Here is a 63,198-nt window from a genome sequence, read left to right as displayed (position 1 = left end):
CAAGCATGGTGTAGAAGGAGCTGAGAGTTTTACATCTTCATCTGAAGGTTGCTAGCAGAATGCTGGCTTCCAGGCAGCTAAGATGAGAATCATTGGATCCCATTACAGATGGTTGTGAGCCACCATGTTGTTGCTGGGAATTGAACTCAGGTTGCTGGGACTTGAAGGAGGGAGAGCTTAATCAACTTTGTTAATTATGTTGGAACTCTTCAGCCAGACTCAGTTGAAGACCTCCTTCACCTTGCCATGTCTTCATAATTTCCCATCTCTCTATTCTGTCTTGAGTCCCATAAACATGTGCATGGTTGTCTAATGCTTCAAAAAGCAGCCTCTTCTTGAGTGTAGGCTGTGTAGATCTTATCTCATTCACATATATTGGTGAGGATTGCTGATCTGTGGATCTAAGGAAGATATAAATGATCAATGTTTCTTTGTTGATTTAAGTGACTTGTGTCTGGATCTTGTTGTGGTCAATATTTCTAACAAGCGCTACTCCAGCTACTCCTTGGGATTTTGGATTGGGATATCCTTAAGAAGAGCATTTCTAGCCAACTTTAGCATGTAATGTATAAAAGACTTCAGTGGTCAGCTAACTCTCACGAAGCTTAGCAAACAAGAGAATGGAGAAACTTCTGGAAATTGGGTCTTAATGAGGATAAGCATGCCTCAGTACTCAGGGCCATTAGGACTGCTGGGGGTGGGGAAGGTACTTTGCCATCAATCTTTATAAACTGAGTTCAAGCTTTTGAACCCATGCTATGATGCCCCTAAGCGATCAATGCTAAAAATTAAAATACAATGTTGTTAGTTTTTTTCTTTGTTATCAAATTTCTGGGCCCCAACTTGTGCCCTGAGACAGGTCCAGCCACTCATCCTCAATAACTATACTCCTTCTGAGAGTTGGCAGGCTCCTTTTACACAGGCCATAGCAGGGAAAAAGCAAGCCCAAGACATAGGGTACTTAGCCATGTCTCCTTGAAGCCTCCCACTGAAGGACTAACAGAGCTGTGTCTTCCTATCTCTGTAGTCCCTAACTGAGTTAAGTTCATGTTCTTCAAACCATTGGTTTCACTCTCCTCCACTGCAATGGTCACAGTTCCCCTATTTAGCAATAATGAGCAGAAACGGCACCAAATGATTGAAAAAAAAAAAAACAAATTTTTGCTCAAAAGAGTCCAAAGGTAAACAGGAAGACAAATCCTGATGTATACAGACAGATGAGAGAGACTTACCAAAGATCCTATTTTCTTAAGAATCCCAAACAAAGTCCCAAGTTGATTTTCTGCTTCACCAAGTAGAGGTAAAAAACAGCTGATGAGGGTTGAAGAGATGGGTCGGTGGTTAAGAACACTTTCAGGGTTTGGTTCTCAGCATTCACGTGGTGCCTACAATTTTAAGTTCATTGGTTCTTATATCTTCAGGCCCCTGAGGGTACCAAATACACATGTTGCACTTACATATAGGCAGGAACCAGCCTAGCAAAAATAAAGATACTCTAAAGAGACATTTTGTGTCTCCCAATCTATCAGATTATTTAAAGAATTAACCTCAAAGAAATGGGAGCTTCTCAAGGAATCTTAAGAAAGAAGAAGGAAAAAACAAACAAACAAACAAACCCCCAACTTATCTCTGGGAAACAGATTTTCACAGTTCTTATAGGAAAAATTAGGTGGAGAAACATATTCAAAAGGCTGAGATTTTTATTGGAAGAGTGAGGGGCTTCAACGTTTCCATGGGATGAAAGTTAAACGTGATTAGAGGGACTGTGCCGCGCACGGGGGCGCACACCCACATACCCCTTCATACCTATATACCTATATACTTAGATAGCTACCAGGAAGTTATGGCCTCGAACTCCCAGAGATCCAAATACCTCTGTTTCCACAGAGCTGGAATAAAGGAGTGGACTACCATGTTAGGCCTACTTTTAACTTTTAATTTGTCTTTTTAAATTGTTTATTGAGAATGGATGACTGGTGCTGACTTGGGACACAGGTTGTGAACCCCAAGTTGGAAAACATGCACTAGCTCTGCTGTGTGGATTACATGCGGGCATGATTGAGAAAAGCCAGGATTGGTTGCTATCTAGGTGTACAGTGGCTCTCCAAAGGCAGTTAAGTGGCTTTCTGAAGTCACATAGCGGACAGTTCTCAAGGGACCACAAGGGAAGAAGAGGCACAAGTGGCCAGGTATCTAGAAGTGAAGAGGCGTTAGCAGTGCGGAGATCCTGTTTGATATTGGTATTTACATACGAGGGCGGGGTACAAGAAGCAAAGCGAAGAGCTCGCTCACAAATGACAGGAAATTTCAGAAAGCGAACCGGCTGGAGAACTTTGAGGTCCAAAAGCCTCAGGTCGTCCTATGCTTTAGGATACTTTCCGGTACTCTTGTATGATCTGAAACTCTTGTTTCCTATACGCCTAGTTTGGTACCGGACAGGAAAAGTAGCTGGAACTCTACCGGAAGCGTGGTGAACCGGGCGGGAAAAATAGACGGACTGGGCGGAAGCCGTGTATGCGTCGTCTGAGGAGAGCTGACCCTTCTCATAGGTGGAAACGTCAGGGACGAAGAGTCCAGGAAGAGTACTGGCAGGTGAGGGTTGAGGGGGCCGCCACTCCTCGGGAGCGCCTAGCTTCCGGAGGCTGGGGACGTGGTCAACTCCGCATCAGCCGAGAGGTGAACGCCTGGTCTTCACAGTGAGTTTTGTCTCTGGTGTGTGATCTCGAATAATTTAATTGTGGAATCTCCTTTTCTTTAGTCTTTTTAATTGGAATAATACCCGTCTCAGGATTAGGATTATTGTGAGAAGTCAATAAACACAGGGAGAGTAGTTTCTGGCACATGATAAGCCCTAGATTTAACAGTCGTTTCTGTACGTAGTAATACAGTCATACTGCTAGGAGCGGTGTGGATACCCTATTAAAAACTCACCGTTAGCTTCGGTCCGATGCCACCGGTTACTGAGTTTGACTGAGTTTCTTGCAAGAAATTATTAAACAAAACACGAAGTTGTAGTATTGTTTTAAAAAAAGTAGTAAGACATCTGAAAACAGGGATAAATAATGTTACTCATAATCTCACCATTTTACCTTCTTACGACTTTAAGCTCTTTCCCTATCAAAAATATTTGTCTTTTTATAATTTTTCTTTTTTTTTTCTTCGAAAAGGGGTCACATAATATCCACCTTGTCCTTGAACTTTGTACATATCAGAAAATGACCTTAAATTCCTAATTCTTGTTTCTCTACTTCCCAAGTGTTGGATTTTGTAGGTTACACCCAAATCTTACCAGGACTTTGATATTTAAAAAGTGTTCTCCATGAGCTGATGCGCTACCTAGGAGGTAGAGGCAGGAGGATCAGGAGTTCAAGACCAACCTGGTCATGTGGGACTCTTACCAAAAAGAAAAAGAGGTACAGAGTCTATTTGTCTGGGCATGGTAACAAATGTCTGTAATCCTAACACTTAGGTTGAGGAAGGAGGATTAGATTCATGGCCTGTGTCTACTGTATTAGAAGCCCATTTTATCAAAATTGCCAGATGACTTAAAGGGACTATAAAGTTTAAGAAGCCCCTTGTTAGAGGGAATTATATAGGCATGATAAAAGCCACAAGATTCAGACCTCTCACACTTGTGGCAAAGACAGAGAAATGTGGAGCTGTTTGTTTAACAAATCCTAAATTTCTAGAGTGCAGAGCATCGGACTGGGACCTGGAGGTACAGCACTGAATAGTCAACCAGTAAGATACTTCCAGCCTGGGTGGGGGGACATTGACAAATGAAAAAGTCAGTAAACTGTAGCCAGGATTCATTGGGAATAATTTATAGGGACACTGTTCTTGGTGTAATTGGATAGTCAAGGACCATTTTACCCCCATGGTGTAACATGGCTAAGCTAAATCTCAAGGGACATGTTATTCAGGTAGAATCAGCAGAGAACATCTTGGCCTAAGGGCAGCAATTAACTAAGGCATGTAGTCCAAAAGATGTTGGTTGGGTCACAAAAGTATTCTGTCTGGTGGGAACACACAATGGATTTGAGATATGGCTGGAAGGGAAGTTGGAGGGATGGCAAAGGAGACCTGGTCTAGTGGAGAAAGTAGATTTTATTGTGAATGTAACAGGGAGCCTCTGAAGGAATCTGTCTGTCATCTGTTAACTGTTTGGTACCGGGGATTATTAAATCCAGGCTTCATGTATGCTCAGCATATACTCCACTGAGCTATCCCACTGCTCTTGTCACAGGGCTACATTTTTGTACTCCCCACTCAGCCTCTAGAAAGGCACAGAGTACAAATCTGATTCTTTCTTCTTGTAACCAATTAAAATCCTTTGAGTATCTGTGTTGTCAGGTGGGGTAGGGTTCACTCTAGTTCAGGCTGACATATGGCCTATTGTGTAGCCCAAGCTGGCCTGAGACTCATCATGTAGCTCATGCTAACTTCAGTTTAAGATGCTCCTGTCAAGGTTTCCCAGGACTTGGCTGTGGGTAACCCTTTGATATAGATTCAAGCACTAACAGGTGGACTAGATTGTTGAGGACTTAAAATATATTGTCGTTGTGTGTGGGTTGTCAGAAGGTAACTTTATAGACTTAGGTCTCTCCTTCCACCTTCATGTGGCTTCTAGGATTTGGCTTAAGTTCTCAGGTTTGAGTGCCAGCACTTCATCTGATAAGTCATCTTACCAGACCCTCCCTCACACCTTTTAGCCTTTTTTTTTTTTTTTTTTTTTTTTTAAATGTTCATTGATGTTTTGCTTGCATGTATGTCTGTGTAAGCCTGTCAGAAGCTCTGGAATGGCAGTTACAGATAGGTGAGAGCTGCCATGTAGGGGCTGAGAATTGAACCTGGGTCCCATGGAAAAGCATCCAGTACTCTTAACTGCTGACCTTGCAAATGAGAGATTCTTGTTTGTTGTGTGTGCTTGTTCTTGCCATGTGTTAACTTGCATTGGAGTCTTTTGTTTAGAAGTGTTCTGTGGTGCTGGAGATAGGTAGAAGGAGAGAGCTGACATCACACAGTTGTCCTCTCTCCTCTACCCATGTATCACAGTGCCACAGCATAGCAGCCACATACTTGGTAAGTATTATCTACAGGGTGACAGGCTCAAAGGTCATAGATCTTTGTTTTTATATAATTTTTGGACCAATACCTCGAGTTAGGATGGGAGAAAGACAAAAAACTAGTGTTGTATATTTTATTTCCTCCCAGGGCTGGCTGGAGTAGGGGGAGGAGGGACTGTTCTGACTTTCTGGTGTACTCCTTAAATGTTGGGATTACAGGCAAAGTTGATACTTGTCATTAGAACTGTGGGAGTAAATTTGCTAGTGTCTAGTGAAAGGACTCAAGGCCAGGGGTTTAATTCCACTTTCAGTACTGGGTAACATTGTGACTTTAGGCAGGTCTCTTGGTGTGTTTCCTACAGATAGGAGATAACTCACTGGTTATTTGCCTCATAGGATTCCCCTTCCTTCCTTCCTTCCTTCCTTCCTTCCTTCCTTCCTTTCTTTCTTTTTTTTCTTCCTTTCTTTCTCTCTTTCTTTTTAAGTTTTTAAAAAGATTTATTTATTATATTTATTATGAGTACACTGTAGTTGTTTTCAGACACACCAGAAGAGGGCATCAGATCCCGTTACAGATAGTTGTGAGCCACCATGTGGTTGCTGGAAATTGAACTCAGGACCTCTGGAAGAGCAATCAGTGCTCTTAACTGCTGAGCAATCTCTTCAGCCCTGATTCTTTCTTTTTAATTAAAAAAATTATTTGTATGTATACATGATAGGTATATACAGGCACATGTGCTGTGGGGAACAGAGGAGAATATTGTGGCTTTAACTCTCTCTTTCCACTTTTAGGTAGGTTCTGGGAATTGAACTCAGGTAGCCAGGCTTGTTCAGCAAGCATCTTTAACCACTTGCTAGTCCTTGTTTCACATGGTTCTTATGTGGATTAAATGAGATAATATATGTCAGAAAATCTGTAAATATTAACAGTGAAGTTTAAATGTGGTGGTATCATTTAGGTCTCCCATTTCCCCTTTTTCTTTCTTACTTTTTTTGGTTCTTCAAAATGGGGTCTTATATATTTGGGAGTGAACTTGAATTTGTTATGTAGCCAAAATGACTTCCTGCTCTTACTGCATCTGCCAAGGCTGAGGGTACAGTCTCTCACCACCAAGCCCTGCTTAGACCTGCCTTGAATGTGCTCAGATAATAACTGACCGAGCCTGCAGATTCGTTAGACACAAAGATCTTTGGGAATCTCTTGAAGTGCAGTGAGTCAGAGAGCCACCTTGTGACTGGCATTCCATCTCAACCTCAGAAGAAACTGAGGACAGACAGGGGCCTAACTTCTGAAGAAAGAGAATGCTCAAAAGACCAGCTGGTTTCTGGGAGAGCAAACTGTTTTGTTTTGTTTTGTTTTGTTTTGAGACAGGGTTTCTCTGTGTAGCCCTGGCTGTCCTGGAACTCACTCTGTAGACCAGGCTGGCCTTGAATTTGGAGATCTGCCTGCCTCTGCTGACTGAGTGCTGGAATTAAAGGCGTGAGCCACCACCAGTGGCTGTGGGGGCAAACTGCTTTATTGGGTTTAGTAGTATGAAGCCTCACTGCTTGAATATTCACAACCTAACAGGTAAACAGAACCGAAGATCAGCCCTGACTTTCTGCCCCTGAGTGATGCTTATTAGCCTCGCTCTTCGTAGATGAAGTGCTAATGTCCAGAGCCACGAGGCCCAGGCTCTCAGCTGAATTGCTTGAGTGGTTTACTTCTTAGAACTTATTATTTCTTTAAAAAATCTATAAGAAAAAGATTTAATAAAAAAATTAAAACCCAGGGCTGGAGAGATGGCACAGCAGTTAAGAGCACTGACTGCTCTTCTAGAGGTCTTGAGTTCAATTCCCAGTTAACTACATGGTGGCTCACAACCATCTTTAATGGAGTTTGATGCCCTCTTCTGGTGTGTCTCAAGATAGCAACAGTGTACTCATATACACAAAATAAATAATTAAAAAAAACACAAGGAAAATCTGTCTTAAAGTCAATTACAACCTCCTTTTTTAAAAAGATGTGTTTGTTTATTTTATGTATGTGAGTGCACTGTAGCTATCTTCAGACACACCAGAAGGTATCTAATCCCATTACAGATGGTTGTGACCCACCATGTGGTTGCTGGGAATCGAACTCAGATCCTCTGCAAGATCACTGTTGGCTTGCTCTTAACCACTGAGCCATCTCTCCAGCCCCCTCAACACAACCCCTTAAGGTAGCTTGTGCCACACACTTGAGTAATTTGGGGGCCCATCATCAGCTCTGTGAAGCTAAGGCTGTGCTTTTCATTATGCTGGTAGTTTTGTTTAGTGACAGGCCTCATGTAGTTCAACTGGCCTTGAACTCAATATGTAGCTGAAGATGACTTTAAACTCCTGATTATCCTGCCTTCGTCTTCTAAGTGCTAGGGTTACAGGCATGTGTCACCAGACTTAGCTATATAATATATAATATATTTTTGCAATTAGTAGTCTGCTTGTAACAAATAGCCACTGTTGAGTAAATTGGGAAAAAACTATGAATGTCATAATACACGGTCTCTGTTGAGTTTGAACTTCTAATGCATTTGTTCATTGCTCTGCTGAAACTGGTGTTTCTTTTGTTATAGGTGGAATTGGACTGATTGCTGAAGCTTGTTTTCTCAGCCCAGGCAAATTTTTACATTTTTACGTTTTTCTTACAATGGCTTCTATTCACAAATTACTGACTGGTACTCATATTCATAGACACTTCCTGAGGCCAGGGGCTATATTACCTCCATTTGTGGGTAGTCATTTTGTAGACTATTCTTCCAGTAGTCTTCAGAAAAAAGTGGCTTCTGCTGACAGAGTCTCCCAGCAGGGAAAGACTGCAGAGGACTTACAAGGACACGACCGCAAAGAAGTTGCTTTGGATGTACCTTCTGACAGGACACCTGAAGTTAGTTTTGATAAAATAATAAGAGATGAAGCAATGGAACATTTTAGACGTTTGAAGGATGAAATTGTAGCTCATTTGAGAGGGCCAGATGGCCGCTCACTACAGGAGGTCATAATGGAACAAGCCAGGGTTGTCTGGCAGTTTCGTGAGAAAGAAGATTTGGATAAGTGGACAGTGACTTCTGATAAGACAATTGGAGGTAGAAGTGAAATATTCTTGAAAATGAGCAAGAACAACCGAAGTGCCCTGCTTTATGGAACTCTGAGCTCTGAGGCTCCTCAGGATGGGGACAGTAACCAAAGTGGATACTGTGCGATGATCTCCAGGATTCCAAGGGTAGGTGAGGCCTGTTTTCTAGTGACTTTGATTATAGCATGAACTATAATAGACACTTGCTCTTCTGTAAGTGAACACATCTGGTTTGCTATATACAGGCATCTTGCCTTATATAGAGATAAGTAACTACTTGGCCTTACTGTAAAAGGGGGCTGTGGTTCCTTGTTTCTGGACAGTATTTTGGGTTTGAGAAGAATGGTGCATCTGAGAATCCTGAGAAAATAGACTTTGAAAGAGGAGATTGCTATCTCCAGCTTGGACCAAAGTAGGGTCACCCTGTGGCCTTTGTTTTTGGTTTTAAGTCAGGGTCTCTCATGCAGCTCAGGCTGGCCTTGAGCTAACTGTAGCTGAGGATGACCTTGAACTCCTGATATTCCTGCCTTGACCTAAATGTTGGAATTAAGGGATGTGCCACTTCATCTGGTACTTATATTCATATTTTACATTATTTTGCTGGGGACTGCAGAGATAGTCCAGTCAGTAAAGTCTCTGCCATACAAGCACGATGACCTGAGCTTGGGTCTCCAGTACACGTGTAAGAATTTGGGTGTGGCACTGTGCACCTATCAGTAACAAACAGTTGCGTATGTGTGTGTAATGGCTGTGTATACACATCTGTTGTTACTTCTCTGTGTCTGTTATGCTAACTGTGGATACACACTACTGGACTCTAGTACCATGTGGTTTATTCTAGCCTTTCATCTCTCATCTTTATCTCCCCTAATAGTGAGAAATCTTCGTCCTATCACTGTCCACTCTCTAACCCCAGGAATGTATTATGCAGCTTTGGAAGTTTTCTAGTTGTGTTCCCCAAATTAGTCTTTGAACTCCTGGGCTTAAGTGACCCTCCATTGCCCACTACCTTAGCATATGGAATTATAAGTATGCACCACCATGCTTCATGTTTATTCTGTATTGAGGACCAGGGCCTTCAGCATTCCATGCAGGTATCAGAAGCATAGCCATATTCAGCCCCTGTTTCATGATTCTTAACCCAAAACCTTGTCAGAAATCACATTAGAATGCAGTACTTATCCTGGGCCTGGTGGTGCAGGCTTATAATCCCAGCAGTGTGGGAAAGCAGGAGTTTTGCCAAACCAAGGCCTGCCTAGGCTACTGAGTAAGTTCAGGCCCAGCCTATGCAAATAAGGGAAATCATATCTCAGAATAAAAACCTTGGGTGTAGTAGTAAATTCTTGTACTCACTACATTTGGGAGGAGGCAGGAGGATTGGGAGTTTAAGGTTATTCTGAGTTATGTTGTGAGTTCTAGGCTACAGGAGGCACCCTCTCAGAAAGCTACAAAGCCAAAGGAAGGCGAGAGACACAGCAGGTCTATGAAGTGCTTACTTGTTCAAGGCCCGATATCCAATCAGTATTCCCATATTAGGAAACAACAGAAAACAACATTGCTTTACTAATTCTTTTCTTTTTTTTCTTCCTTTCTTTCATTTGTTCATTCTTTGGTTTGGTTTGATTTTTTTGTTTTGTTTTTGTTTTTTTGAGACAGGGTTTCTTTGTGTAGCCATGGTTGTCTGGGAACTTGACTAGGCTGGTTTAGAACTCACAGAGACCCATTTTTCTCTGCCTCCCAAGTCCTTGGATTGAAGCTGTGTGCTGAGAACACAGTGTTTAAATACAAGGTTTCTTTTGTTTTAAGTCTTAAGGTTTCTGGCTAGAGCTGCAGGTAGATGCAGCCACACCTAGGTTTGATGTGGGTGCTAGGGGTCTGAACTCCAATCCATATGCTTTTGCAAGAAGCACTGATCCATTTTTTCAGCCTCATGATTTACAAAACTTGAGCTTGATTTTTGATGGGGCAAGACATTTGTCATAAAATAGACCACCCAAAATTTATTATTCCTTAACCAGGGAAGAAAAGTACATTTATTTCCATTCAGTAAACACAAATGAATGACTGTTATACAGAAACACTGTTCTAGGTTAATCATGCCTTGAACATTACCTTAGAAACATATGTCAATATGATTGTACTAGAATAATGATGAACAGGTTTATTTTGCAAAATATACATAGAATGCCATATTAGGTGGACAAGATGGTTCAGTGGGTAAGGTACTTGCTGCTAAACTGGAAGACGCTAGTCCAGTCTCTGGAACCCATATGGAAAAAAGAAAGACTAACAAAAGTTGTCCTCTGGCATCCGTATGTGCTCCTTCCCCCAACATTAAACAACCTGCTGACTTGGTGATGGCTCATGTTTTCTCACAGTGCAGAATGAACTAAACAGCTTGCTTTGCTGTACCTCAGGGTGCTTTTGAGAGGAAGCTGTCTTATGATTGGTCCCAGTTCAATACTCTGTATCTCCGAGTCCGTGGGGACGGCCGGCCTTGGATGGTGAATATCAAGCAAGACACAGACTTTATCCAGAGAAAAAATCAGATATACAGTTACTTCATGTTCACCCGTGGGGGGCCCTACTGGCAGGAAATCAAGGTAAAATTTCAGTTCTTCACTGTCAGGAAAATGGAATCTATTGAAATTATGGTTACATTGTAGTTTTCTTTTTCATACTAATAATTTTTATATAAAATAGAGGCAGAATGAATAGAAGTAAGAGGACCTTGGAGGGGCTGGGCTGGAGAGATGGCTCAGCGGTTAAGAGCACTGATTATTCTTCCAGAGGTCCTGAGTTCAATTCCCAGCAACCACATGGTGGCTCACAACCATCTGTAATGGGATCTGATGCCCTCTTCTGGTGTGTCTGAAGACAGCTACAGTGTACTCATATAAATAAAATAAATTGGGCTGGAGAGATGGCTCAGCAGTTAAGAGCACTGACTGCTACAGTGTACTCATATAAATAAAAATAAATAAATAATATTTTAAAAATAAATAAATCTTTTTAAAAACAGAGGATCTTGGGGGGAAGATTTAAAAGATTAATTAAGATTTAAAAGACAAATGATTTTTTTTTTCAATTAATAAAAATGAGCTAGGTATGGTAGCACATGCCTTTTTTTTTTTTTTTTTTTTTTCTCGAGACAGGGTTTCTCTGTGTAGCCCTGGCTGTCCTGGAACTCACTCTGTAGACCAGGCTGGCCTCGAACTCAGAAATCCACCTGCTTCTGCCTCCCAAGTGCTGCCCGGCAGTAGCACATGCCTTTAATCCCAGCACTCTGGAGGCAAAGGTAGGCAGGTCTCTCTGAGTTTGAGCCCAGCCTGGCCTACATAGCAAGTTCTAAGACAGTCAGGGCTATATGGAGAGACCCTAATTTAAAAATCTTAATTTATGTATATATGTGTCCTAGTTAAGATCACTGTTGCTATGGGGAAACATCATGACCAAAGCAAGTTGGGAGGAAAGGTCTGTTTCACTCACATCCCTTCCAACACTCATCATCAAAAGCAGTGAGGACAGGAACTCAAGCAGGGCAGACAGGGACCTGGAGGCAAGAGCTGATGCAGAGGCCATGGAGTGGTGCTGCTTACTGACTTGTGTCTCATGACTTGCTCAGCCTGCTTGCTTATAGAACCCAGGACCACCAGCCGAAGAATGGCCCCACCCACAATGGCCTGGGCCCACCCCTATCAACCACTAATTAAGAACATGCTCCATAGGCTTGCCTATGTCCTGACCTTGGGGAAGCATTCTCTCAATTGCTGTTCCCTCCTCTCTGATGACTGTAAGTTGAGTCAAGTTGGCATAAAACTAGCCAACAGTATGTTAACTTACTAGCCAATACATTTGTGTGTCAGTGAGGAGAAGGATGTGTGAATGTAGGCAGATGCTCTACCACTGAGCTATATTCTTGTCTCATTAAAAAAAAAAAATCAATCGACCGGGCGGTGGTGGTGTACGCCTTTAATTCCATCACTTGGGAGGCAGAGGCAGGCGGATTTCTGAGTTCGAGGCCAGCCTGGTCTACAGAGTGAGTTCCAGGACAGCCAGGGCTACACAGAAAAACCCTGTCTCGAAAAACAAAACAAAACAACAACAAAAAATCAATCAAAATCAAAAGATTTGACTTTTTCCTGTGGTACAAGTAGCCAGCATCCTCCCACCTTCACTCCATTCTAGGGTTGCAGCCAGCCTGAAGCTCTCACTTGCCATGAGAATACTTCACAGCCCAGCCCAGAGCTTTATTTTTTATTTTGAGGTAAGGTATCACTAAATTGCCTGTGCTGGCCTAGAACTGTCATCTTCCTTTAACTCTTAAGTAGCAAGGATTCACAGGCCTGATGGGCGTATGTGTGTGTCTGTATGTGTGCAAGCACGCGTGCCTATTGTCTACCTTTGGTCTAAGGTAAAGTGGTGAACTACTTTCAAATTTACAGTAGTGTAAAAACAGAACACCTCAGAAAACTGCAGTTTTAATCCAAAGAGCTGGCCATTCTTATACATGAATTTTTTTACTTACTTTCTTACCTACTTATTGAAATGTGGTCATGTTATGTTGCTAAAGCTAGCCTTGAACCAGTGAATTTAGGTAATCCTTCTGCCTTAGTCTCTGGAGTAGCTGGGATGATAGCTTTTAGCATATGTAAAATATTTAGATATGGACATTAAATATTTATTGTTGTGGTTCCAGCAGATGCTCAAGTGTTCATGTTCCAGCTCTGAAATAACTGATCTCTTTTTTCCAGATTCCTTTCTCCAAATTTTTCTTTTCAAATCAAGGAAGGGTACGCGACGTCCAGGGCCCACTTGTACTGGACAAGGTAATGTTTCCACTCCAAATGAGGCCTTCCTTAGTGAACTACAGTTGTTGTGAGGTCCAGCTCAGTCTGTTTTGCAAGGATGGCAGATGACAGATTAACATTCCTGCGCAGGCTCCTCTATGAGGACAGAAACTGACTTGGACCTCTGTCCTGGGGGGTGTTAGTTGTTTTGTTTTCAGTACACTTCATTTTATTTTAGCTTTGTGTAAGAGCTCAGAACTTCCAGGAGATGCCATTGAGAGGCCATGCTGTATTGCTGTCTTAGTGGACTACTTGAAGGGGGTGGGGAGAAGCAGTCACCTAATTTTGCTGGGGCACCCCTGTAAATCCCAGCGCTTGAGGAGTGAAGGAGGAGGATCAGGAGTTAAAGGCCAGCTGTGGCTATATATCAAGTTCAGGGCCCTGTCAGGAAAAAAAGAAAGCAGTCTTGTATTTGTTTTGTTTGTTTGTTTGTTTGTTTTTTCTTTTTGAGACAGGGTTTCTCTGTGTAGCTCTGGCTGTCCTGGAATTCACTCTGTAGACCAGGCTGGCCTCCAACTCAGAAATCCACCTGCCTCTGCCTCCCAAGTGCTGGGATTAAAGGCGTGTGCCACCACTGCCCGGCACGTATTTATACTTCTTATAGTATGGCAAATGAAAAGTGTACCATGCTAAGGGCTGGTGGTAGGAAGGCTCCGTAGTGATTTAGGAAGGACATCCCTACATCAGCACATGAGATTCTAATCCATCTCTCATTTTATGTTTAGATCTCTTCTATAGGATTCACTCTGTCTGATAAGGTGGATGGACCATTCTTCCTGGAAATAGATTTCATTGGTGTGTTTACTGATCCAGCCCATACAGAAGAATTTGCTTATGAGAATTCTCCAGCTCTTAACCCAAGACTCTTCAAATAGAGAACTGGAGACTTAAGTAAAGTGATGGTCACAAGACAGACAAAGCCTGTCTGTCTACCCGGCCCCTACTTATTTAATGGCCTCTCAGTGGAATCTCCTAGAAGTTCTTCTGGTTGCTTACATAAAGCTAAAATAAAAGAAAACACACTGAAAACAAAATAAAGCCTTTCTGCCTACCATCTCCCCTCAGCCTTTCTCTGCTGTCCTGGAAACTGAAATTGAATACAGAGCCTTGTGTATGTGAGACAGACATGAGCTATACTCCCGTCCCCAAGTGAGCATTTATTTAATGTGGTAATGAGTGTTGTTATATGTTCCTTAACATTAAGTGCTGGTGCTAAGAGAGCAGGTTCTTGGCCCAGCATGAAACCAGGGCTTCAGCTTATAGAGAGAGGCACAGTGTAAGGAACACATTTGCTGGGAAACTTCCCATAGGAGATTGTCCTTTGTAAGGAGACTGTTTTCAAATAAGGCTCTGGTGCAGCTGTGGCTGGTTTTCTACCACGTTGTCCCTTTGTTTCCTAATTGACCTTTGAGGAAAGGAGTCTGTTAAACAATGTGAAGACAAAAGTCATTGGGAAATTGCTTGCCTTCAAAGACATGAGACTAGTTCTTACTCTCAGGGGCTACATAGCTGTTGGTGATAGGAGAGACAGACTGTGGCTGCTCAAGAGCCCCATTCATTTAAAAATGCCACAGAGGGAGCTGCAGAGGCAGCTCAGCTCACAGTGCTGACTGCTCTAGAGAGTACCCAGGTTCTGTTCCCAGCACCCAGATGGCAGCATTTTGGGTTGATTTCCAGGGGTTCTGAAGCCCTCTTTTGGCCTCCAATGGTACCAGTCTCACATGTGCACAGACATACATCCCTATATATTAAATGAAAAAAATTAAAAGGCTTATTTTTATTTTATGTGTATTGGTGTTTGCCTGCCTGTGTTGTCTGTGCACATGTGTATACAGATGCCCATGAAAGTGAGAAGAGGGTGTTGGATTCCCGGGAACCCGAGTTACAGACTATTGTGAGCCAGACCACACTAGGCCCAGCCTTAGCTTGGAGACCAACCTCGGCAAGGGGTGTTTGGGAGTGGTGAAAGTAACAACTCGAAGTCAATCCTGGGGTACAAACTGACAGCCTTCTGTTCTGCTTGACAGCTCTCCAGAGCGCTCATCAAGACAGCTCAGCTCTTGTAGACCAAAGCCCAGTCTTATCAATTAAATTGTCCTCTTATGGATTCCATGGCCTGTATTCACACATACATATACTCACACACAAATACACATAATTAAAAATTAAACTTTTTTGTTTTGTTTTGTTTTTCGAGACAAGGTTTGTCTGTGTAGCCCTGGCTGTCCTGCAACTTGCTCTGTAGACCAGACTGGCCTCAAACTCAGATCCACCTGCCTCTGCCTCGTGAATGCTGGGATAAAGCCATGTGCCACCACTACTAGGCTTAAACATTACTTTAATAAAGGTAGGGGTGGGGGGTTTAAACCAAGCCTGGAGGTAGGTCTACAATACCAGATGCTTGTGGGAGGGAGGCAAAAGTTTAACAAATTCAAGATCAGCCTGAGCTATAGAATGAATTCAAGGCCAGCCTGGGCCTCTTAATGAGACCCTGTCTCCAAATGGAGAGATAGAGGGCTTGGGGTGTAGTTCAGTGGTAGAGAGCTTGTTTAGTGTGAACGGCTCTGGGCCTATTTTCCAAAGGTGCAAAATCACCTTTACCAGTGGAAAACTGCTCCAGTTTTCCCATACTCTTACCATTATGTGTTTTGTGTATATGAATGTGGTGTAGGTATGCATATGTCATGACATGCACGTGGAGCTCAGGTGTTTTGGTGTTTTTGGAGACAGGGTTTCTGTGTAGCCCTGGCTGTCCTAGAACTTTAATGTAGATCAGGATGGCCTCAAACTCAGAGATCTGCCTGCCTCTGCTTCCTGAGTGCTGGAATTAAAGGCGTAACACCACTACTGCCCAGACACAACCTCAGATGTTAAGCTTCAGCTCTCACACTGTTTGAGGAAGGGTCTTAATCTGATACTCTGCATGTCAGGCTAGCTAGCTGGCAAACTGCTAGGGAGTCTCCTCTCTGCCTCCGGTTGCTGTATTGCTAGAATTATAAGTGTGTACTAGAGTATTCAAGGCAGAAACATGGTCCACTGAACCATTTTCTGTTGTTACTTTGATACAGGGTCTTACTGTGTCAGGCCCAGGGTGGCTTTGAACTTGCTTCTGACTCCCCAGTGTACTCTCAAGTGCTGGGATTGTTATAGAATACTTTTGTCCATGACTTCCTACCATTTTCGTGGCTGGCTTTAAACTTGTGATCTTTTTGGAGCCAACACATCCATCTTAAAATTTTTTTATTGGATATTATATTTATATTTCAGATTTTATCCCCTTACTCCATTCCCCCACCCCCCACTCCATCTCCCCATCTTAAAATTCTTTAAAAAATGTTTTAGGCCTGCCTTGTCTACCATAGTGAGCCCAAGAGCAGCCATGTTATATAGAAATCCACTGTGTAAATAAACAATGAAATTTTATTACACTTTTTTTGTTTAGGAGTACATGCGGAAATGAGAGGACAGATGTGAGAGTCATCAATAAGTTTAGCAGCAAAACCCACTGGTTGTAAATTTATTTACACTTAGCTTCTTTGATGTCATATCTAAGAAGTCATCAATTCACCCAAGATCACTCTTATATTTTATATAAATATTTATACTACAAGAAGTAACCAAACTGGCAACTTTTTGAGGCTTGGCACGCAAATGGTCCAGGCTGCATTCAGTGCAGCGAAATATCCCCACCCACGGACTCCCGTGCTAAGGTTTGCACAGCCGCCATGAGTTACATCAGTCTGCCCACCGTGCTGCCCAGCTCCCCCAGCAAGACCCAGGGGCAGATCCAGGTGATTCTCGGACCCATGTTCTCAGGGAAAATCACGGAGCTGAAGAGAAGAGTCTGGCGCTTCCAGATTGCCCAGTACAAGTGCCTGGTCATCAAGTATGCCAAAGACACACGCTATAGCAACGTATAGCTTCTCCAGACGATTAGAACACCGTGGACGCACTGCCTGCCTCCATGCTGCGGGATGTGACCCAGGAGGCCTTGAGTGTGGCTGTCATTGGCATCGATGAGGGGCAGTTTTTCCCTGACATTGTGGATTTCTGTGAAATGATGGCTAATGCAGGCAAGACAATGATTGTGGCGGCGCTGGATGGAACCTTCCAGAGGAAGGCTTTCAACAGCATCTTGAACCCGGTGCCCCTGGCCGAGCGTGTGTGCATGGAGTGCTTCCCAGAAACTGCCTACACCAAGAGACTGGGCCTGGAGAAAGAGGTGGAGGTGATTGGCGGAGCAGACAAGTATCACTCCGTGTGCCTTTAAGAAGTCTTCAGCACAGACTGCTGGGCTGAAGAGAACAAAGAGAACTGCCCGGTGCTGGGGCAGTCTGGGGAGGCCTAGGCTGTCAGGAAGCTCTTTGCCCCTCAGCAAGTCCTACAGTACAACTCTGCCAACTGAGGGGACCTGAAGGCCTGCCAGCTCCTACCCCAGGTTGGACTCTCAGGGGCAGGGTCTGCCATTCCTAATGGACATTGTACCCTGGACAGGCTCATCATCTGCTTGCTGAAGCCTTTTTTTTTTTTTTTAAGTTCTATTCTTGGTTGCTGAGATGCCTCAGCACAGACTGGAGCTCAGACCCTGCCTGGTGGCTAGGGTCCCACATTCAAAGGTGAGGACAGAGCTGCCCAGCATTGTGGCACTGGCGGTGCTAGCTTCTTCCTTGTTGGTGGCTTTCACTGCTGGGTTGCAGTCTCAGAGCCCCATGCCTTACCAAGGCTCCAGCCCTTGCACAACTCCCCCACTTGTGCCTAAACATGACCTAGGCTGCCACTATGTCCCCCAGAACTAGCCATTGACATGAGCCAAGAGAATATTTTTCTTGTGCTCCGTTGTGCAAAGTGAACAATATTAAAGTTTACTACTTAATGAGAGAGAGAAAAAAAAAAAAAGGAACAAAACTGAACCCATTTTGAATAAAACTTCTATTTTGAATAGGGGTCAAATAAAGTTTAAGTTCCCAAAATCTTCTGGGGTAACTGACATTCTGTTTGACAGAAAGAGACATTTTTGTGGGTAACTGACATCCTACTTGGCAAGTTGAGACATGAATGTAAGGCAAGTTGAATAACCCAACCAATGGGAACAGGGTAAGTGTACCACAACGACATGTTCCTAAGGAAATCCCCTCCCCCTAAATCCTGACTGATGGAATAACTTGGCACAGATGTTAATAGTTTTGAAGCTCAAAGATTCTGTTATACTGAGTATTATACTGAGTATAATAAATTTTTCTCATTTACCTAAATTCTAAGATGAACATTCGAAGATGCAGTCAGCTGCTACATCTTGCTGCGGTCCCTGACCACTCAGTTTTTGCTGCCTAATTCAAATAAATATTTTGCTTTGCTGGGCTCTTGTGCCTGCTTGGGTTGTTTTGATTTCTTCCCAGGTGGTGGTGGTGGTGGTGGTGGCGGCGGCGGCGGCGGCAGCACACGCCTTAAATCCCAGCACTCAGGAGAAAAAAGCAGCTGGTACTCTTTAGTTTAAGGCCGTCCTGCTCTTACAGAGGCAAGTTCCAGGACAGCCATGGTTACATAGAGAAGCTCTGTCTTGTAAGAAAGGTTTATGGGGCTGGAGAAATGCTCTTCCAGAGGTCCTGAGTTCAATTCCCAGCACCCACATGGTGGCTCACAGCCATCAGTAATGGCTAATGCCCTCTTCTGGCTGGTCAGTGTACATGTAGATAGAGCACTCAAACATAAAGCTTTAAGAAAGAAAGAAAAGAAAGAAAGAAAGAAAGAAAGAAAGAAAGAAAGAAAGAAAGAAAGAAAGAAAGAAAGAAAGGAAGGAAGGAAGGAAAGAAAATAGTCTTGGAACCTTCATTAGAGCCAGATAGCCAGAAACACTTTATAGACTATAATTTTATTGTTACACTTATCTTTGTAACAAAACTACAACTTTGATCCTTGTACCTTGTAGTAAAGTTGAGAAGTATTCTACCATTGTATTTCTTTCTTTCTTTCTTTCTTTCTTTCTTTTTTTTTTTTTTTTCAAGACAGGGTTTCTCTGTGTAGTCCTGGCTGTCCTGGAACTCACTTTGTAGACCAGGCTGGCCTCGAACTCAGAAATCCACCTGCCTCTGCCTCCCAAGTGCTGGGATTAAAGGTGTGCGCCACCACCGCCCGGCCCTACCATTGTATTTCTTAAGATTTTGATTATTTGTATTTCCATACAAATTTTATTTCAGCACAAACAATGAACAAAAAGAAAAAAATAGATTGATAAAAATTGTATTCACGCTGGGCAGTGGTGGGGCATGGCTTTAGTCCCAGAGTGAGTTCTGTGAGTTCGAGGCCAGCCTGGTCTATAGAGTTCCAGGACAGCCAGGGCTACAGAGAAAAAAAGTACTCAGTTTATAGATCAATTTTGAATGTTTTAATTCTAATCTCTTGTTATTATAGAGACATGAAAATTTTAATTTAGATCTTTAGTTTCAGCAATATTTTATAGTTTTTCAGTGTAGAAATCTTCACTCTAGTTTGAGTATGAAATCTCTCTCAAAGACTATAGGTTTGATTATTGCCTAAGGTGCCATTGGGATGTAATATTCCCTGTTTTTGTAGTTTTGAGACAGGGCCACAGTATATAGCTTTGGCTAGAATGGAACTCACAGCAATCCTGCCTCTTGGTTCCAAGTATTAAAATACTGGCTACTAAAAGTATGAGCCACCTGTGGTGGTTTTGATGAAAATGGCTCCCACAGACTCATATATTTGAATACTTGGGTGATTGGTTGGTGGAACTGTTTGGGAAGGATTGGGAGGTATAGCTTTAGTGAGGAGCTCACTATAGGTGGGCTTTGATGCTTCAAAAAGCCTAGGTCATTCATTGTTTTCTCTATCTGTGGATAAGGATTTAAGTAAGCTCTCAACTACTGCACCAGCAACATGCCACTGTATATGCCTACCTGCCATGTTCCCTGCTATAGTAGTCATGGACTCTAACCCTCTGGAACCATAAGCCCCAAATTAAACACTTTTGTAAGGAGCCTTGGTCATAGTGTTTTGTCTCCCACCAAACCCAGTTTAATGGATCCCACCCCACTCACTCCGGCCCAAAGGTTTTTATTTATTTATTATATGTAAGTACACTGTAGCTGTCTTCAGACACCCCATAAGAGGTCATCAGATCTCATTACAGATGGTTGTGAGCCACCATGTGGTTTCTGGGATTTGAACTTATGACCTCCAGAAGAGCAGTCAGTGGTCTTTTTGTTTGTTTTTGTTTTTGTTTTTTTTTTTTGTTTGTTTTTTTGTTTTTTGAGACAGGGTTTCTCTGTGTAGCCCTGGCTGTCCTGGAACTCACTCTGTAGACCAGGCTGGCCTTGAACTCAGAAATCCGCCTGCCTCTGCTTCCCAAGTGCTGGGATTAAAGGTGTGTATCACCAATGCCCGGCTGCAGTCAGTGCTCTTAACCACTGAGCCATCTCAACAGCCCTGATTTTTTTTTTTAAGATTTAATTTTTAAAGCTATGTGTATATGTGTAGGCATATGCCCATGAGTGCTGGGTGCCCATGAAGACCAGAAAAGGATGTGGGAACCCCTTTATCTGGAGTTATAGGCAGTTGTGAGCTGCCTGATTTGGGTCCTAAAAATTGCAGAGTCCTTTGCAAGAGTAGTACATACCTGCTGGTGATGTGGCAGTGCACACCTCAGAGTTCCAGGACAGCCAGGGCTATAGAGAAAAAGGTAGTACAGGCCCTTAACCATTGGACTATCATCCAGCCTTTTGTTTTGTTTTTCGAGACAGGGTTTCTCTGTGTACCCCTGGCTGTCCTGGAACTCACTCTGTAGACCAGGCTGGCCTCCAACTCAGAAATCCGCCTGTTTCTGTCTCCCAAGTGCTGGGATTAAAGGCGTGTGCCACCACCGCCTGGTGAGCCTTTATTTTTTGTTTTTGATTTTTTTTTTTCTTCTTCTGAGAATCAAACCCAGGTCCTTATGCATGATAGGCAAGAGCCCTGCCACTGAGCCACACCACCCAGTCCTGTAGTTTAAAATATGTGACTGAGGCAGACAGTGAGCTTCTGATCCTCCTGCCTCTACCTCCTGAGTACCGAACTATAGGTTTATACTACCACATTCAGCTCAGCTTTATTGATTTATAGTATATATAACTAGAACTGCTGGCTACTAACCTTGTTATCTTACTATTTCTGATAGTAAGTTGCAAGGCCTTAAATTCAAAATGCGGTACTGAAGGGAAAAAGAAAAACACTTTATAGCCAGGAATGATGATATACATCTAACTCCGCACTCACCTGGGAGGTAGAGGCAGGGGGATCAGGAGTTCAAGGTCATCTTCAGATACAAAATGAGTTTGAGGCCAGTTTGCCCTACATGAGACCCTGCCTCAATAGTTGTGGAGAGAAGTGGGTGGAGGAGGTATAAGTGCTTGCTGACCTCTGATGGCTATCCAAGTCCTGGGCAACTTATGTTAAAAAACAATGAACCTATCACAATGAAGCCAATTTTACTTCTAGACACTGTAAGCATTACACACAACTCGGGATCTCTACACAGCAGAGCAAAGATCAGAAGGTTATGCTCAGCAGCTTCCTTCCCTCTCTCTCTTTACTACCTGCAAGATTTAAGTCTGCCAAAGATGGTAATTCTTACTGCAGCAAATCTCAGTTTTGTTTTTGGTGGTACCAGGTGATAGATGAGTGTTATACAACTGAGGCACACCCTTTGCCTTGTAGCTTTTATTTAACAAGTATAGAGAGTAGAAGTTTTCTAGTTAGGATTATAATGAGTGACAGTTGGCAAATACATGAAATGTCAGAACAAGTCTCTTATAAGCTAAAACTTTTTACCTTGATAAAATAAGATTTCAATAAGACTAGTAGATTTTCCAGGCTACTGAACAAAAACGTGGCCTGCCAGTCTTCCTTTTCCTATGAACTTTATCTTATTCTCTCATGCTAAGACCCTGCTACAGCTTACTGCTAAGGGAAACGCTTGTGCAGGAAAGGATACAGGTCCTCTCCACCGGAACTAGCAGGACCTTGACATGAAACCCTGTTAATAATCATGAGGACAGGCCTTTTAAAAACTGGAGTTATATAGGATATTAGGTAAAAACCACTTTAGTTATGAAATTTAAGGTGATAATATATTCTCAGATACAGCACAGAAGAGACACTACACAAATTATGACCAAAGGTTATGAGAGAAAGGAGCATTTGACTGAAGAAAAGAATATAAACATACAAAAGGAAACAGGAGCAAGGGAACAGTCACTGGGCTTTAGTTGCACCCAGGTTTCTTCGAGCTTCCAAAAGCTTTTCTTTCCTCTGCTTTCGTTCTTGTTCATGCCTCTTCCGTTGTTCGTCCCTAGGAGGGACAGACATGTTCCATGTTAGGCTCAACCTCGACGTTCTGACAGACACTGTAAACAATGTACTGCTGACCTTACATCTTGTTAAATGGCATCTACAGGGCACTGGACTCGTAAGGGTTCCAATTTGTCAGCATTGTCTGCAAAGGCTATAGTTAGTTAACTAAGCATTCTAAAGTCACACATGGAACAAGAAACCAGGGGACACCTGTGTGACTGAATTCAGCCCTGGTACTTAAAAAAAAAATAGTTTTGAATAAGAAGTCTCACTCTTAGAAGTCAGATATATAGCCAGGCTACAGTACTAGTGTCCAGTGACTGGAGACAAGAAAAAAAAAAAGTTCAGGCTCACGTGATCTCATAGGTAGGCAGAGAAAGGTCTTGGTGGAAATGGATACAGGCAGGAGGCAGATCATAGGTAACCTGTATCAGGGGAGTCTCAGGCCAGGCACCTAGACTCCTTTAAGGTCTGTGCTTGCCTTGGGTCTGTGGGGCTTCACTCCTTACAATGCCTGATTTGCTTTGGAGTGAAGAACTTATACCTGGCCATCTGTGAGCACTGGTTGTCGGCCATTTACATGTGCTGTTGGGAAGGCAGGTCCCAAAAGAATAGGCTCTCACTTACTGAGGGAGGCCTGGGTAAGCAGGATTTGGGGTACAGTGTAAACCCACTTTGCAATCTATTTTGCTAGAGCTGAAAATACTTAACAAGATTTGTGTTTTTAGATAGACTCTCATGGCTGGGAAGTGGTGCACACATTAAATCCCACCACTCAGGAGATAGAAGCAAGAGGATCTCTGGAGGCCAGCCTACTCTACAGAGTTTCAGACATCCAGGGATACAAACCCTGTCTCAAAAAAACAAAAACAAACAGGGCAGTGGTGGTGCACGCCTTTAATCCCAGCACTTGGGAGGCAGAGGCAGGAGGATTTCTGAGTTTGAGGCCAGCCTGGTCTACAGAGTAAGTTCCAGGACAGGCAGGGTTATACAGAGAAACCCTGTCTCAAAAAAACAAACAAACAAACAAAAAACAAAAAAAAACCAAACAAAAAACAAAAACCAAAAAACAAAAAACAAAACAAAAAAAACAAACAAACAAAACCCACACAAAAGAGCTCTCTTGTATTCCAGGCCCCCAGCTCACTTTGAAAGAAAGGTCTCAAAGTGATTGACTCGAAAGGTGACTGATAGACTATGGCTGCAGTAAGGTTTGTGCAAGCCTGGTCCCCACGCTAACAGTATTGAGAGATGGTTAAATCTTTAGGAGGTGAGGCCAGAGGAGGATAAAATTAGGTTGTAGGTATCACCCTTGGAAGGGATTAATGCCAAGCCCCAGGAATGAATTAGCTATTCCAGGAGGAGGCTGTTAGGAGGACAGCACCACACTGTCTACCACTGCCTCATCTTCACACACTCCCCCTCACTCTCAAGGGTGCCCACCTTATGCTCCATCTTGTGACACAGCAGAAGGCTCTACCAGCACCTGGGGCTTCCAGAACTCTAAGTCAAAATCAACTCCGTTCTCTGTAGAAGGCGAGTCTCAAGCCTTTAGTCATACAGCACACTGTGGAGGGGAGCACTCTGCTCCTCACAGCCTTCCAGTCCCACCCCTCACATGCTTTGCTACTCTCTTTTGAAATTAGAAAACCTGTACTGTGAGGTAGTTACGTGTTCACCTGGTCTGGAGATGAGGTTGTTTGTAAGTTTTCCTGTGGAAGGTAACTCTGCTTACACACTCGTTCAGAGAATTGTTCTCTTTAGCTTGCCCCCAAGGTTTCAGCTTTCCTAGGTTAGAAAAAGGGGTATTAGCATTTTTTTCTTTTTTTTTCCAAGACAGGGTTTCTCTGTGTAGCCCTGGCTGTCTTGGAACTCACTCTGTAGACCAGGCTGGCCTCGAACTCAGAAATCCGCCTGCCTCTGCCTCCCAAGTGCTGGGATTAAGGGTGTTAGCATTCTTTCATCACAGCTCCATTGTCTCCATCTTTTAGCCTACCTGCCTATCAACATTTTTACTGCTCAATAGATATTTAGATAGGTATTTTCTACAGTGAATCTTGATTTCACATTTCAAATGTAAACCATATTTTCCTCTAAAAAATGTGTTTTAATAATAATTTTTAAACCCTGTATTATTCCTGTGTTTATATAAGTGTGAGTATAGCAGGTGTGAATGCTGTATTATTCCTGTATTATATAAGTGTGAGTATAGCAGGTGTGAAGAGTTCATTCTTTCCTCCTCCACTAAGGGTTCTGGGAACAGAATGCAGACTGTCAAGTTTGTGCCACCACAACAACCACTCAGCCCGTCACTGATCTGTCATACATGGTTTGTTAGTACAAACATTTTGTTTACATTTATTTGTGCATGTGCCATGGCATGTGTGAAGTCAACAAATGACTGGCTGCAGCTGATTCTCCTTCCACTATGTGGGTCCCAGGAATAGCAAACTCAGGCAGTCAGACTTGGTACCTAGTGGCTCAATCTGCTGCTTACTGCTTGCTGGTGCATGTCATCTTTTGATTTTATTTTTTAACTCTGAGGAAGTCACAGGAAAAATCCCCAATACAGGATTAGAGAGATGCTAAGAGTGTTTACTGCTCTCATATAAGACCCAAGTTCAATTCTCAGCCCCCGTATCAGGTGGCTTCATATCACCTGTCCCTTTAGGTCCAGGAGACTGGACAATGTCTGGCTTCCTTGAGCGAGTATACTTATATGCACACAAACAGACAGTACACATACTTTTTAAAAATTCTAATAAAAAATTTTGATAATTCTAAACTAATTATACAACAGTCCAAATAGAGCAATTATAACTAAATAATTTATCTTAAAATTAGATAAGTATTATTTTAAATATCAAAAAAGAAGCATTTAATATTTTTAATATTTTAAAAGTTTCCTTTTCTTTTGGTTTTTTGAGACAGGATTTCTCTGTATAGCCCTGGCTGCCCTAGAACTTGATCTATAGAGCAGGCTGGCCTCACAGAGGTCCTCCTGCCTCTGTCTCCCAAGTGCTGGGATTAAAGGCATGTGCTACCACTGCCCAGCCTTAAAGAAGGTTCTAGTCATTTGTATATGTGTGTGTCTGTCTGAGTGTAGCCATCTATATAGGTGCTATTGAAGGCTAGAGGGGTGAGATCCCGACAAACTGGAGTTATAGATAGCTGTGAGCTACCAGATTTGGGTGCTGGGAATAGAACTTGGGTTCTTTGGAAGAGTAATGCTTAACCACTGAGCCATCTCTCCAGCTCTAAGGGTGTTTGTTGTTGTTTTAATTTGTATGTACTGCTGAGTCTTATGTGTACCACATGCATGCAAGTGCCCACAGAAGCCAAAATCGGAGGTGTAGGCCACTTTGAACTACCTGGTGTGGGTGCTTGTTCCCTGCAAGAGTATTAAGTGCTAAGAAGTGCTGAGCCATTTCTTTAATATCCTCAAGATGTTTTCAGTGAGATGGTTAGAATTAGGTAAAAAATCTACTGTAAAAGATGATGGCTACCATAGTGTATTTTATAGCTGGGCATGGCGGCTCACACTACTAATTCCATATCTTGGGAAGCTGAAGGAAAAGAGTTCAAGGGAACACTGGGATAAAGAGGGAGTATCAGACTAGCCTGGGCTAGACAGTGAGATGCAGTCTCAAAAAACACTCACTGTTCTCAGCCAATGCAATGTGATGGGCCAGCCTCATGCTCCTGCTGCAGTGTCTCCTGCCATGCTGGACTGTATCTACCTATAACTACTGTGATACAACAATGGGCTAGCCTCATGCTCCTGCTGGAGTGTCTCCCTGTCATGCTAGACTGTCTCTACCTATAACTACTGTGATACAACGATGGGCCAGCCTCATGTTCCTGGCACATTGCCTCTGCCACCAAAATGAACTATACTCATCGATAAATGTGAGGCTCAATAAACCCTGACTCTTAATACAAACCACCACAACTAAGATCAAACAAAAAAAAAAACCCATACACAAAATAAAGTGAGTGTGATATCTAAGACTGCTAAGAGCAGAACTAAACTGTTCTAAAAGAATAAACAAATAAAATAAAGAGCCCTCACTCTGAAGTTCAAAGTCATTCTTGGCTTCAAGTAAATCCGAGGACAACTAGAATGCTTGAAGCCTGCCTCAAAACAAAGAAAGGAGCTGGGTGGTAGTGGCGCACGCCTTTAATCCCAGCACTTGGGAGGCAGAGGCAGGAGGATTTCTGAGTTCGAGGCCAGCCTGGTCTACAGAGTGAGTTCCAGGACAGCCAGGGCTACACAGAGAAACCCTGTCTCAAAAAAGCAAAAAAAAAAAAAAAAAAAAAAAAGAAAAAAAAAACCAAAAAACCAAAAACAAAGAAAGGAGCAGAAACTCACAGATATTTATACACTCTATTCTTAATAGCCAAACATGAAAAGTTCACACAGGCTACCTCTAAGTTGACATTGATCTGTTGACAATTTATATTTTTGGTTAACAAATTTGTAAGCAGATCAATTGTTTTTTGCTTAATGGAAATCTTTTAAGTCAGGGATTCATGTGGAAGCAGGGGCAGAAATTTATATGGTGGGACTTACTTCAAGTCATAGAATGTTTTTTTCTCTTGTTTTATAGTGTTTAGATATAAAATTCAGAGCATCATCCTACCAGGAAGCACTTTGCTACTATATACACTGTAACAGTATACATACATGTACATGTGCACTATATACACTGTAACAGTATACATACATGTACACGTGCACTATATACACGGTAACAGTATACATACATGTACACGTGCACTATATACACTGTAACAGTATACATACATGTACATGTGCACTATATACACTGTAACAGTATACATACATGTACACGTGCACTATATACACTGTAACAGTATACATACATGTACACGTGCACTATATACACTGTAACAGTATACATACATGTACACGTGCACTATATACACGGTAACAGTATACATACATGTACACGTGCACTATATACACTGTAACAGTATACATACATGTACATGTGCACTATATACACTGTAACAGTATACATACATGTACACGTGCACTATATACACTGTAACAGTATACATACATGTACACGTGCACTATATACACTGTAACAGTATACATACATGTACACGTGCACTATATACACGGTAACAGTATACATACATGTACACGTGCACTATATACACTGTAACAGTATACATACATGTACACGTGCACTATATACACTGTAACAGTATACATACATGTACACGTGCACTATATACACGGTAACAGTATACATACATGTACACGTGCACTATATACACGGTAACAGTATACATACATGTACACGTGCACTATATACACGGTAACAGTATACATACATGTACACGTGCACTATATACACTGTAACAGTATACATACATGTACACGTGCACTATATACACTGTAACAGTATACATACATGTACACGTGCACTATATACACTGTAACAGTATACATACATGTACACGTGCACTATATACACGGTAACAGTATACATACATGTACACGTGCACTATATACACGGTAACAGTATACATACATGTACACGTGCACTATATACACGGTAACAGTATACATACATGTACACGTGCACTATATACACTGTAACAGTATACATACATGTACACGTGCACTATATACACTGTAACAGTATACATACATGTACACGTGCACACATACAGCACACACCTCAGCTTTAGTGCAGAACTGTTTAGTCTTCCAGCAGCCCTGCCCTTCCAGACTGTCCCACATACCTTTGTGTGGCTTGTAGTTGAGGGGACGAGACAAGCTTGCTTTGAGATCAAATACCGGTTTCTTACTAGAACTTGGAGTCTGTGTTGCTTCAGTCATCAACTTGAATGGGGTAATAACTGGGAAAAAAAAAAAGCGCCCAAATAAACCAAACACCAAAGAACTTAATTATTAAAACAAAAAGCTATGGAGATTAAAATTGCACTTCTTACATTTGTTTTACATGTATGAGCACGTTGCCTGCATGCGTGCTGTGTAACAGATGCATGCCAGTACCCTGGGTTAGGAGGGCTATGGATCTACTTCCCCAGCACATACATAGGCATCATGGGGACCATAGGCCACAACAATAACTGCAGCACTAGAAATTGAAGGCAGGAAGACTAGGAGTTCAAACCAGCCTCAGCTACACAAGATCCGGTCTCAAAAAGCAAATAAAAAATGAAAAGGCTAGAGAGGTTTGGAGCCTGCACTGTCCTTCCAGAGAACCTGAGTTTAGTTCTCAGCACCCATGTCACATGATTTACAACTTCCTGGTAACTCCAGCTCCAAAGGAGCTGACAACTTTTGGCCTCTTATAGGTACCTGTACTCATGTGCTCATATTTACTCACAGATAAATACACATAATTATATCATTTGGGCATGGTAGCACATGCCTTTAATCACAGTACTCAGGACACAGAGGCCAGTGGATCTCTCTGAGTTCCAGTCCAGACTGGTCTACAAATCGAATCCAGGACAGCTGGGGCTCTCTCTGTTATGCATCAAAACCCTGTCTCAAAAAACCACAGACACACAGGGGACTAGTGAGATGCCTCAGTGGTTAAGAGCACTGGCTGTTCTTCCAGAAGTCCTAAGTTCAGTTCCCAGCAACCACATAGTGGGTCACAACCATCTGTAATGGGATCTGATGCCCTCTTCTGGTGTGAGGATGTATATGCAGCAGAGTACTCATACATGTAAAAAAAAAAATCCACAAAAAAAGAAAGAAACCTTTTTTAAAAAATTAATTAAGCCAGCACATTTATAATTTATAATCCTAGCACTCAGGAGGCAGAGGCAGGAAGACTTATGAGGTAGAGACCAGTGTGGGCTACACATGTCAATTCCAGGAGAGACTGGAACAGTGTGAAACCTGTCTCAAATAACCAATTATATATGGGCGAAAAGATTTGTAGTTCTATTTATTAGTAAAAGCTATTTACTATTTAGTAATGTAAATGTTTATATCATAGAGTTAAAATGAGGATGGTATAATTTAATCAAGCCTTATTGCTATAGTTGAGCACCAAATATCTACCACATTTATACTTCTTTTGCTTCATAGAGGAAGCTAACTTAGTCATGTTTAATGTTAACACTTGTGAAGGAAGAGCTAAAAAAAAAAATCAAGAGTCACCTAGTTAACCAATTACAAAAGAGAGTTTAAGTTATCTATTGTGGTAATGGCTCAAAAGCAGGAGGTGTCAGAGTGAGGGTAGTGAGAGTCACTTGCCTCCCAAGTGCTGGGATTAAAGGCGTGCGCCACCACCGCCCGGCGAACTCCTTCTCAATATAACAGACGCTGCAGCAGGTGTGTGCGTTTTTAGCTCATGTTTCTGGCATTTCCTTCACTAGGGTAAAGGAAAATATCCTATCCTTTTTTGCACTTGACTTTATACATATGTAGAGACTTTAGAGAAAGAGGTATGTTTAGTTTTAGGAAGTTACAGACTTAAAGAAGAACTTTCTTTTACCTGCAGTAGAATTCCTCTCAGTGGCCTTTAACTTGGGTGTCCTGAACACAGCCTGGCCTTTTGAAGCACTCCCCGGTGCAGCCACATGTGGAGACTTTCTGGCTGGTGTCTTGGTCAGTGAGCACTTATGTTCATTATCTTTAGTAGCAGCTGAAAACCTAAACATAATAATGGAGGGAAAGAGGTGAGCACTTGTACCAAGAGGAACTGAGCTCAAGCTTGTAAATGAGATGACTGGACCATCACCAGTGGTTTGGTGGCAGCATCTGCCTAGAAGGATCTCACTTGGTGGAGTGGTATAAATGAGCACTCTCTATTCATGCCAAATGTCAGACATGTATTTTAGTGATGTGCTAGATTTATCTGAAAGAAGGGAACCCCAGTTGAGACAGTATTTCCATAAGATCCAGCTATAGGGTATTTTTTTAATCAGTGACTGATGGGGAGGGCCCAGCCACTTGTGAGTGGGGACACCCCCCAGGCTGGTGATCCTGGGTTTATAAGAAAGCAGACTGAGCAAGCCATGAGGAGCAAGCCAGTAAGCACCATCTCCTCCATGGCATCATCTCCTGCCTCCAGGTTTCTGCCCTGTTTGAGTTCCCATCATGACTTCCTCCAAGGATGAAGAGGGAAATAGAAGTGTAAGCCAAATAAATCCTTTCCTCCTCAAATTGCTTTTGGTCATGGTGTTGCATCACTAAAATAAATATTACTTCCCCTTAGGACTGGGGTGACATGTGAATTCCTTGGGCTGGTGAGCCAGCTAGACTAGCCTACTTGGTAAGTTCCAGGTCAGTGGGAGACTCTGTCTCCAAAAAAAATGTAGATGGATTGTGATGACAACAGAAGGCCATCCTCTATCCAACAAACCTACATATAGACACAGATACACACACACACACAGAGGATATTCACTAAGTGTATATATAGCTCAGCGGTAGAGCCCTGGTCTAACACCCATGACCCTGGACGTACCTGATGTGCACAGATGTATACACACCATGTAACCCTTTCAGAGAAAGCCTTCCTACCTGACATTCATTTTAGTTGCTGAGTGGCCTTGTGAACACTGCCGCCTGGCAGGGGTACAGGGCACAGAGAGTCTTCCTCTTGGTGGAACTGGGGTCACTGTCCCTTTTTTGTCAAGCTGCTTTTGAAAAGAAGAAAAAGCACCATTTTAAAATCTTGGTCTCAGGCCACAGGCTAGCTCTAGCTCAGTGGGTAAAGGCAGAGCCTGGAGACCTGTGTTCTTTCCCCACAGCCACACAGGAGAGGAGAGAGCCAACCCTTACAATCTGTCCTCTGACCAACAAGCACACATACAGTATGACTTTAAGGAAATAGCTTGTTCTAAGCCAGGTGGAGGGTAGATCCCTGTAATTCCACCACTTGGAAAGCGGAGTGAAGGCAGCCAGGAGTCAAGGCCAGCCTTCCCAAGAGACATCTCAAGGCTAGCTTTAGACTACATACAACGCTGTTCTCAAGATAAACACCAACAACAATTAAAAATGAAAAAAGATAAGAAAAGGAAGAACAGCAAAGCAAATGGTCTTTTTTTTTTTTCTTTAATTTTTAGATTTCTTTATTTGATGTGTATAGGTATTTTGCCTGCAGGTACGTCATGCACCATGGGCATGCTTGGTGCCCAGGGAGGGCAGAAGACAGTGTCGGATCCCCTGGAAGTAGAGTTACAAACCATTGTGAGCTTCCATATAGGTGTTAGGAATTGAACCCGGGTCCTCTGGAAGAGCAGCCTTAAGATGCTCTTAACCAGTGAGCCATCTCTGCAGTCACAAGATCATTTACTCTGACCTACTTGGCCATCATCCCAACTCTACTTGGTCCCCTTTCATTTTTCTAATTCATTATTTTATTTCATTTTACTTTAGTTTAGTTTAGTTTTAGTTTTAGAGACAGGGTTTCTCTGTATGGCCCGGGCTACCCTCACTCTATAGACCATGCTGGCAGAACTCACAGAGATCTGCTTGCCTCTGCCTCCTGGGTGCTGGGATTAAAGGCTTACACCACCACCACCACCTGGTTTCATCACCTAATTTCCTCTTTGAAATTAATACTTTAAAAAAATGTATAGTGCTGTAATTGGCTTACATCTGTTTTTAAAAACAGCAAGAAAAACAGTAGGAGTCCTCACGTGACTGTGTCTCAGCCCTATCAGGTGCCTTCAACTCCAGGGAGCAGTGACCCTGAATTCATAAGATGTTATCAATTCATAACTTTTATAACTCAGCTAAGAGTCAGCTCCATTACCTTTCCTCCTTGAGAGCAATAAAGCCTGGCCTGCAGACCTCTGAGGGAGCTGTTTAGTAAGCCTTTAAGATAGCCATTCTAATTCCCTCAACTGGAGAAAAAAGCTAGAGCCAGGAATTAATTCCTTCTCATAGCAAGTAAGGTAAAACGAATGTGGCACACCGAACACATGCCGTGTGGATGAGGTTATCTATCCATCTACCTCTATATGTATGTATATACAAATATTTTATTTTCATTTATTTTTTAATTAAAAATTTTTTGTGCCAGGATGTGGTGGCACATACCTTTAATCCCAGCAGGTTGATGCCAGCCTGGTCTACAGAACTAGTTCCAGGACAGCCAGGGCTACACAAAGAAACCCTGTCTTAAAAAAAAACAAAACAATAGGGCTGGAGAGGTAGCTCAGCGGTTAAGAGCACTGACTGTTCTTCCAGAGGTCCTGAGTTCAATTCCCAGCAACCACATGGTGGCTCACAACCATCTGTAATGGGATCTGATACCCTCTTCTGGTATCTGGAAACAGCTACAGTGTTAGATATCTATCTATCTATCTATCTATCTATCCATCCATCTGTCTAATATATAATAATAAATATATAATATATTATATATTTTTTATTATACATAATAAAAATAAAGTAAAAATAGGTAGCTAGAATGAGTAAGCAGCCCCCTGGAAAGTCTCCAGAGCCTAACCAATTGTAGAATCAGTCAGACTCTAGAGATAGAGCTAACCAATCAAGGTAAGAGGACACATACCCCTCCCTGGAATTTCCCTAACGTGACAATAAACTGACTGTGGTCTGTGAGTCCACCAGAGGTCTCTATTCCCAAATGGAGAGAGCCCTGCATGCAGGAAATTCCTCTGAATAAGTGCTCTTTGCTTTTGCATACTATCTGAGTCTGGTGTCTCTAGTGATTCTTGGGCCCTATCCGGCTCACTCTATAGCACTGGCTAACCTGAAACTCCCCATGTAGTTCATGCTAGCCTCCAACTCATGTGCCTGCCTCTGCTCTCTAAGTACTGGGTTAAAGCGAAGTGCCACAACATGGCAGGATACAGTTTTTAGAGGGTTTTAAAAATTCTGAGGGCAGGAAAAAGCAATTTTAAGGCAGATGTGTCAAAACCCAAATAAGACCATTTACCTATATAGTCATCTGATGATAGCTATATTCTCCATATTGTTAAATTATTTAAAAACGGAAACTTTGGTAGGTGTGGCAGCTCATGCCTAAATACCAGTGCTGAGAGTCACTGACGATTCAAGGACAGCCTGGACTACAGAACAAAAGAATAGCAGACAAGGCAAGCAGTGCAGTCTGAGAAAAGGAATCTTGAGAACTAACAAGCTCGGCGGTTATCCACGGGAGTAGTGGCAAATGTCTTTAGTTCAAGTATTCTGCAGAGGCAGGATGATCTCTGAGGTCCAGGACAGTCAGAGCCACATAATGAGACCTTGTCTTGGAAAAAGAAAACAAAAAACAAAAAATGCCAGGTGGTCAGGGGAAGACCAGGAGGGGGATGAATACTGGACTGTAAAAAGGATTAAAGAATTAAAAAAACAAAAACAAAAACAAAAAAAAAAAAAAAAAAAAAATGCCAGGTGGTGGCTCAAGCCTTTAATCTCAGCACTTAGAAGGCAGAGATGGGTTAATCTCTGTGAGTTTGAGGCCAGCCTAGTATACAGAATGAGTTTCAGGACAGCCAGGACTGGACAGAGAAAACCTGTCTCTAAAAAAAAAAAAAAAAAAAAAAAAAAACCAAATTGACAAGATGAAGTGAGAGAGACAGCTCAGTGGTTAAGAGCACTAAATATTCTTTCGGAGGACCTGGGTTCGATTCCCAGGACGCATATGGCAGCTCACAACCACCTGTAATTCCTATTCCAGTGGACTCACCCATTTCTCATCTCCATGGGCACCAGGCAGGTACATGGTACAGATATCTACATGTAAAACACTCAAACACACAAAACAAAATGAATAAACAATAAAAACCATGCATTTCATCTGCATACCTTTAGTTCATTAAGTGAATTGTGTTCTTTAAAGTGTTTCTTTTTTCTCACAATATATTCATCAATGGATTCCATTTTCTTAAAACGAGCCTCATGAAGCTTCTTAAAGTCTAGAACATTCCAAATCATGAAAAGTAATAAGATAAAATCTATGAGTCAAGCAACATGAGGCAGATGAGAAAATTGTTCTTGTCTTCTTGATGTACTGAGACAGAATGTCACACTATAAGACAAAGACAGGCTTGTCCAAACCATGTAACCAGACTCTGGTTCCCAAGTGCTGAGTACAGCATGTACCTAGTATTTCAGATATTATTTCACCAGATATTTATTGAAGCCTTTCTGTGTGCTTTTTGATGTGCTAGGTACTAAGTAGTGGAAAAAGTATTCTCAAGTTATATGCCAACCCACTGAAGCCTGAAGTACAGCCATTATCCCACTGAGAAATCTGAGGATCAGGTATGCACAGTCCTAAAGCTAGGAACCTGGAATGGTGGAACATGAGCTCTGGTCCCCACATCTGCGAGTTTAGCTGCTGCGAACCACTGCCTATTCATCAAGAGTCTAAAGGAGGGCGGCTGCTGGTTTGGTTTGTGTTCAAACTTACTTGGTGTCGTGGCTGAAGTCCTTTTATTGTTCCCAAGTTTAGAAAACCCATCCGTGCATAGAGATCTTTTTTTTAAAGGCCTCTTTGAATCTTTACTGTCTAAATAGGCAAATATAAAATAAGTAAAAAACATTTTTCTATTAAAATGTCAACTTGAATAACCAAACATATAAAAAAAACTTGTAAGAAACACCTGTCTGGGCTGCAGATGCAGCTCAGTATTTGAGTACTTGCCCAGCAAGTACAAGGTCCTGGCTTCCATCTTTAGCACTACCAAAACTAGACAAAGAAATGAAAAAGGGTAAATTATTTTATCTGCTGCTTCTTGTTACCTGTTATTTATTGGTATCACAGAAATAAAGTGTGTTTAAATAGCCTTTCTAGTAACTGCAAGTATTATTTAACCAGAACATGTCAAGTGAGCTGCTTCTTTGAGACAGGGTGTCTTTATGTAACCTTAGTTCTGAAACTGACTATAAAGACCAGGCTGGCCTTGAAAACATACAGATCTGTCTTTCTCTGCCTCCTGAATGATGGGATTCAAGTGTTGACCACTACACCAGACAGAGAAATCACAGTTTCTTAATGTTAGATGAAAGATGGATTCTGGATTTATGTTCTTTGTCCATTGTGTAAGAAAGCTCTTATTTAAGAAGCATACACTGAAGCCAGCCTATGTCTATAATTCCAGCACTTGGGGCAGGGAATGTTCAAGACCATCCTTGGCTACATAATGAGTTCCAGGCCAATGTAGGTTAGAAGAAGTCATGTTTTTTTTTAAAAAGAAATCAAAACAATAAAATAATACATCCCTCAATCAAGAAAGTACATATGAGGCACATATCTACAACTTCTCTCAAAGTTTAGGGAAAAAGTCTGTATGTGTGTGCGTGTGAGGGGGAGTAGCAGGGGCAGAGAGGGAAGGGAAGAGAGGGAAGGAAGGAAAACTAAGAAAATTGTTGTAGAAAAGTCGCCAGGCCATGGTGGCACACACCTTTAATCCCAGCACTTGGGAGGCAGAGGCAGGCGGATTTCTGAGTTTGAGGCCAGCCTGGTCTACAGAGTGAGTTTTAGGACAGCCAGGGCTATACAGAGAAACCCTGTCTCGAAAAACCAAAAAAAAAAAAAAAAAAAAAAAAGTTAAGAGTCGAAGTCTGAGTGACATTCTGCACCACATTCTGTTGGTCCCTGCAATAGGCCATCACCTCCCTAAATCCTAAATTGTCTATCTTTCAGCAAGTGTCAGAGCCAGGCAGAGATGTCCCATGGCAAGTGGCAGGCTTCCTAAGGAATAAAACAGAAAGCACAAAGTGCTGTTGGGAAGGGCCAACTCAATTTTCTGATCTTCTAAAACTTAACTGAAAAGGCTGAAGAGATGGCTCAGCAGCTAAGCACTTGTTGCTATTGGAGGACTTGGGGTCATGCTCCCAGCACCCATATGGTGGCTCACAACCATCTATAACTCCAGTTGTAGGGGATCTGATGCCCTCTTCAACTCCACAGACAACAAGTATGTACCTGGAAAACATATATGCTTGCAAGCAAAATATTCATACACATAAATGTAAAAAAAAATCTATTAAATAATTAAAAACAAAACAAAAAATAAATTATTAGTTGAGAAAGTTTCAGGAAAATGTGGCTTTTTTATTTTGTTTTTTCAGACAGTCTCTTGCTATGTAGACCAGGTTATTCTGGAACTTATTCTGTAGATCAGAGTAGCCTTGAACTCTGCAGATCCAGCTTCTCAGTCTCCCAAATGTTAGAATTAAGGGAAGGAATGTGGAAGACTGAAAAAGACAGGTATTCACTATGTGAAAGTGAGTGTCACCCCTCCCTATAAGCAGCCTAGTTGAAGAAGCAGGCAAGTGTTCATATCAGTCAAGTTCTGCAGAAAGGCTAATAAGAATAAAATGGGCTCTCTTGTCACCAAGAGAATGACATTCCCAAACTCTCCAAAAACCTCTTATTCTGATCTGGATAAAAGTCATGGCTCAGAATGTAGCTCAGTCACTGAGCACTTGCCTGGCAGCTCAAGCTCCTGGGTTTGAGCCCAGTATCAAATAACAAATGTTAAATAAAACTCAGTGGTCTTCTGCATTTATTTCTAGGTTTGCTTTAATTGTAAAACATGTGAAAGTTCCAAGTGTGGCTACGGTGAGCTGTGGTCCTACCAAGACTCAGTTAGTTCCCAACTCTAGCATCTGTGATGTCAACTTTCTTAGAAACAGGGTCTCAAGATACTTAGTCAAACAGAGCTTGTTTGGGTAGATAGTATTCCAATAGGACCAGTGTCCTTAGAAGAGGTCAGACATCCAACCCCAGAACTCTTAAGGCTGATACTGTAGGGAGACTGCTGGAAATTTGAGGCCTGCCTGGGTTATAGTTTGAGAATCTATCACAGGCCAAATGAACAAGGTAAATGTCATGTGATAATAGAGGCAGAGACCAGGGTCTGGCACCAGGCCAAGGAAAAACAGACATGCAAAGCCACTATAAGCAACAAGAAGCAAAGAAGGTTGTTCCAGTGTCTTGGAAAAACATGGTTTATTAACACTTTGACTTAAGAGCATTGCAGCTCCAAACATACATAACATCAATGTCTTTTCTTTTTTGGGGTGGGAGGAGCTTGTTTTTGTTTTCTTATTTTGTTTTGTTATTTTGTTGTTGTTGTTTAAGCAGGGTCTTCTCTCTATGCTATTGCCTTTGCTGTCCTAGAACCCACTATGTAGACCACTGGCCTCGAGCTCACAGACATTCACCTTCTCTGCCTCCCAAAGGTTGGGATTGAAGGCATGCAGTCATGCATGGCTCAATTTCTGTATTTTAAACTGCCTGGTTTGGAGTCCTAGGAAACTAATACACATGGTCCCCCTAGCAATTTTAGTTTGACAATATTAACACATACCATTTATTTCTCCTTCTCCTGAGGAAGCTGCCTTCCCATCTTCTGGCCTCTGCTCTGTCACAGAAGGAACTTCTGTAGTACCGATGTAGTCTTGATTTTCCTGATTTTCTTGATTTTGGAAGTTATTACTGTCACTTCCTTTCATCTCCAAATGATCCTGCAACAAATTTTGAAAGGAAAAAAACTACTACCTTCTTAAAAGAGAGTATGAAAAAAAGGGCTAGGTGGTGGTGGCGCACGCCTTTAATCCCAGCACTTGGGAGGCAGAGGCAGGCGTATTTCTGAGTTCGAGGCCAGCCTGGTCTACAGAGTGAGACAGCCAGGGCTACACAGAGAAACCCTGTCTCGGGAAAAAAAAAAAAAAAAAAAAAACCAACCAAACAAACAAAAAAAAGGGGGGGAGTCAGTCAGAGGAACAACATGGGAACAAGACTTCTGAGCACCTGTTTGACCCAGTGTTCCAAATTATAATTTCAAAAGCGGGTACTAGAGATCACTAGAAAGAATGGAAAGATTTGTTCCCTTATGGATAATAAACACAGCTTCTTGATGCCTGGCGTCATGTAACTAAACACTACACACAGTGACCTGGCAATAGTAAAAGGTCTCTGAACAGGAAATATCCCAAATAAATCCAAGATCAAATCTGAACTGAACCTATTGATTCCTGGGGATCCACATGGTGGAAGGAAAAAACCAAGTTCATCAAGTTGACTTCTGGTTTCCACATGCAAGCCATGGCCTGTACCCCCCAGCCTCTACCACATCCCTTCCCAACAAACCATATGTAATTAAAGGGCTAGAGAGATGGCATAGTGGTTATGCAGAAGACTTGGGTTTGAGTACCAGCACCACATGGTGGGTCACCAGCTATAATTCCAATTCCAGGGAATCAAATGCCCTCTCTACCCTCCCAGGGCACATGGTACATGACATACATGTAGGCCAAATACTCATACATGTAAAATAAAATGAAAAATTAAATTAAAAAAAATTAAGGCTGAGCATAGTGGCATACATATTTAATCTCAGCCACACAAGGAATAGGGAGGCAGAAACAGGTGGATTTCTGTGAGTTAGTTCAAGGCCAGCCTGTTCTACTGCTTTTACAAAGTGAGTTCCAGAACAGCCCAGCCAGGTCTAGCTATATAGTGAAACTCTGCCCCACACACAAAAAACAAAACAAAACAAAACAAAACAAAAAAGGTAATTAAGAAAAAGTAAAAAAAATACAAAGCAAAAATAAGAAATTAGGACAGGCATGTTGGCTCATACCTATAATCCCAGCACTTGGGCTGAAGCAGGAAAATTACCATGAGTTTAAGACCAGCTGGGGTTTTAGAGTTAGACTCTCATCCAAAAAAACTACCACCAATAATAAGAGATCCGGCATGGTGGCACATGACTTCAAGCTATCTACATATTGAGTACCAGCCTAGCCAGAGCTATATAATGAGACCCTCTCTTGAAGGGGAAGGGAGAGAGAAAGGGAGATGGAAAGGGAGAAAAGCAGGAAAAGGGAGAGAAGACAGATATTATGTGGTAAAAATTATATTTGATTTCTGCTGCTGTCTCACTATGTAGCATCATCTTTAAGCTCATATCCTTGTGCCTCTGCTTCCCCCACATCATAGCTGTATACCTTTATGCCTGGAAAAAGAAGTTTCATTTGAATAAGATACAAGAGTAAAATCAGTGTAATCAAAGCAAATGAGAAAGTCCCTACTTATTGCTTGTTTGTTTTTGTTTTTCAAGACAGGGTTTCTCTGTGTAGCCCTGGCTGTCCTGGAACTCACTCTGTAAACCAGGCTGGCTTCAAACTCAAAGCCACCTGCCTCTGCCTCCCAAGTGCTGGGATTAAAGGCTTCCCCACCACTGCCTGACTGCAGCAAACATTCTTAACCCCAGAGCCATCCCTCATCTTTCTCCAGCCCCTTACATGAGTATCTAATTCATACTTAATACTAGTAATTTCTTCCCTAGTGCTAGGGTCAGGCATACAGTGGGGCGCACAATGGACACAGGTTTCTACTTTTGAGGAGCCTGCAGCACACAGTATGTTTTTAGCCATCTGGCAGCACGAGGGAAGGTAAATGGAAGCTCACTAAAAGAGTGCCAATTATGGTAGACTGTGGTAGTTCTGGTGGCTTCTCTCAGTTTTCAGTTCCACTCACCTGGGAGGTAGGAATTCCATGGATGGTCTTGTGCTTCTTCCTCCTTGTTTTGGTGACTTGACCACCTGATTCCATCTCAGCTTGCTCCTCACTGCTAACTTGTATCTCAGTCTCATCACAGGAGAATGCAGAAGACTGATTTTCATCCTGGGAAAAGAGGAGACAGTATGTGTCAGATCCTGCATGAATGCATGCACACTGACGATTGCCTCCTAAGCCAAAGGAACTCGTCACAGATAATGAACTAGCACTTGCATTTTCATAAACCTAAGTAAAAAGTTACAATATGAATACAGGATGGTCAGAAAGGAGAACATCCAAACAGACCCGCTATGTGTTAAGTTATGGCTTACATATCAGACTAGTGGAGAAGGTTCTTTTCATTATTGAATACCTAATGATATTAGCTATGATTCTTATATTTGTGGTAGAAAGGAAAATAAACTTGGTTTTTCTCCTAGACCATAAAGGATCTGGATGGATTGCCATTGTTTTCAGTACTAAGGATCAAATGTAGGTGCGCCCACATGCTCGTAAGTGCTTGGGGTGAACGTCATCCAGCCCCTTTTTCTATTTTGTATGTTGAGAGTCTTTTTTTTTTTTTTTTTTTTTGTATGTTGAGAGTCTTTTTTTTTTTTCTATTTTGTATGTTGAGAGTCTCAGTTACCCAGGCAGACTTTGACTTTTAATCCCCCTGTCTCAGCCTCCTGAGTTACAGATATAGTCCCATCACATAAGGTTGGGTTGTTTTTGTTTTTTAAAGAAACTTAAATATATGAGTATGACTTAAAATATTAAACACAAGCTGTGGAAAGTGTGTATTTCAATGGCAAAATACTCACTGATCATGTCCAAGGCCCAGAGTTTGACCTTGGAGATGGGGCAAGTGTTATGCCCAAAAGCAACTGTGAAAACCATTGGTTCTCTTACCTTTGCTGCTGTAACTCACTGCTAAAGTGGAGTTCTGTAGGGTCCTGTTTGTCTCTAGGAAATCCTGGCATGCCCATTCAGACTCTCAGGGCTTGTGTGCTAAATCGGGGCTCATCTGAACTCTTCTCTAACCACTTTAGTCAGTGTACCACCTTTAGAGCCTTAAATTCACTTTCAGATGTTGTTCTGTTACAGGCTTGTAAACTGTAGGTACGAGCATCTTTATTTCCTCCTCTACTCCTTATCCTGCTTAGCCTTTCCCCCCCTAGTGCTGAGAAATGGAACATGAATGCTAAGCCAGTGCTCTACCCTTAGCTAAGGCCACAGTGCCCTGCTTCTCAATTTGTGTCTTCTGTTGTTTTTGGAGGCAGTGTCTTGATAGGCAGCCTAACTGTCTTAAACTCAAATATACTTCAGTTTCCCTAGTGCTGGGATGAGTTGCTGGTACTACCTACACCCCGCTCTTTCTGTTTCCTATATCAGAGTTGGCATGCTGTTCTGTATAGTCTTAACTGAATCATCTGCTTTGTCCACCTATCTTGATTCTATGGAGGGTTTACTCAATAAATTATTGTAAAGTGTGTTTTTCTTTGTTTTCTTCAGAGATGTTTCTCCTACTTATCTTAGTGTGGTGTCCTGGCTGCAGCTTTTCCACAAATGTTTGCTGTCTGGGTTATTTGTTCATTAGGAGCTTGAATGGTGGGGGGAGGGTGTGTGTGTGTCTTTTTTAAAAATTTATTTATTTATTTATTTATTTATTTATTTGGTTTTTAAAGACAGGGTTTCAGTGAGTAGTTGTAGCTGTCCTGGAACTCACTCTGTAGAGCAGGCTATATCAATCCGCCTGCCTCTGAGTGCTGAGATTAAAGGTGTATGCCACCACTGCCCACTTTTTTTTTTTTAAGTGGATTTTTTTTTTTCCCTTGCATATATGTATGTCTATGTGAGGGTATGGGATCCTCTGGAACTGGAGTGACAGGCAGTTGTAGCTGCTGTCTCAGTCCTGGGAGTTGAACCAGGTCCTCCTAGAAGAGCAGCCAGTACTAACCACTGAGCCATTGATTCAACTCCCAGGACGGAGCTTTTCATATGGCTGGATATACTAGATCCTTAGGTGGAAGGAGTGCATTATGCCCTAGGTTCCCTGAATGCCCAATGGCAGCCGTGGTCTCAAATTTGAGGCCAGTCTGGGCTACACAGAAAGACCTTGTCAATAAATAAATAAATAAATAAATAAATAGGCCTGGAGAGACAGGTGACTGGGGTCAATTTCTAGCATCTACATGGCAGCTCATAACTGTGACTCTAGTTACAGAGAATCTGATGCCCTCTTTTGACTTCTAGGCATACACATGATACAGATGGATATGCAGGCAAAACACTCATACTAATAATATAAAAATAAATCAACTTTAGACAGAGGTGAAATATTGCAGAAGTACAATAATCTCAAATGATGCAAGGTTCATGAAAACCTTAAAGAACTGATGGAGAATACAAAGGGAACTAAAGGACAAAGAGACAAGAGGAGTCGGGGGAGCATCCTGACCTGTAGACCAATGAACTAGCCCAAAATAAGTTCTGGATAGAAGGTCTTGAGGCATCAGGGGATATTAATTAGAAAGCAAATGGCCCAGGTGTGGTGACTAGACCCTTAAATCCCAGCACTAGAAGGCAGAGGCAGGTAGATCTGTTTCAGACCACGTTAGGCTACACAGAGTTCCAAGCCAGTAGAGTCACACACATACACCAGTGGGGGAGATCAGCAGATGGATAAGAAGAATAGCAAAAATTTCAAAACTGGGCGTACCTCTATCTACTACATAGCAAGTTTGAGTACATTTTGGGCTACAAGAGACCTTGTCTTAAAATGAAAGCGATATTTTCAAAGATGGAGCTAGAGACATGGCTCAGAGTTAAGAGCACTTGTTACTCTTGCAGAGGACTGAAGTTTAGTTCCCAGTACCCATGGTAGGCAACTCACAACTTCCTGTAACTCTAGTTTCTGGCTTCCAAAGGCATTTACAAGCACATTCTCTCTTTCCTGTCTGTCTCTCTTACACACACACACACACACACACACACACACAGAGTTTATAAAGAAACAACATGGGGCTGGAGAGATGGTTCAGTGGTTAAGGGCACTTGTTGCTTTTTCAGCGATCTAGTCCCATGTAATAAAATCAACCTAAAAACAACCACAAAAGGAAAATGAAATCAGATCTGTTACTTAACCTGGACATTTGTGATTTTTAAGTCTAGTTTCTATCCAACTCCTCTCCTGCTGCCTCTTCTGTCTCACAACCTAAGTTTACCTTTTGCTTTCCTTGTTTTTGGCTTTTTACTTCCTTTTTAAGACAGGCTCTTGCATTAGTTTAGGCTGCTACTGAACTCAAGAACTTGCTGCTCAGTCACTGGAATGCTGTCATGTAAGTGTCATGTATCATGACACTTAGGTACCTCTGCATTTGTTTAAAGACATCCATCTTATTCATTAGGTGACATGGCATTTTCATCATTGATAGCAAATGATGAGACAATTCACTCCCTGGTCATATTACTAATGATAATAACATCATATAATAAGAACCTTCATATCTTTTTGTCTTTTTCAGATAGGGTCAGGGTCAGGCTCCCCCTCCCAGTGTTGGGTTTTTAAGCATGAGGCTCTACCCCATCTCCTATACCTTAAGTTATCAGTAATAGGTATTAATTGTTTACTAACCAAACACTACTGTTTGACTAGCTAAGAAGTGATAAAGAACATTCATTACTCACCTGAATTTTATTTTCTTTCCTTGTTTCTGGATTCAGGTGTGCTTTCAAGGCTCTTAACAACTTGTCTGCCTGTAGAAAGAACAGCTAGCTCATCATTACAGTCAAAGTCAAATAAGTAAGGAAGCTACGCCAAACACCTCCTTTCTTCTTCTTATTGAATGCACTCTGGTCAGGCTGGCAGACTAGAATAGTAGCTTGCGTAGAAATGGATTTCATACCCCAGTGGCAAAGTCAGTAAAGAAAAAGACACACAGTGCAATACAGTGAGGTAGGTATGTGAGAGAGCTCTGACTGTGGTGGGCTCCATAGGACAGATGTCAGCAGGTGATGGGATGCCCCAGCTTTAAGACAGATGCCCTGGCTGGGGCTACTGCGATCTTGAAAATGGAGAAGAGGTTCAATCATACAGAACAAGATGGAGAAAAAGCAAGGGAAAGAAAATAGGACAAATGATGAAGAGCTAAGTTCAGCATAGCTAAAACACAACTAATGGAGAGGAGGCTGAGGAAAAAAAAGTTGGGAAAGTAGCCAAAAGCACAACTTTCCTAGCTGGACCTGCCTCATAAGGCTTCTAGAGTATAAACTTTATCCTTGCAGCAGAGAGCAGTCTGTGGAGAGTTGGCATCAGGGCCAACTGGATGCTTAGGAAAGCAGAACTGTGGCCTGAAATGTAAAGACTGGTGCAAACCTTCTCAGGAAGTCAATCAGCAGGAATATCTAGTTGACTAGGGAAATGTTTTGGGCCCAGTTTCTCTTGTGGGCAAGTGGTAGCATGCAGTGAGGGTCTTATATGTCCTTGGGAAAGAGAGAACTCCTGGCCTCAATTTCTATTCTGGGAACACTTCCCTTGTTCTTTCCAGGAAGAGAAATACTATTCTGACTGGCTTTCCTTTTTAAAAGAGCAAATGTAATCAGGCTTAGCAATCCCCTTAGATTTCCAGGTCATAATGATATCCTATTGTAAAACAATCAAAAATCAAGTTAGATTCTTTTTTTTCCTCCTGTTACACACAGGTACGCAGTTGAGGGCCAAGACTCTTTAAAAAAAAATAGTAAGTTTATTTATTTGTTTTTAAATTTAGGGGCTTGGAGAAATAGCTCAGGAGAAGAACACTAGCTGCTCTTCTAGAAGACCTGAGTTCATTTCCTAGCAACCACATGGCAGCTCACAATCTGATGCCTTCTTTTGCTCTACAGGCATACACATAGACAAAGTACTTTTATATACATTGAAAAATAAATACAAAAAATTTTTAGCTGGGATGATGCATGACTTTAATCCCAGCACTCAGGATAACAGTAAGCTAATCTCTGTGAATTTGAGGCTCATCTGATCTACAGATTGAGTTCTAGATAGCTAGAGCTACATAGTGAGACCCTGTCACAAAATGAAATAATAAAATTAACTGTAAACTAATACAGTAACTTCTTTTTAAAGATTTATTTTATGTGAGTACACTGTCATTATCTTCAGACACACCAGAAGAGGGTATCCATCCCACTACAGATGGTTGTGACCCACCATGTGGTTGCTGGGAATTGAACTCAGAACCTCTGGAAGAGTAGAGAGTGCTCTTAACCACTGAGCCATCTCTCCAACCTAATATAATAACTTTAAACTTTTTTGGGGGGGGGTGAGGGGAGCTTTTCAAGATAGGTTTTTGTGTAACCCTGATAGTTTGGAACTAGCTCTGCCTTTGCCTACCTCTGCCTCCAGAGTGCTGAGATTAAAGAGATTAATATACATACTAATTCTGGAATTAAGCCACCAGTGGCTTAACAACATTTTTTTTTTTTTTTTTTTTGAGACAGTTTCTCTGTATAACAGCACTGGATATCCTGAACTCACTCTGTAGACCCAGTTGGCCTCAAACTCACAGCTCAAACTCACAGAGAGCCACTTGCCTCTGCCTCCTGAGTGCTGGGATTAAAGGCATGTGCCACAACTACCTGGTTTTAAAAATGTTTTAATTAAAATATATTTACATAATGTCCTCCCCACCCCATCTCCCAGCCCATCTTCTTCCTCCAACTTCTCTCCATGTACCCATGTACCTGGCCTTGCTCTTTTTCAAATTCATGGCCTTAAAAAAATGTTAAACACGTGCAACTCTAAGTCTATAACTACAGCCTGCTTGCCCCTGCACAAGCTGGAAAAGCCACCTGTCCTACTTCTCACAGGCTCATCTGCAGAGAAGACTTCAGGCTAACATGGCACACTCCTAGTCTCTGGCAACCACCCCAGTGCCCACACAGGGGCTCAGTTTTTGACCATGCATGGACACAATCCCAGCTCCTAGCTGACTCCTCTGTGAGATCAGTGAACACACCTGAGATCTGCCTCCTAATGCACCTGTCTTTGTCTACTTTTAATCTGGCCTAATCTGGCCTATATCTGCATAACCAAGGGAGAGTAAAAGCCTACTATTGCTCAGTCCAGTTTCTTGTATGTATATGATTCCACACACTTCAAATAGGCCCAGCCTCTGAGCTTGGCTCTTTCCTTCTCACATAGTTTATCGAATGGCAAAGCATGAAATTTGCTCTGTACTTTGAGTACAGGAGTTTGTTGGGTGTGGGCCCAAGCCACATGCTTCAACTGTACTAGACACCTCTGCATGAAAACAGCTGCTAATAAATAGCAGTAAACACTACAATGAACCTAAAGTTTCCTCTCAAATATGTAATCCAGGTCTTTTTTATTAAGACAGTGTTTCACTATGTAACGTTGACTGGCCTATCTATAACTTACTATGTGGACCAGGCTGGCTTCAAACTCAGAGATCTACCTAATCTAGGGCTTAGTTAAGGGTTGACAACCTGAACCATATGCCCAGTTTTGTTTGTTTGACATGTTTGCCTTCAATTCATGATCCTCCTATCTCTGCCTCCCTAGTGCTGGGATTATAGGTCAGGCCTACCAAAATCATAAACAATTTCTTTTCTTTCTTTCTCTTTCTTTCTTTCTTCCTTTCTTTCTTTTGTTTGTTTGTTTCAAAACAATATCTTACCGTTGTGACCCTGGTGATTCTGGAACTCACTATGTAGACCAGATTGGCTTCAAAATCACAGAGATTCACCTGTCTCTGCCTTCTCTCCCTCATGCTGGGATTAAAGGACTGTGCCATCATGCTCAGATAGATGCAAATTCTTATTTATTTATATGTGAGTGTGTGTGTGACTGTGTGAGTGTGTGTGTGTGCGCATGTGCCACAGTGCACATGTGTGGAGTTCAGAGGACAATTTTGTACAGTTAATTCTCTTCTTCCACTATGTGGGGTCAAAATATCAGGCTTGTGTATCAAACACCTTTATCCAATGAGCCATCTCACTGCCTGACTAGGATATGGTTTCTTAACATACTCTCTCACTGAGGATGCAACAAAGAGAAGTGAAGTTTCTGAGGTAGAAACAAATGAAGACATTTAGCAGGTCAAATAAAATGGGATGAAGCTCAAGTTGAATCACAAGTGTAATTCCTTAGCATTCATTCATCGACTGAATAACTGTTCTTACATTGGGCAGGGCACTGTTCCAGGAGCTAGCAGACTGGTGAACAAAGCACACAAGCCTTCTGTTGGAAGCTCTCAGTGGACTAATGGGAAAGAGTTTATAAACCAAGTAAACTAGAAGTAAAGAACACATCAAGGGCTATGAAGCAAAACCCAAACCAAGTAATTGAGGTAGGATAGGGTGCTCAGTTAAGATGGTGATCAGCTGAGTTGCAAATGAGATCAGAGGCAACAGGTATAGTCTGATAAACAAAAGGTGTAGTCAGGACAAAAGGTGTAGTCAGGACAGAGGTGGAGGTATAAGCCTATATATAGTCCCAGCATAAGTTTCAGGCTACTCTAAACTATATACTGTTTTCCAGGATAGCTGGGGCAATATAATGAGACTTTGTTTCATAAAAAGGAGGAGGAGAAGGAGGAAGAGGGAGATGGGGAGAGGGAGAGGGGGGGAAGAGGAGGAGGAGGAGAAAGAAGAGAAATCATCCATCTAGATAGCAATAACATGAAGGACTAAGCTTTATTCACTAAACTCAGAAACATTTCCAAGTATTCTTTACTGCCATTCAGCCAGATAAAAGGTGTATCTGGCCTCATTATTCTGTTTAAAGCACTTAAAAACATTTGTGACAGCTGATTAGACATCTAATGCAAATATCTGGCATATACATGTGGGAAATCTCAGCTCCAATATAGCAAGCCCAACCTCACAATAAATCCCCACATTTTCTCTGAGCACCTTGCAAACTCAGGATTCAAAGACCTCATCAGTTTTGAAAAAGACCACCATCACAATAGTGTATAGACAATCATACTAGATCTCGGCAGACAGGCACCCCATTAAAGGCTCATGAGAGTGAAGGGACTGTCACAGTTTACTAAACAGTTAGTAGTAGTTTGAGAGTTTTTCAGAAGTAGTAGTTTGAAGTAGTTTTTCTTCAACTGCCTAATAACTGACATAGAAATTACATTGATTACGTCCTATGGGCCTTTGTTTTTCATCTGGTACCAGGAAGTATCATTAGCATTCTCATTAAGAGAGGCCTTTATGAGTTCCTGGGAAAAGCCTCCAAATAAAGTAACAGCCAAGGCTTTTCTTTCGTTTAACAAATTCCAGTCACTGCGAACAAAACCTACCTACTCGCCCAAAAACTAGTGTCTCTCAGGGGTTCCCTCTCAGTCACTTCGCGCCCTGTTCCCCCACCCGCCTCCCCACCCCCAGCCACTGGTCTCTTCTACCCCGCCCACCAGCCAGCACCGTACCCTCAGATTAGCCCGGAGGCCCAGCCTTTTGGCTAAGTTTTGTAAGTCGCTGTACTTGAAGGAGTCCAGCTCCTCTGCAGAGGGGATGGTCATCGCGTTCTGCAAGCACGGTGATACCCAGAAAAACAGCCACACAACTCAAAACAGCACGATTCAAAACTGGCGCCACCGGAGACGTTGACAAGCTGACTTTTATACTCAGTTTAAACCACAAATGCTGTACGTCCATTGGTTGAACTGCCTCGAGGGTGGGGTTTCCAATGCGGGCCAGTAGCGTGACTGGCTAAAGACAGCTATTCGGCAAACCTAACTAATACGCAGGCGCTGAGAGTATTGTGGGCGTGTCCTACAGGAATGAAGACGCAGGAAACCAGTTGGGCGGGACCTGGGGCGTGCGTGAAGGAGGCGCGAGCTTCAAAAAATGGCGACTCGCTCGCGCCGCCGTCTCCGCGTCTTCGAGAGCCAGTCCTGTAGTGATTCTTGTGATACACCTTTTTCTTCTTCCATAGACTGGGACACTGAGGTGGTGAAAGGGTTCTCCCTTCTCGAGTCCTCCGGGTCTAAGGTGAAGGCGTCACCTGTCTACCTGCGGCTGCCTGCGTGGTTGGAGCCGGAGAGATGTGCCGTGTTTCACTGCGCGCGTTGCTTCGCGGTGCTCGGTGATACCGTGCACCTCGCCTGGGACCTGTCGAAGTCCCTCGGCGCCCTGGCCTTCTCCAGTGAGTGAGGCGAGGGTTGGCGTCTGAGGAAGGCCGACCTGTGCCAGAGGAGGGATGTGGGACAGCACCTCACCAGGGGGAGGGAGGCGTGGTTTTGTTTTCCCGAGTTGTACTTCAAACTCGGGGCCTCGTCTGAGCTGAGCCAGTGCTCTTGGCTGAGCCCCACCCATTTTGTTAACTTTTATGGCCAGATGAATCTGATGGGAGGTATTTCTTTTCAAAACCGGTTTATCTTCTAGGAGTCACAAACAACGTCGTTTTGTTAGAGCCCTTTTTGGTTGGCATAGAAGGTTCTCTCAAATCCAGGTACGTGTGGAGAATTCCTGGGGTGGATCTCTCTCTCTCTATATATATGTAGTTCCTGGTTTAATGACAGTGAAGAGTCCGTAACTGTTTTAAACAAGAAAGAAACTTTGTGTTGTGACATGTTTACTCTTTCCATAAACTCTTTACCCGTTTGAATCATATTAACATGGTGTTAGTGAAAGTTAAAGCCGGGTGTAGGTTCTAAGGTCTGTGAGAGAACTAGGACTATTTAATTTAACTTGGAGTGTATAATATAAATATATAAACATAATATAAATCATGACAAGACTAATTCTGTAGTAATCTACAGTAAACTCTGCATTTTTGTTTGCTAATATTTTTTCCTACAGCAATAAAGTACTCTGTGAACTCGGGCTTAAGAGTAAGGCCAAACTAAGTTGTAGCCATACCTCCATTCAACTTTGCCGATCTAAAGACACATTCCTATTCTCTCAAAGGGGCCAAGGAAGGTGTGGCCTATTTCCATTGAAGTTGTTTGGAGCAGAGGCAGAGGTACTCATAACTGACTAAAGGGGCACATGTGCCCAGAACTGTGAGCACTGCCAGCTGTAATGGACCATTAGGCAGTGGACATTGTTGAATTGAGAATACTCTGAAGTCATACAATATTTCAGAAGCATTTAGGGGTAAGGGTTGAGATAGGTTCTGTTACTCAATACCCTTACTAGCTAGGAACTCACTATGTCACCCATGCTGGCCTACAACCTGTGGTGATCCTCCCTACATTTCAGACTTTTTTTGTGTGAATATGTCTGTGTATGGAGTGGGAGCAGGCATATGTAGGTCAAGAGGTAACTGGAAGCAGTCTTTCCGTGCTGGATTGAAGGATTAAACTCAGTCAGGGTTGGTAGCAAATACCTTTACTCACTGAGTCACTTCACTGGCCCTGAAGTGACATTTTTGATATAGTTACATCACAAATTATTTTACTTTTGATATTGGTAATACAGGTTTTGCCTTGACTTTACACTTCTGTCTACAAGTGTTGGGATCACAAGCTTGGGTTGGATATACAACCTCTTTTTAAAAAGCCTGATAAAAAAATTTAATTATAAGTCTGGTGGTGGTAGTACACACTTTTAATCCATGCACTAGGGAAGCAGAGGCAGGAGGATCTCTGTGAGTTCAGGGACAGCTTAGTCTACAGAGCTAGTTCCAGGACAGCTAAGGCTACATAAAGAAATCCTGTCTGAAAAACCAAACAAATAAACAAGCAAAAATTTAATTATACATTTGGGGATGTGCTATAGCTCAGAAGTACAGTGTTTGCCTGTCCTGTATGAGGTGCTAGAGTTGGTCTATAAGTACTACAAGAAAAATGCAAACAAAAATAGAGTTAGATTTCAGTTCCACATTATAACCTGAAAATAGTTTTATTACATTTATTTAGTGTATGTATTGTGTAGTCACTTACCAGGGTACACATACAAAGGTGAGAGGACACCTTTGAGGAGTCCAGTCCCAGGATCACGATCAGGTTGTCAAGCTTGGTTGCAGGAACCTATCCCTGCTAAGCTATTAATCCAGTCCTGGCTTCCTCACTGGGTTACTCTGCTTGTGTGTATTCTTATTGAAGTAAATGGTCATTTTAACTAGTAAACTTGAGGTCTTGAAATACCTTTTTTACTATCTTTGAACTCAGTAATTGATTATTAGTTTATGTTGTATGTGGCACAACACTTATTATAAATTATCTCAAAAAGAGTTTTTGGAATACAGTCTATTGGCAATTAACGCTTTGGCCAGGCATGGCGGTGCCTCTAAGCCCAACACTCAAGAAAATGAGTGAAACTGGAGGAAAATCTTTATTCTACTCCACTGCCTGATATTATATCCTGTTGTCTTTCAGACTGACAGACTATTATAATGAATACAAATTAAAATCTAATTGACCTTGTTCTATATAAGGAAATGGAGAAACCATTGTATTTGTTTATATATTAGAACTAACTGCCCTTCAGTGTTCATGATCCAGTGGCCCAGCAAGCTAAATGCTAACTAACTCCAAGGGAGCAAAAAAACCAAAACAGTAGTAAATTTGTTTATGAGGTAGGGAGCCATGAACTACATAAGTAGTCAGAGATAGTACCAAAATTGTTTTGAAGGTTTTCGGTTTGTTTTTTGTCATGAATTATGTTCTTTGTTTTTGTTTCTTTGAAACAAGAGTCTTAGATGGCCCAGGCTGTTCTTGGGAGCCAGTGAACTTGATAAAGTCCATCCAGGTCCTTGAACTTGAGTTCCTCCCGCCTATGCTTCTGAGTATTAGGGTGTAACAGATACCGCCACTATACCTGATGAGGGAAGTTATTTTTATTTATTTTCTAGCTTTTCATTATTTTATATTCTTCTTTCCTTTCCCACCAGCACATACAACCTTTTATTCTGTAGTTCCTGTGAGACTCCTGTTGGTTTCCATTTATATTCTACCCATGCTGCTCTGGCTGCCTTGAGAGGCCATTTCTGCCTTTCTTGTGATAAAATACTGTGGTGAGTAGAGACATTACTTATTAAATAAGGTTTTTAAAAGATTCTAGGGAGGTCTAGGTGTTTATAACCAAAGAAGATGCAAAAGGCATACATTATTTATTATATACCTACAATAAGGATAAAACATAATCCTAAAATAAATATTGTGATTACTTTAGATGGTTTATTGTACTGTGTCTTAATATGGACTAATTTAAGAGTGTTTTTTCCTTAAGGAAAATTTTGGAAGGTATGCTTTTGCAAAATAATGTCATCATAGACATTAGACATCATAGATAACTTGGAGACTATATATATATATATATATAATATATATATATATTATATATTTATTATATATTATATATATGTGTGTGTGTGTGTCTGTGTGTGTCTGTGTGTATATATATATATATATTTTTTTCATTCATTCCAAGTAGGCCAATCAGATTTTCTAACCCAGGAGTTTGAAAATAAGACCTGTGTTGGTTACTTGTCTCATAACAAGACAAAATACCTGACAAAAGCAACCCCAGGAAAGGAGGGCTTCTTGTGGCTCACAGTTTGAAGGTACAGTCTATTATGGTGGGAAATCCACGGAGGAACTGGCTGATCATATTGTATCAGCAGCCACGAAGCAGAGAGACAAATTCTAGTGCTCAGGTTGCTTTCTCTCAATTTTTTTAAAATTGTTTTTGTTTGTTTTTTCAAGACAGGGTTTCTCTGTGTAATAGTCCTGGCTGCTTGGACTTGCTTTTTAGACCAGGCAGGCCTTAAATCACAGAGCACTGCCTGTTTCTGGAGTGCTAGGATTAATGGTTTGTGCCACTGCTCCTGCTCTTCTCTCTGTCCTCCTGACCCCCTCTCTGTCTCTATGGGTTTTTCCTATGTTCACTTTCTGTCAACTGGTTGCTTGTTGTACCTCTCGACCTACAGTTACTTTATTCAATCTTGCTTACAATAAACAGCTGTCAGTTTAAAGGTATGTGCTAGGGCTGAGCCACACCACAACTAGAAACAGGTTTTTCCAGTATACAATTTTTGTGTTCACAGTGCGATCTAATATCCTGAAACAATCTTTCTAACTAATTAAACATTTAACTTAGGTATTTCATTACAAGAAACTGAAAGAATGGAGAAATGGCTCAGAAATTAAGATTACTTAACCAGACATGGTGAAATTCAAAGCCAGCCCAGTCTACAAAGGGAAATGCTATTTTGAAAAACAAACAATAATATAGATATTAACATATTTTAATGTACTTAGATGTTTGTAGTGATTTATGGGTGCCAAAACAACATTTATAAGGAAAGTCACCTTTAACTATGAGACCAATTATTCATGCGATTTCCAACAGGACACCATTATACTTCAATAATATATTGTAAATTTCTACTTTCTTTTTTCCATGTTTTTGTTTGTTGTTGCTTTTTTGCCTGTTTGCTTTGAGTGGGGTCTGGGTCTGGCTCTTTTGTCTGGCTGGTATAAAACTACTATGTGTATGTAAAGACACACTGTGCCTCATTCATTTTATAAATTCTGTTTCTCTAGAGAATCTTGGTGAATTAAAGACATAAACAATAATGCCTGGCTTCTTTTGTCCCCTAAGTTATTGTTATTTAGAATTATATCTAAAAAGAAAACAAAAATGTAAGCATTAAAAAGCATCCCCTTATTTTTTCCTTTTTTTTCTTTGTTTTGTTTTGAGACAGGGTCTCTATATCCATGCCAGACCTGGAACTCACTTCCTAGTTTTGGCTAGCCTTGAATACAGAGGTCCGCCAGCCATTGCCTTCAAAGTGATGGGCTCAAGGCATGGACCATTATGCCTGGCCTATTGAAAAGTTTTTACCACTGGTGCTCATTCATCTGATTCTGGATTTGTCTTCAGTTTTTCCTGAGACAGTTTTGTCATTGAGAATGAGAAAGGTTCAGGCAGAGTTTGTGGTTTTAATTGAGATTTTTTTTTTCTCCAGTAAAATACACTATGCTGCTTCAAGCCGTAAGGTTTTGCTCAACAGGTATTTTAGAGGGCAAATTTGGTAATGGTACTAATATTTTCTCTGTATATTTTCTCTCTAGCTATTTGTTAAAAACAAAGGCCATAATAAATACATCTGAGATGGATATTCACAATGTACATTTACCAGAAAAGATTGCAGAGGTAAACTTGGTTGTGTAATTACTTATATATACAACATTTTCATTTTGGGTTTTCCTTTTGGAGACAGGATTTCTAATTGTGACTAGCCTCATATTAACTATGTAGACCAGGCTGTCCTAGAACAAGGCTATATTCTTTCCCTTAATATAGGCAATTTTTAAATGTGCTTTGTTTTGTTTTGTTTTTAGATTTATTTTTAAGTCTGGTAACAATATAAGCAGCAAATCGGGGTTGAGTATAAGATGTCCTCAATCTATGTCTCTCCCCAGCTGAAAGAGAAGATCATGCTAATGCATACTCGATTAGACTCGCTGACCAGGATTCTGGAGGAGAAGACTCCTAACCAGGAAAACTGAACAAACAAGGTGGAGCACAGGACTTCTCCAACAACTGGGTGCATTGGTCCTTTCTTCTTTCTTTTCTTCTGAGTTACTCTGCTTGACATCATACTAACTTGAGCAATATGTTCTAATCTTCTGGCTCCTTCTCGTTTTTTGGCTTCTTCTGTCTTCACCTGTGTTTAGCTTGTTCTTTTTTCAACCTGTCTCTGTAAAACTCTGCTGGTAAAACTACATCTTTTCTTTTCTCTCTGCACTGTCCCTTAAGTAGCTTCCTTTTCCTCTCTCTTCTCATTAGTTGGGCATATTCTATTCTGTCAAGTCTTTCTCTGATTTGTCCTGTCTGCCACTCAATCAAACATGGGTGCTTCCTTCTGTAAACTAATTTTACCTTCATTGTTTGTTTGGGATTAAAGGTGTGTACTAGGATAAGAGTGTGTCTGTATGCTGTATTCCAGCCAGAGGGAATAAAGGGGTGTGTGTGTGTGTGTGTGTGCGCACCACACACTGAACCACAACACAATTAGAAACAGTTTTTTTTTTTTTCCAGGAAACAACACAGTCTTGGGTTTCAGAGCATGAGCAAAGGTCCTGCAACATGTGACTCTATATTTCTTTACATTTATTTCAGTACATTTATTCCATAATGCCTGTCTCTGTAAATGTATTCCACTGCTAATAACCAATTAGCATGCAGTGTCCCTTGTGTCCACTGATGAAAAAATGAACAGTTGGCCAGGATAAAGAGATGGAGTTAACAGTGATGGTACTTTTACATGCCAATTATAAGAATACTGATAAATACTTGTTTGTTTTGAGACAGGGTCTCTCTCTCTCTAGCTTTGGCTGTCCTGGAACTTTCTGTGTAGACCAGGGTAGCCTTAAAGTTACAGAGATCCACATGCCTCTGCTTCCTCTGCTAGAATTAAAGAAGAATGTCACAGAGGATTCATTTCTTTCTTTTTTTTTTTTTTTGGTTTTTCGAGACAGGGTTTCTCTGTGTAGCCCTGGCTGTCCTGAAACTCACTCTGTAGACCAGGTGAGGATTCATTTCTTATGTAAAACAGATACGCACATTTGATGGTGGTGGTCCCTGCCTTTAATCCCAACACTCTGGAGGCAGAAGTGGGAGGATCTCTCAATTCAAAGCCAGCCTGATCTACAGAGTGAGTTCTAGGACAGCCAGGTCTACACAGAAACCCTGTCTGGAACAACAACAAAAAATATATATGTAATGAATAACAGTTAATAAATGGAATGTATTGCACAATAAAGAATTTGTGTCTTTTTGCTGTTTTTTTTTTTTTTTTTTTTTTTTTTTAAGATTTATTTATTTACTTTATTTACATTAGTACACTGCAGCTGTCTCAGGAACACCAGAAGAGGGCATCAGATCACATTGCAGATGGTTTTGAGCCACCATGTAGTTGCTTGGAATTGAACTCGGGACCTCTGGAAGAACAGTCAGTGCTCTTAACTGCTGTCTCTCCAGCCCTTGCTGTTGTTTTTAAGATAGGGTCTCACTGTGTAATCCCCACTTTGAAACATGTTATGTGGGCCAGGCTGGTCTTGAACAGAGATCCACCTGCCTTTGCTTTTGAAATTAAAGATGTGCACCATGCTTCTGTTTGGCCTGCAGAGGCTGTCAGATCCCCTGGAACTGGAATTATAGGCAGTTAAGGGTTTTGGAAACTGAAACCTAGTTCTCTGAAATAACAGTAAGTGTACTTATCTACTGAGCCATTTCTCCAGCCTCACAGACTGGGGCTTAATAAATTAATAATACTTTGAATAATTTTTGAGATAGGATCTTTCTCTGTAGCCCAGACTAGCCTCCAATGTGACAGTTCAGCCTCCTGAGTGCTTAGTGGGTGACCATCCCCAACTGTAGATTTTCAAAACACATATTTACCTTAACATTAACAGACTTCCTTTATTGAAGTTTAAAAACTGTTATGTTGGGCTGAAGAGATGGCTTGATGGCTCAGCGGTTAAGAGCACTGATTGTTCTTCCAGAGGTCCTGAGTTCAATTCCCAGCAACCACATGGTGGCTCACAATCACCGATGTCCTCTTATGGTGTGTCTGACAGCTATAGTGTACTCATATAAATTAAAATTTTAAAAAACCTGTTATGTCACTGTGTGTATGTCACTAGGGCCTCATACATAGAGGGTTAAGGCTCTACTACTTAGCTACATCTCTCATCTAATAACTTTGTTTTTTTTTAACTTCTGGATTTGCCATTTTGGATGAGCCTTTCTATAGAAAATTAAGTCCTTGAGCCTGACTTAGATTAAGCTGGGCAGCATGTGTAAGTTATTTATCTGTGTGTCCAGTAAATATTTTGTGGCAAACATTGCCCTTAAAAATAATAGTGTGTGCCGGGCGATGGTGGCGCACACCTTAGTCTCAGCACTTAGGAGGCAGAGGCAGGCAGATTTCTGAGTTTGAGGCCAGCCTGGTCTACAGAGTGAGTTCCAGGACAGCCAGGGCTACACAGAGAAACCCTGTCTCAAAAAAAAAAAAAAAAAAGAAAAAAAAAATACTGCACATGAGAGTCTGAGAACAACTAGCAGGCATCAGTTCTGTCCTGCGTTGTGAGTCCAGAGGATTGAGCTAAAATGGTCAGGCTGGTAGCTCAGGTCCTTTAATTGCTCAAGTAGCTCACTGTCTTTTCCTTTTTTATTTCTAAATTAGGTATTTCTTTTTAAATTACATTTGTGTGGGGGCACATATTTGTCATGGCTCACATATGGCATCATTGGCTTAGTGGCAAATTCCTCCACTTCCACTTCCTGAGACTGGGACCCACTTCTGTTTTTGAGGAGTATAACATGCTTGTAATTGAGCAACTGTTGAATTAGAAATAACTATTGAGATTCAGACCATGTTCCACTTATTAATAGTCATGAACTTGAAGAATTAATTGTTCTGTTACTGTGTAAAATAGGTGCAAAACCAGTAACCACACTGATTGTGAGGATTAAATGAATTAATAGTAGAACAACTGGTTACCATCATGGAAGGAAAAAATAAACTGAATGCTGTTCTATGAAAACCAATCCAGGTATAAAGATCTAAAGGTTAAGCGTGAAAATAGAAGTGTTTAAACAGAACCCTGAACACAGGAAAGTTTCTTAAGCATTAATCATTTGAAGATGACAGTATTTTAAAATACAGAATTTCAAGTAAGACAAAGAGTGAAAAACTGAGCCAAAGCAGAAACACAACATACACAACAAAAGTCCAAAATGCCGAAGCTATAAACCAACTGCAATATATCAGGAAAAACCCACTTACAAACTGGCAAAGTATTTATACAAGCATTTTAGAGAAGACATTGGGCCAAGGGATATGGCTCAATTTGCATGCTCGTAAAAGCTCTCAGACTACAGAAAAAAGTCTAAAGCTTACCCAACCTCACTAACAACCAAACTGGTGAAAATGAAAACTTATGATGTAAAGATGAGGAAGAACTCCTGTAAACTACTTGTACACATAATACCTTGGTACAACTAGAGACTGGTCTGGCATTGCATATGGAAACTAAAGACATAAATGGCTACTGCAGGTCAGAAACTCAATCCCTAGGCACCTGTGCTAAAGACAAGTAGCAGATGTACACCAATGTTTGTACAAAAGGCTTATAGTTACATTATTTGTAACAGACAAAACTCCTGAGTCATGTTTCTGCAAGAACTGGGTCATTATGATGGGAGGAACACCATGTTTGTGATGCAGAAGGCACAGGTCTCACTAGTGCAGACTATTGCATTCCTTGTTGTCTATGTTCCTTCTGTTGGTTTTTGTTAATCTAAACAACTCAATGTTTCATGTCATTTTTATATCTTACTTGGAAGAAAATAAACCATAAGTACTCAAGTAAAAGATCTAATGTAATAAACAAGGTGCTTAGCATTATAGTAAATGCTTAATGAAATCTAGCTGTTGCCATGGATGTAGGGTGTACCTATAAATACTAACACATTTGCGGTTGAGGCAGAAAGCAAGCCTGGACTAAAGTGAGATCTACCTCATGTTAGCTAAAGGAACCTTAGGTCTCATAGTTAAGTCTCTTAATTGCACCATGAGATTCTGTCAAGTGATTGACCTTGTTACATTTACATTTGTCCACATACTCTTAAAGATGTTCCCATGGTGTCACAGAGCAGATAGAGGGTGATGAAGGTCCTTTCATTCCCTGAGGATATGTACAATTGATAGTCAATGGGGCAGAAAGACATTTTCTTCTGGTAAGGTGCCCACACTCCTGTAAATAGCCCTAATGAAGCTCACTGGATCACACACACACAAAAGACATGAAAGCAGAAGAGGGGCTGGAGAGATGGCTCAATGGTTAAGAGCACTGACTACTCTTCCAGAGGTCCTCAGTTCAATTCCCAGCACTCACATGGTGGCTCAGAATCATCTGTAATGGGATCCAATGACCTGGTGTGTCTGAAGACAGTGACAGTGTACTCATGCATAAAATAGAAAAATAAAATCTTTTAAGAAAAAAAGAAAGCAGAAGAGAGCTATGGGAAAAGTAACTTTTTGGAATGGAAGGGGATGTGAATACGATCCAAGTATAGTATGTATGTATATGTATGTATGAAAAGGACATAAAACCCATTGTGTGTGTGTGTGTGTATGCTAATAAAAACTTTAAAAGATATGTTTCTTTCAGAATATGCTTTGTTTATAAGGGAATGCCAGGATGCATTTTATAATTCCATTTGACCTTGTAAATAATTTTAAGACCTGCCCCTTCCACACACACCATAAATACGCTGATGTCCAACAAGGTTTGACAGAGATCCATATTGCACAGAACTGAATATTCAATCATAGGAAGCCAAAAATATAATAGGTGTATGCCATATCAAGGTTTGAGGACGGTACATGTCACAGGTGTGAGTGCCAGTAACTGGTACCTGTGTGTGATTTACTAGTGACTGTTACTCATCCAAGTGCTGAAAATCCTCAAGTCCTTTAGCAGTCAGGTAATGAAAGCCAGTAGCTTATTTCTATTTGACAACAGCCTATCTTGAAATTTTTAACATCTTTCTCTTTGCCTAGGAGTAGAGGGACACCTCTTCTTTCTGATATAGGAATCTACTTTTTAGATGGAGTCTTGTATTCCAGGCTAGCTTCAAACCAGTTACATAGTCAAGACTCTGAATTGATCCCTCAGTCTCCACTTCCCAAATGCTAGGAGTACAGATATACACCACTCTATATCTATTTTGAAATCTATTTACATATACTCTGTCTTTATATGGAGTGCTTTCTTTCCTACAACGAGGGTCTTAAAGATCAAACCTAGGTCAGGCTTAGCAACAAATAAATGTCTGTATCTGCTATTTTATGGCCCAATTTTTTTTTTTTTTAAAAGATACTGTTAAACCTTGTTAGTTATCCAAACCATTATTATCTTAATGACTTTGGCGCCAGGCAGTGGTGGTGCACGCCTTTAATCCCAGCACTTGGGAGGCAGAGGCAGGTGGATTTCTGAGTTAGAGGAGAGCCTGGTCTAGAGTGAGTTCCAGGACAGCCAGGGCTACACAGAGAAACCCTGTCTCGAAAAAAAACAAAAACAAAAAAAAAAGACTTCGGCTTTTGGCTTTAGTGTATTCTTCCTGTACAAACTCCTGTACCAGAAACATGGAATAAATGTGCAGGCTGAAGTACAAAAAGACAAGAGAACAGTCCAAGCAAACGTCAGTACCTGTAGGGGCTCCAGGAGAGTAAGTAAGGATGCTGGAGGTCAGTGGTATAAATGGTTGGTGTGCTGCTGCCACTGGTTTGCCCCAAAGGATCTAGAACTTCACCATGACACTGAAGATCAATCCTGAGAAAGTCTGGCTTCAAACCAAACAGTCCCTGGTAGCCCTTTGCCCAGCACCTATGGGATCATGACCCAGCTCTTAAAGCCAAGTGTAACACATAATGTTACAGAATCTCTTGCTGTCTTCAGTTAAGACTAAACAAACTTGGAAATTGCTCATGGGAAGAGCTTAGTGGATTAGTTTTATCATGATCCTTTTTAGAATCTTACCAGAAACCAAGGACTTACCTCAGATGAAGCACAAAAGGGGAATGAGCATGGTTAAGTTAAATTGTGATGTTCCTTCTCTTCAGATGATTACTATTGGACAATATGGATCAGAAACCACCACCAGAAGTATTAAGAAACCCAGAAAAAAAAAAAAAAAAAAAACTGAGGTGGTGATATACAGCTTTACTCCTAGCACTCACAAGGCAGAGGCAGGAGGATCTCTGTGAGTTCAAGGCCAGTCAAAGTGACCTTGTCTCAACCTCACCCCCAGCCCAACACTAGAAAGAAAACAGAAAACTAAAGCCTACTTTAACTAAAGGGAACATGGAAAGTCTTCTTTTCCCATTGTAACTTACGTTATCTGAAATTACCCATTTCAAAGTAACAACAGACGATGAAATTTCAGTGCATTCTTTGCTCATGCTTTATTGCTAAAAATATATACATACAGGTGCAGTTTCAGACTCTCAAAACAGTTCCTTTTCCAAGAAGTCAAATTTCTTCAAAACTCCCAAAGATGCATAGATTAAGAAGCTGCCTTTTGTAGTGCTTCAAACATTCAATGAAGCTGTCACCTCATACACTGGTGGCAGGCACAGCAGAAGGTACAAGGAAGGGCAAGCGAACAGTGACACCTATGCTTGAAGGGCAGAAAATGCACCACTCTCAAGGAGATTACTATTCAATCTTTTTCATTAAAGGGGTGCTTAGGTTTAAGGTTAATGCCCAGACTAGTAATGTTTATAGACTGATAATACACTGACAAAATACTTGTCTGATCCTTGAGATAGGTGTCAGTGCTGAGGACTGGCCCCAGAGTCCAAGTGTTCTCCAAAAACTATGTCTCAAGCACAAAAGAACATTTAAATTAAGGATACAGCATACCATTCCCAAAGATGTTTGGAACATCACCAATAATCCTAATTGCATTCTGCCTTTCAAGGTACCTTATAAGCCTGAGTCTACCAAACACATCGAGTCTTGCTGTCTGAGGCTCTGACTATAGGGACTGTTAGGAAGAGATTGCTAGAAGGGAGAACTCTGACATCTTTATTGGCTGGCAGAGGGTCAGTAAGTGACAAAGAACTTCTATTTGGGATACATCATATACCTCAATTCCAATGTTTTAGTGGAAAGCAAACATCACACTGACAAGTTTAATTCAGCTCTGAAGGTTGGAAGTTACCATGCCAGTCAACATCCATAGCAAAGTACCGCAGCTAAAGTTACATTTGAAACTATTTTTCCATCATATAACATGTAAATTGGACTGAACCCAGTGAAACAGTTTTATTTAAAATCTATTTAGGTCTTTCAGACATCATAAATACTTCTCATCATTTGTCAAAACCATTTGTAGCTTGCATTTCAAAGTCAAGAAATTCTAATGCTACCACTCTGAGGTGAGTTTTTTTTTTGTTTTGTTTTTTTTTTTGTTTTTGGTAGTGCTGGGAATTGCACCCATTTTCTCAGGTAAATGTTCTGCCAGTAGATTACACTTTTGTTCCTTTCAGTATTGTAACAAACCAATACTCATTCATCCAATTAAATGTCTTTTTTGGAGGAAGAAATTCTTTTCCTGTTCATCAGGAATTAAGTTTCAGGCAAGTTACACATTTTGACCAACTCATCTAAACTAAACTCCAGTTCTACAGCTGCAAATACAGCCACAGGCACAGTCTGACAGCTCTAAGTTGTAAATATAGCCACAGCCACAGTCTGACAGCTCTATAGCTGCAAATACAGCCACAGCCACAGTCTGAGTAGCCAGACTTCTGTAGCTCGACAGAAACCTTGCTACAGGGTCCTTGCAGATGGTCAGTCAGCAGCTTCCAGAACAGATGCCGCATTACTGAACTGCAGTCTGTGTTCACTGATGCTGGAGTCTGGCCATGGCATTTAGGCTAGCTCCTGCCTGTTCAAGACCACGAATCTGGCTCAATCTATAGTTTTAAGAAACCCCAAACGTAGTCTATATAAACCTAATCAGACAAGTCCCACAGCTAGTAATTTTGCAGTGAACACTGTTATTTCTGAAGAAAGATGACTCTACTTGGCCTACTTCCCCACTCTTCTGAAACCCTGCACCGTCCTGATTACAGCAGCTTATTCAACATGCTTAGTTTATCTTTTATTTGCAAACATGCTTGGGAATAAATAGAGCTAGGAAACAGAGCTAGCACTGCTTGCTGTTTTCCTAACAGTTTGAATGTCTTGTGGTTGCCCCTTGTTTATCTTATACTTCCAATTTTCAATGGAAGTAAGACAATCTTTAATTAGAAAATAGAAGTAATTCAAACAATAAAACCAAGCTATTGGTTTAAGTATCTATTGCTTCATTATTGATAAATGCATATATAAAATGACTAATAATTACCTAACAACAAAAAATTTCAACCATGCATTAGAATGTTAGCATTCTAGAATCAGTTATGGGCCTGCAACTATTGCTTACACTTCCAATCAGGCCTGGTTTTAATAAACATGCAAACCCTTTGATTCCAAATCTTGGGAAAAAGCAATGATACATGCAAAACTTCAACTGAATATGTCAGTCAAATTCCTCAGAGATGCAGTCAGGTAATCTACTATAACGCTGCTTCAAAACAAGTCACACACAAAAAAGCTAAACTTAAGACTTCTGTTTGGTTCTAAAAGGTTTATCTAGAAATCCTGGCCCTTGGAAGGTAAAGAATAAGTGTAAAACCCTGGGAAAAAGGAACTGAGGTGATCGTCTTTATGGAACAAGTTTTCTTGGCCACTTACTGAGAGCTGGAGGGTGGTGAGGGTACT

General features: G+C 41.4%; 3 protein-coding genes, 1 long non-coding RNA gene and 1 pseudogene across 12 annotated transcripts in view; 3 read left to right on the top strand and 2 right to left on the bottom strand.

Moving 5' to 3' along the window:
- Positions 1–2,468: 2,468 nt before the first annotated feature.
- Ndufaf1 (NADH:ubiquinone oxidoreductase complex assembly factor 1) lies at positions 2,469–14,064 on the top strand. Of its 5 annotated transcripts, XR_013108764.1 has the most exons (6): positions 2,558–2,696; positions 7,661–8,307; positions 10,578–10,763; positions 12,349–12,427; positions 12,915–12,989; positions 13,736–13,788. XR_013108764.1 is itself a non-coding variant. In XM_034495233.2 (5 exons), the coding sequence occupies exons 2-5, from the start codon at positions 7,735–7,737 to the stop codon at positions 13,883–13,885; spliced, it is 984 nt and encodes a 327-aa protein (XP_034351124.1). In that variant the 5' UTR covers positions 2,469–2,592; positions 7,661–7,734; the 3' UTR covers positions 13,886–14,064. The 5 variants fall into 5 exon arrangements, 4 of the variants coding, with proteins under 4 accessions (XP_034351124.1, XP_034351125.1, XP_076785622.1 ...); XM_034495233.2 differs by lacking the exon at positions 12,349–12,427 and having other exon boundaries at positions 2,469–2,592; positions 13,736–14,064; XM_034495234.2 differs by lacking the exon at positions 12,349–12,427 and having other exon boundaries at positions 2,491–2,696; positions 13,736–14,064.
- A 2,549-nt stretch (positions 14,065–16,613) lies between these two features.
- Positions 16,614–17,558, top strand: LOC117704363 (thymidine kinase, cytosolic pseudogene; annotated as a pseudogene).
- Positions 17,559–21,707: 4,149 nt separating this feature from the next.
- Nusap1 (nucleolar and spindle associated protein 1) lies at positions 21,708–48,580 on the bottom strand. 4 transcript variants are annotated; one of them, XM_034495216.2, is made up of 11 exons: positions 48,331–48,580; positions 43,559–43,627; positions 39,851–39,997; positions 37,677–37,833; positions 34,769–34,867; positions 34,162–34,271; positions 30,904–31,022; positions 29,873–30,030; positions 28,137–28,253; positions 24,035–24,143; positions 21,708–22,353 (listed from the first exon to the last, which is right to left on the bottom strand). In XM_034495216.2, exons 1-11 carry the CDS (start codon positions 48,421–48,423, stop codon positions 22,257–22,259), a joined length of 1,275 nt encoding a protein of 424 aa, XP_034351107.1. In that variant the 5' UTR covers positions 48,424–48,580; the 3' UTR covers positions 21,708–22,256. The 4 variants fall into 4 exon arrangements, with proteins under 4 accessions (XP_034351107.1, XP_034351110.1, XP_034351108.1 ...); XM_034495217.2 differs by having other exon boundaries at positions 22,091–22,353; positions 30,904–31,019; positions 48,331–48,532; XM_034495219.2 differs by lacking the exon at positions 34,769–34,867 and having other exon boundaries at positions 30,904–31,019; positions 48,331–48,532.
- Positions 48,581–48,643: 63 nt separating this feature from the next.
- Positions 48,644–55,613, top strand: Oip5 (Opa interacting protein 5). Of its 2 annotated transcripts, XM_034495215.2 has the most exons (6): positions 48,644–49,049; positions 49,289–49,355; positions 51,741–51,863; positions 53,926–54,007; positions 54,277–54,372; positions 54,896–55,613. In XM_034495215.2, the coding sequence occupies exons 1-5, from the start codon at positions 48,752–48,754 to the stop codon at positions 54,361–54,363; spliced, it is 657 nt and encodes a 218-aa protein (XP_034351106.1). In that variant the 5' UTR covers positions 48,644–48,751; the 3' UTR covers positions 54,364–54,372; positions 54,896–55,613. The 2 variants fall into 2 exon arrangements, with proteins under 2 accessions (XP_034351106.1, XP_076785623.1); XM_076929508.1 differs by lacking the exon at positions 54,896–55,613 and having other exon boundaries at positions 54,277–54,373.
- A 5,192-nt stretch (positions 55,614–60,805) lies between these two features.
- Positions 60,806–63,198, bottom strand: part of LOC117703522 (uncharacterized) — a 12,496-nt gene continuing 10,103 nt past the window's right edge. Inside the window, exon 3 of the long non-coding RNA XR_004606173.2 lies at positions 60,806–63,198. This exon is cut by the window's right edge and continues 5,263 nt beyond it. This is a non-coding gene — a long non-coding RNA (uncharacterized LOC117703522).

The sequence above is a fragment of the Arvicanthis niloticus genome, chromosome 2 (assembly GCF_011762505.2).
Source record: "Arvicanthis niloticus isolate mArvNil1 chromosome 2, mArvNil1.pat.X, whole genome shotgun sequence".
Lineage (NCBI taxonomy): Eukaryota > Metazoa > Chordata > Mammalia > Rodentia > Muridae > Arvicanthis > Arvicanthis niloticus.
The sequence above is the reverse complement of the archived record's forward strand: the minus strand, read 5'-3'. Positions and strand labels throughout refer to the sequence as shown.

Excerpts from the sequence above, each read along its gene's own strand:
- Ndufaf1 (XM_034495233.2), top strand. The coding sequence starts at position 7,735 with ATGGCTTCTATTCACAAATTACTGACTGGTACTCATATTCATAGACAC. Across the intron at positions 10,764-12,914 it reads CCTACTGGCAGGAAATCAAG|ATTCCTTTCTCCAAATTTTT; the intron begins GTAAAATTTCAG and ends TCTTTTTTCCAG. Across the intron at positions 12,990-13,735 it reads GCCCACTTGTACTGGACAAG|ATCTCTTCTATAGGATTCAC; the intron begins GTAATGTTTCCA and ends TTTTATGTTTAG.
- Nusap1 (XM_034495216.2), bottom strand. The coding sequence starts at position 48,423 with ATGACCATCCCCTCTGCAGAGGAGCTGGACTCCTTCAAGTACAGCGAC. Across the intron at positions 37,834-39,850 it reads ATGGAATTCCTACCTCCCAG|GATCATTTGGAGATGAAAGG; the intron begins GTGAGTGGAACT and ends AATTTGTTGCAG. Across the intron at positions 34,868-37,676 it reads AGGAGAAGGAGAAATAAATG|ACAGTAAAGATTCAAAGAGG; the intron begins GTATGTGTTAAT and ends TTGCCTATTTAG.
- Oip5 (XM_034495215.2), top strand. The coding sequence starts at position 48,752 with ATGGCGACTCGCTCGCGCCGCCGTCTCCGCGTCTTCGAGAGCCAGTCC. Across the intron at positions 49,356-51,740 it reads GAAGGTTCTCTCAAATCCAG|CACATACAACCTTTTATTCT; the intron begins GTACGTGTGGAG and ends CTTTCCCACCAG. Across the intron at positions 51,864-53,925 it reads TCTTGTGATAAAATACTGTG|CTATTTGTTAAAAACAAAGG; the intron begins GTGAGTAGAGAC and ends TTTTCTCTCTAG.